Genomic DNA, 72,089 nt, shown 5'->3' on the forward strand with positions numbered 1-72,089 from the left:
TGAACCAAAATAGTAAAGTCGTGGGCCTCAAACCAAAATAATGAGCTGAGAGACACTGAACCGCTCCGTAGAATTGACGAGAACTGCAGATTGTCGTTTGAAGTGGTTTGTCTATGAGCACAAGTAAACGTGTTTCTATAAATTGTTTATATATAAAAATATAAATTATAGCTGCTTTAAAGAGCAGAACCAGCCAACATTTGTATCTAATTACATTGCTCCAAGTAATTGTGGCTGTATTATCTTCCTGCTGAACAGCACAGACACAAGTCTAAATATTGGAGTGTTATCTCGCATTGCGTTGATCTTTATCAGGCTGAATTTGGACATTGTCATTTTCTCATAACTTATTGATAAGAGTTGGAATTGTGCGTACAGAATCCATTGGTCTCTTCTTCCAGCACACGTCCTGATTCATCTGACCACACACACAAACACACACACACGCACACACACAACACACAGCAGTGTGAGTGAGTCTGTCTGGAAACGGTAGACACAGAGAGGAGGTCTGGGAATGCTGAAAGTGGGGGGAGCCCGGAGGGAGGAGAGGTGGAAAGTTGCAACTTCAGGGCAATATAGACCACATGCTATGGGAAGGAATGCATGTGTCTTTGTAGGAGAGTGAAAGAGCAAAGGGAAAGAAGAGAGGGGGAGACAGGAGGAGGAGGAAGAGGAGGAAAGAAGTGAGGAGGGAGGGATCTAAGCTAAGGCTGCAGCGTGGCTCTGTGTCTGAATGAAAGAACCTCTCTCTCTCTCTCTCTCCCACTCTCTCCTGCTGTCTGTCTGCATGTATGGCTTACATCCGCTGCAGCAAGTGAGCACATGTCCAGAGCAAACATAGCGGGACTCGCCAAGTGACTTCAAGCTGGGAGTAAATATTTTGCAGAAACTTCAGCTGAAGGTGAAACTTTCAATTTTCAAGAAGCTGGATTACTTCTTAGAAATTTGACTGTTTTTTTTGTTTGTTTTTTTTGAGGATTGCTTTGCAAACAGAAAACTTACTTTTGAGAAATTACCATGTGATGGACTGAAAGATTTTGAAAACCTCATCTCCTTTGAGAATTTGTGCTGCAATCCTGGAAACTTTGGGTTCTGCAGATCACCTCATCATCAGAAGAACACACTGGACCTGGATCAGCTTGAACTTAAACACACATCACAAGGGGAAGCTTGCCATACAAGCACGATGTGTGGGTTTATCTTTTAATCTGTGCAATCCTGAGCAACTCTGGCTAACTTGCAGGCAGGTGTGATGCTGGGTCAGAGTGTTTGATAAAGACACATTCGCACTTCTACACACACTGACACAAACACAAACACATATGGCTGCCTGAAACCTACAGAGGCCAGGACATCAGATGAGGACATCCAACACTCTAAAACCTTACAGGCATTTAAAATTTGAGTTTCAAACCTGTGCTTGACAGGACATGTAACATGTGCACTGGCTTATACTGAAAGATCACATACAAGCTGCTTTGAATAACAGCATTATTGGGGCATGAGCCACACTATCCTGAACTGAAAGACAGCATCTTTACGCCATGACTCTACAAACCTGTAATTTGGTCCCGCAACGCATCCTGCAGCACACCTTCTTCCTTCACCTACTTCTGTCAGTGCTGCTGTTGCTGCTCCAGGCCTGGTGGGGGAGCTGTCACCCTCAGTGCTTGGACTACAAGCCTCCGTTTGAGCCTCGGCAGCCATTGGTCTTTTGCAAGGAGTACTCCAAGTTTGGATGCTGTGATCTGGAGAAAGATGAGGAAGTATCAGTCAAGTTTTACACCATCATGGAGAACTTTGACCATTCAGGGTTTGCCACCTGTGGCAAGTACATCCGCACCATCCTCTGCCAGGTAAGAGAAACATTTCACTATGTTTGATTGTATGGGCAAGCTTTCATCATCCTGTGTATCCAGACCTTAAAGGCATAATATTTCTTATTAATTGCATTTGATTATGTGACTCTCTGACATTATATAAAGCACAATGGCAATTTGAAACTACACCACTGCACTGGAAATATATACCTGTCACTTGGTAGTGTAAAAAATGCAAGACGTACAGTCATTCTCACTGTGGAATCCATATGAAACTTTATGTGCTGCAGTGACTATACAGTCCCAGATTTTTGTGAACCTAAATATGTCTCTCATGCAAGGTGTAAATTTGTCCGTCTGCGGATGTTTGCAGAACTAAAAAGGAAAACCTGGTGTTGATGTATTACACCATGATGTCTTCAAGATGAGCACAGTGTGCATATTTTGAGCAGTTTATTTAAATACAAGAGCATTTATCCCTCTGGCTTGTCTTTGTCAGATATTACTAATGCCATTTATATTCCAGTGGGGACTAAATAACCACACTGAGACCTCCTGGAAATACAAGTCTCACGCCAAAGGAATCTGTGGTGTGGTTTGAGTACAGTAACCAACAAAACATGCGGTTTAATGGCTACATGGTGAAGTTGGCATCTGTTAGACAGCAGTTACTCATGCTTGGAAAGTTAAAACAACAGTCTTAACTAAATCTTCATCAGTTTTTGATGGGTTAGCTTGTGATTGGGCCGTGTGAACCTAAATCAGCCAAATAATGTAGTGTAATAAAGTAGATATTTAAACTCTGGTTTAAAATAAAGAACACAAACTGACCATTTGATTGGAGCATTACAACCAAATTTAGAGGAAATCCTTTGAGCCAAAACATTGACAAAGTAGAACAAAAATGCAATAACAGCATGTCACAGCATACCAAATTACTGACTTTAAATTGTCAAAGAAGACACATGTGAGCAACACATACAGTAAATTCACAAAGGGAAACTATGCTCCATCCCTTCCAGGTTCCCAGAAAGCATTTGTTTAGTATCTTCCCTCATATGAGTCACAGACATAGGCAGGAGTTAGCAGGACTCCAGACCCTGATGCAGAACAGCTGTGTGAGAAAAGATTGCAGTGCAATTTAACAGCACATTTAACAGCCCTTTTTTGTAGTCTCACCAAATACAGTCGAAAGTTTTAACTACATCACCCCAAGATTCAGAGAATTGCAATATATACCTGTACTACCTAAAGTTGTGGATGGGAAAACTTAATTAATCTGTACACAAAATCTCAATGACAGCTGACAAACACTGAGTGGATAGTACACATCCGTGCAAGGAATCAGCACAGTTTGTAATAAAAAAAAAAAAAAAAGTCAAAGTTTTTTTAGAAGTAAGGACTGAGCAGTTATGTAAAAAACAAAAAAAGACTCATACTGCATTAATCTGACAAAATAAAGTTAAATTTTGTCATACATTTAGGTGAGATTGCAATCTTACTTGATTAATGTTGGGGAATAATGACTTTCTATTTCAGTGTCATTGCATTTTAGTTTCTTTTCCGAGCTCTCTAATCTTAGACAGTGAGCCTTGAAGCCAGTCCCACTCGCTGATTGCATAATACAGCGCTGACTTTGCAGCTCAGACACAAACTACGTGCAGATTGTGAGTGCAAATTGGATGATTGGTGCAGCACAATTTTGGTCTGGCCCATACACAGATGGCTTTCTTCAGATAAAATCTTCATTCTACAGAAGCCAAAACAAGCGGGCTTGACGGCTGTCCTATGAATAACACTTTCATCTTTGATATCAGCACCAAAACAACGGAAAAAACATGGTGTCTTAGTCTTACCGGCAGTTTAAAACATCATATGCTATGTAAAGTCAGTGACAAATCCTGTGACTCCTAAAATATAGGTTTCTATCATTGTGGTAATTATAGCCTACTGTGGTTCTTTCCAGGCAGCGCAGGCTGGGTCTTGAGTGTAATGACAGCACTGCAGCGCACGTACGACTTTCAATGGTTAGTCTAGTTTGACTGAGATACAGCCTGAGTTAAGAGCAGTGTAATGCTGTAATGCATATGTAAAGCTTAGAGATGGGTTTCTTTTTTAAAATCACATACAGCTATTTTAAGTTAAAAAAAATCTCCTTCAGAGAAACAGTTTGGAAGAAACTGTTATGTCGCAGACTACAATGTATTAATTTCTTAAATGAGCACAATTATCTTAAAAGTCATCTTAAAAGTAAACAAAGGTATTTTGGTGCCAAACTTATTCCTCTTTTTACATTTTCAGTCTTTCGACAAAAGGTTCAGTCAAATAAAGTGAACTATAGGACTGAAACATGTGGCTGTTCTTTCTTTGAGTTATGAATATTTGTGTTTTCATGAACACTTTGTCTAGATTAAAAAAAAAAAATCTTTCTTGGAAGAATCTCTCTGTGGTTGTGGTTACTCCCAGGTCGATGGATTGAAGTAAAAGAGGCCCTGGAGGTGGTCAAGTTACTCCACTGCCAGGGCACTTATCCTGGGTAAACCCACCACACTGAGGCCCTCTGTTCCAGCTGCACTACAGGAGCTTCCTGATATCAGTGACAGTGAGAGAGGGAGAGAGGGAGAGAGAGAGAGAGATATGCATAGACAGAAAGACAAAGACTGAGACAGCGAGTGGGAGACAGACAGACAGTGAGGAAAATGAGTGTGTGTATGTGTGCACGCGTGCGCGTGTATGTGTGCACGCGTGCGCGTGCGTGCGTGCGTGTGTGTGTGTGTGTGTGTGTGTGTGTTAGGGAGACAGGAGGGAGATTGTCATGATCCCCCAGCTTAACAAACCAAACAAACAACCATTTCCTCCTCTGGCCAGGAGTTCAGGATATATCAAGTTCCTGCAAGAGAGGGACAGAGATAGAGGAGGAAAATCAGAGAATGACAAAGAGAGACACATAAAAGAGAAACGTGCAAGAAATGTATGTGTGTGTGTGTGTGTGTGTGTGCTTTATAACTGCAGCTACGGCGTAGCCTTTCTTTTTAATAAGTATTTAATATGAGTAAATACAATATAAATGAAAACAAACAAAAACCCACCTGAGGCCACTTCAAAACATTTAGCGTGCACTTAACAGAACAACACTGAATTGTTTCCCCTGCTGCATTTTTAAAAAGCATATTTTAAGTACTGTTTTAGACTGTTCAGACTCTCAGTTTAAAAAAAGTCCCGTGGTGTAGCTTACTCTGACAGCAGACATGTTCAAGTTTCCCAGCCGCACATGAATGCACCATACCACAACAAATCTCAAACGCACAGACAACAACAAGCTGTTTGTTCTGGTTTTCTTTTCCTTTTCTGAAGCACAATCACAACTACTGGATCTTAGCATCCATATACAGTAAAGTTAGTCCTTCTCTTTTCTCTATATCTCTCCTTTCTACTCTTCTCTTTCTATGACTCTCCCTGTTGGGGGCCAGTCAAGGTTCAACTTCACACATTTACCAGCCATCTGTTTGCCACGAGTCCTCTCTCTTTCAGCTATAATAAAATGCAGCTGTGTGGACGAGTCAGTGCAGTCAGGACTATATATGCCAGTAGGAAAAGCTGAAGAAAAGCTTTTATTTCCTTTTCAAGTTTGAATCTTAGTCTGTTCTGAGCTGGACAGCATAAACACCAAATTAGAGCAGTTTGAAGTTGCTTCATTGTTAGGGAACAGCTGTTTGTGGTTGCATTTATTCTACCCTATGATAGTAGGACCCAAAATAGGACTGTCTCAGAACAATGACTGGTTTTTGAAGACAATGTGAACCTGTAGCTGCAAAGATGAGTGGGCATTAAACCATTTAAAGTACCATATTGTTTTTGCCTTTTATTTTTCATATGGCTCTGAAACCTATCAGACACCTTTATGTGAAACATCTGCATGACTCTACAGTGCCCTTGTGAATAGTACAGAATATGAATCAAACCGTAGGAAGCACAGGAATCAATTAAGTCACTTTCCATCTGCTCCACGTCCCAGTTTGCTCCAAAAACTGCTTTCATCAACAGCTCCAGCAGCTCAGACTAAACACAGCTTTTGTTTTGCCCTGTAGAGATAAAGCTGCTTCCCAGGAAGCCTCTAATATCTGCCCAGAAATATATTTTCATGTAATTTAAGAAAGATTCTCTGTAACTGTTAGCTTCTCTGCCTCTTTTCTTTTTTTGGTCAGTGATGATATTATTTATTAATGCCACACAAAATTAAATAAAGCCAAAAACGTAGATTCTTACCCATTTTGATGAAACAATATCACATCGACAGCTTATTACATAACAATTTCACGGGATGCCAAGAAAAAGGGCGACTTTCAAATAAATAAGGTGACATAGTGTATTGTTAATGACCCACTGTCACATTTTGTCTGGGTTGAGATTAGAGGCTGACAGCAACACTGTAAACCAAAGGGCCCAGGTGGGTCCTGTTCAGCAGAGGTCAGACACTGTAGGACACTGGAGTTATAAGTAGCTTCTTTTCCCTCTGGGTTCTAAGTGGATTTATGGACATCCTCAGAAAGTATAAGTCACTGAGTTATGACTTGAAGTAGGAATATGAATCTTGACACAAATTGCGGCAATCGGATGCTGAGGGATTTAACTAAAAGCACATACAAACACACAAACATACCTGTGTGTAACTTGGAGTAACATCGACAAATAAATAAATAATTGAACCAACAGATACTTACAGTAACACCTACACATACACAGTGTCTCATCCACACATAACTTTCTTCCCTTTCTGTCTCCGTATTATATCCATAATTAATAACGTGTCACAGTTAACGGGGCTTTTCGAGCTTGACATGCACAAAGAAATAAAAGTGGAAATTATTTATAAGCAGTCTTTTCAGGTGCAAGCATACAAAAACAATGTTACAACACAGTTTGCCTGTGTGAGTTGTAGTTTCTTGTGCATGTGCACGTTTTCATCAACCAGATTTCTTTATTATTGTTACAGTAGATTATTAACATGCAGTTGCAATTAGATGATGTAACACAGCATCAAAATGTACAAGAAATACAATTTTTGCCCACAGAAGACAGCAACGCTATTTGTAAAGACACTAACTTCACCTTTTTTGTTGTTTTTAGCAATAGGGGTAATCTCAGTTATTGAGTAAGATTGTGAGACAATACAGCTGAAACTTATGTTTCTTTGGGGAATAAGAGACAACAGCATATTTGGTTTCAAGGCTTGCAACTGCTTTGTAGACGAGCAATAAGAGTCAGTCTGAGTTCTTCTGACATGTGCTAAATTATTTAAACCTTTTGCCCAAAAACATTCTTCGGAAGAGTGTACTCATCTCAACAATCAAATGTTATCAGTTTTATGTCCTTTACAAACTGCAATAGATTGAAGTCCTACTTCTGCCACCATTATTGCTCCTATGGGCATTTAAAGCATACAGTAAACTTGCCTGACACTGTACTTAATCACAGTTTGTGCATCACTTGACCATCTGCTCAGTTGCTTTTTCATATTTGTGTTCCGTCAAACATTTTATGTCTGAATAAGTGATGTTAGGCTTTTTTTTTTTGTTCTTTGGGTTCTTGCTTCCCGGTGATGATCGGTTAGGCTGATCTGGCGCTGAGTGAACGAGCACCAGTCAACCACACAATGGTTTGGTTGCTGTGCCTTCCTGTGCCTGCAGCTCACTATTCTGGGTGTGGACAGTGTGGTTATGACTTAATAACTGACTGGACCATCCTGGGATCCATTTATACCAGGCAGCAATCAGACAGGCTGTATATAACCCAGGCCTGACCAGTTATAGTGAGGCAATGAGGCGGTGAGGAGCTGCGGTGAGAATAAGTGCACAAATCCTTTATTTATCTGATCCATACATGTCTTTTAACTCTACCTCTGAGATAAACACATCAGCTTAAAAGAGGGTTAATGAGTATAGACACAGAAACTCTCCATCCCTGATAAAGAGCAAAATTTTCATCCACAGTATCAGACATTTTTTTCCTCAGTAAGATAATATTAAATTGTATAATAAAATGCAACATACTGTAAGAATACAACAGTTTGGGATATAAAATAAATAATTTTTTCTTGACAATGTAAATGAGTCTTTACACATGCTCCCTTCTTATCCACATTCTCAATGATGGAGCATGCATAATCTTCCATCAAGTGCAATGGCTCTCCTGGCTTGAAAAAGAGATTTAGTCTGTTCTAATGTTTGTATGAAGTCGTTCATATACGGTATATTCCAAGCAGTGTTTGGCATGTAGAGGGATTTTGGTGTTTAACATCTCTGACAAACATCCTATAACATCTAGAAGTTATAGGATGACAGTGAAATAGAGTATCTTCTCTTCAGAACATTTAGTCCAAACATCTAGAATATTAACAGACATATAATGAAGATTGACACGAGTTATGTACATTCTCATTAACCACATGTATTGAAGTAGTTTAAATACTATCCCACATTTAATTAGTTAAAAAAAATCTTGCATTTATGGCTTTCTCATTAGAAAATTTCCAATATATTTGTGTTTCTTTTCTTATGCCAGGAGTGCTCTCCATATGCTGCCCACCTGTATGATGCTGAAGATGCCAACACACCTATGCGGATACTGCCTGGTCTGTGCCGTGATTACTGCTCTAACTACTGGCATCAGTGTCGGTACACACTCAGTCTCCTCTTGGAGAACACGGGGAGCCCGCAGCAGTTCGCAAACCTGACGGCAACAATAGAAGATGATCGCAGAAGGTTCTGTGACTATCTGGAGCTGAAGGACAAACAGTACTGCTATCCTAATGTACTGACTAATGCGGGTATGGTGTTGGACAGATGTTTTCATGTTCACAAGCCGGTGCGCACACACCAGTTAGCACTCATACATGAGGTTAATCTAATAGTGAGGTTGAATAATCATCCCCGGGGAACCATGAATGTCTGCACAAATTTTCATGGTTATTCATCCAGTAGTTGTAGAATTAACTCTGAACCAAAGAAGTGGAGTAAGAGACTGGCATTGTTATCTCTGTATCCCTTACTGTATATGTACAGTCTATGTGGCTGTGTGGAGAACAGGAAGTTGTAGTAACCAAGTCTCACATCAACACACTTAGATTTGAATGCAACAAACGCATTATATGTTTTGTGTGCTTTTAACAATCTCAAAATCATATCATAACAACTCTCCCTTTATATTTCCTCTTTTCTGTCCCCAGAACTAAATGCTAACCTCGGCTTGGTGCGTGAAGATCCGAAAGGTTGTCTGGAGTTGTGTTTACAGGAGGTTGCCAACGGGCTCCGTAACCCTGTGGCCATGATCCACGCAGATGATGGAACTCATCGCTTCTTTGTGGCAGAGCAGCTGGGTTATGTGTGGGTATATTTGGCCAACGGCTCCAGGATTGACCGACCTTTCCTCAACCTCACCCGGGCTGTCCTCACGTCACCGTGGGCTGGAGACGAGAGGGGATTCCTCTGCATAGCCCTGCACCCAAGGTTCATACTTTCATATTAGTAACAGTACCAGTTATTTGTGAGGGTTATGTAGAGAACTTTGTGCACAGCTTGTCACACCTTTTTCCTCCAAAGGCACAGTCATGTGTAAAGCATGACTTGGACATTAACATTTAGCTTTTCTTCTGAACTTAGGTTCACAACAGTCAGAAAAGCATATGTGTACTACTCTGTGTCGGTCAAGAAGGAGGAGAGGATACGTATCAGCGAGTTCACACTGTCAACACATGATGACAACCAACTAGACCACTCCTCTGAGAGGTGAGGAAAATGGAAAAAAAGGAGAGTGTGAACTGCACATATTGTAGCCTCAGCCTGCATAGTTTGTATATGTATACTCAACCTCCTCTTATCTCTGCTCTCTTGGTGTAGAACCATCCTTGAGGTGGTAGAGCCGGCTTCCAACCATAATGGAGGACAGCTTCTGTTTGGCCATGACGGCTATCTGTACATCTTCATCGGTGACGGTGGGCGAGCTGGGGACCCCTTTGGAAAGTTTGGCAACTCACAGAACAAGTAAATATAATTTAACAAATTCAGGTGAACTAGGGAGAGCCAGGATTACGTTAACTTTAATATCAGCCAACACCTAACATTGAATTTTTGAGCTAGCGCACTATTGTCGTAACAAAATACGTTTTCATGCCACAAAAAAAAGCCAACCTGAAATATGCAGCACATTTATGACGTGAGCCCAGGAAAAGTTTGAAACATAATTGCTCAAAAAATATATAATTATAATTATAATGTATAATTACTCTTTCAAAGCCTCAGTCTTCTATGTAATTTAAAATAATTTACCTGGATAAGATAAACAAACCCCTGAATTGCTTTACTGAAAAAGAAATTGCTGATCAAAGATAATTTTTTAAAACCTCCTTGACACTGAGGCGTTGTCTACATAAACATATATTAACAAAATACCAAAGTGTTGTTAGAACCAGCCACTTTTGCCTTCCAGTTAATTAAATTCCAATTAAGTAAAGTCTAATGAAAAGCATCGAAATTATGGAGAATATAAACTTCACAACTGTTGCTCAGTGACAACTATAAATGATAGCTGTTTGAAGACCACTTATCTTCCACTTCTCCTAGGGCTGGAAAACCTGCTCATATAATTCAATTCATTACGTCAAGGGTACAAAACAAATGATCACACACACTTATCTTTGAAACCTGCCAAGTTCTGAAAGTGCACTTGTTTATTGAGATTTCAATAATCAACTCATACTACATTTCCAAAATTGGCCCAAAACATAATGTATAATAAGTGTGTTTATTGAGAAAGACCCCAGTTATGTGCAGCAGTGTGAATAAACTGTCCAATGATAAGAAGAGACAGAAGTTTCAATGACATACTGTGTTTGTTGTTTTATTTCTCTATTTAAAGCAGGATTTACTGGAGAGGACTTGTTGTTCCCACTTTTAAATAAATCAGAATAAAAAATCAAAGTATGGACAGTGTAAGCATTCTGTGGCAGTGCACAGATGCTGATGGGAGATGTAACATAGTTGACAAGTCAAGGAGAGGTGGCAGTGTGTGTTTATGCCGACAGCGGTGTACATACAGTTAATAAAATGAGATGTTATTAAAGGGGCTGCAGGGCATTTTTGGTCTTTTACTGTGTTGGTAAACATTACTCAACTCTCCAACCACACGACCTTTAAATTATAATTCATTTGACTCATTCCATAGAGAGGCTAGCTGTATCTTAAGGCAATGTGCGTTGTGCCTATATATTCACACAGAAACACGATATTTGAGCATGTGTATATGCCGATGTGGGTTTTTTCACTGTAATGGAGGTTTTGTCATTGAACTATAAACTCCACCTGTCATTCTTCATTCTCATTTGATCTGCCCACAGTGGATTAAAGGTTAATTACTGCCAAAGGATAAAAAAAAAAAAAAGGTCAGAAGCATAAATATTACCGCTCATTTTTTGTGTACACGTTGCACAATACTCCAAGAATGTCATACGTAGTAGTTACACTGTGAATTGTGGAGCTGACTAATACTTGGCATCAATTTAATTGATACTGCGGCTTTAAACCAAAATAATACAGTCATCTTTTACATTTAAAAGAATGCAAGCCTAACCTAATTAATTATTGTTATTAATGGTATTGTTTGTCCTATCAGCAGCAGGTTAATGACATAAAAGTATGTGTAGCTGAGATACTGACACCTTTTCTCCAGACAGTCATAATTTAGCTCTGTAGCTAGTTAGTTTCTGAGGGGTTTTGTTGACATGCTGTATTAGCTGTCCTGGGAATGACTAAGGATACTCCCTGCCAAGTCTAATATTGACACTACACATTGCGGGCCGCCACACACTGGTATGTGTAAGGGAGAGCGAGAGTGGAGCGTGGGATTGGAGAGAGTGGAAAAGGGTTATAAGGAGACAGTGATCTGGGCATAGGGAGGAAAAAAGGTGAATGATAGGGGAGGAGTACTAGACTGGAAAAAGATGGAGGGAGGGGGGGGCAAGAAGGGAGTAAAAGGGCTAACTTAGAGATTTAGCTCAGATGGATGAACAGAGCGAGAAGTGACGGTAGAGTGGGCAGTAACCATGACAGGACGTTGGGTGGAGATGAAGACATGGGTACGAGGAAGAATGACTTGTACACAATGTTTAAAAGATTTAAGGGAGATGATACGACAGAGTCAGGAGAATTTGGAGTTAAAGAAAAACATGAAGCAGAAGTTGTAAAGAAAATGAATCTGCCTTTAAAAAGCCACCTCAGCCCTTGAAACCTCTCTGAGTCTTTCACGCTCTCTTGTCTACACCTTGTGTTCAATAGGTCAACGCTTCTCGGCAAGGCGCTGCGCGTTGATGTCGACAACAATGACGACGGAGCCCCGTACAGCATTCCATCAGACAACCCGTTCCTGGGGGAAAAGGAAGCACGACCTGGTAAATCCCTTAAAATATTCTCTTTAAGTGGAATAATGTCATCGTGTCTGGTGACTTCTACGATTAATTAATTCATGAACATTTAAGATAAATGGCACGATTGCAAATGAGCAGTCTAGATTCTTCAAATGCCTCGATGGGTGCAAAATCACTGTTCACTCCAGAAATGTAACTTGGGTTTCTCTATACAGTTTCTGAAGATTATTCATTCAATCATTACAAGGGATATTTGCTATTTGTGTCAACACGTACATTTCTTTCTTTCTTGGCAGAGATTTATGCCTATGGAGTGCGCAACATGTGGCGCTGCTCCATTGACCGCGGTGACCGTGCTACAGGCCGTGGCAGAGGCCGGATGCTTTGTGGTGACGTGGGCCAGAACAAATATGAAGAGGTGGACCTCATTGTTAAAGGTATGAGGATTTTTTGTTTACTTTTTAGCACAAGTGCATGTTCATTCAAGATCTCGCCTGAAGTCGTTCGCTCTCAACAGTACATGAAGTGGCTGACATTATCTACTCATCCCCACATCATATAAAAGTGTTCTCTCAGAGACCGCACAGTCAGACAGTGAGTCAGACATCATAGCTTAATCTCAGTCTGCTCCCTAACAGTTACGGTGAATGGGGTCTAGTTATGTTGGGTTCCAAAAAAAGGCACGAAATAAACATCAAATTACAAGTTTCTTTTTAGAGGCCAAACAATAGCTCTGTGAGTCCAAAAGTATATTTACTTTTAGTTACTAGTTTTACTAACTGTGGCAACATATGTTTAAAGGAGGCAACTATGGATGGAGGGCCAAAGAAGGATTCAGCTGCTACGATCGCAAACTCTGCCAAAACTCATCTCTAGGTGAGTCGAGTTTCTGGGTCACTGTCACCGACTTCAGAGTCCATAAACTGAATCTAATATTCACACAGAGGGACACAAAGTGGCCTCTGCAAAATGGATGCAGATGTGAGCTATGACATGTTTTTATTTTACTTTCACTTTTTACGAACTACACTACTGAGACGGATTAAATTGTTAAAAATGTATGTTCTACTTCTGCCCCGTGAAAGCTTCTACTTTGTCATTTATGTCTGAACAAGTTTGTGAGCTCAGTCTCCAAAACTTCCCACCTTGTTTTTTTGATATGATGCACAACTTTTATCTGTCTATGCACCTACAATATACAGTTAGTAGAAGATTGTGTTCTTTTTATGTGATGAACAGTATAAAGTGATGTGTTTGTGTCTCTGTATGTGTAGATGACATCTTGCCTATCTTTGCCTACCCTCACAAGTTGGGCAAATCAGTGACAGGAGGATACATCTACAGAGGCTGTCAGATGCCCAACCTCAACGGAATCTACATCTTTGGGGATTTCATGAGTGGGTATGTGTTTCTTCTTCTTATTCAAAAATGAAAACATGTGCATTTTTGCCCCTGCATGTGTGTGCCACTGCAGCAATCAAGTCAAAAGTGTGACTGCAGAAACACTTTCAATAACACAAAGCACAATAAGCTGCACTTACATTGAACGCATACGCTGATGTGGATTTATATGTATCTGTGTTTGTTTCTATTTAGGCGTCTGATGTCTTTAAAGGAGAATGTCAGCACAGGTGAATGGCAGTACAATGAGATCTGTATGGGAACAGACCAGACCTGCAGATTCCCCAAACTCATCAACAGTTATTATAAATACATCATCTCGTTTGCCGAGGATGAGGCAGGTAATGACCTTATGTGACAGGCTACTTATTATTCACCAACACCAGTGTTGCATAACCATTAAAGAATAAATAAAAGAAATGAGGTCATTAAGGTGTGGGAAAGTTTATTTTTGTTAAGTTTAGTAATAAGATTAAGTGGAATGTGTTTTGAAAACATATTTTGCCAGTAAGCCTTCATCAACCTATGATGATGTTATCGCAAACTTGATGGTTCTTTAATGAGGTCCTGTGGATGCTGCCAAAACAGTCCACGTTTTGCATTTTGAACCAACCAATGTATCTCTACAGTGCAAAATAAACTTACTCATACTGATTCATGAAACTACTGTACTTCAAGGCATCTTTGCCAACATAAAATGATATATAATGAACAAGTAATGGTAAATACATTTCAGTCATGTGAATGTCTTCACTTACTGCAACAACTGCAACAGTTTCTGAGGGGCTTACATGTTCCAGTAGAGGGTTTGGTTTGACTTGGATTAAAGAGAGCAGGCTGTTGACTTACCAGGGAGAATGTTGCACACATGCTGCTGGCCTTAGATAATCTCTTCCCTCCCACTGAAAGTGCTCTGCAGGAGATTTAAGTTGAAAAGTTCAAGCAAAGTCCAAACCCCTTTACTGTAAGACACCTTCTCTAATTTTTACCATAACACATTTTTTAACTAATGTCTTCTCTCCTCCCTCTTCCCTCTACATCTCCCGTTTTGCTATTTTTCTCCCTCTCTCCTCTACTTTCTTGCTTTTTCTTCTATCCATACTCGCTCTTCCTTCCTTTCTCTATGCTGTATTTTTGCCTCCCTCCATTTTTTTCTTGGCAAAACTCTTGTCAATGATTCATTGTCTTTTTCTCCCCATCTCTTCTTGTCCACCCCCTTTCTCCCTTTCCTCTGTCCATCTTTCTAGGTGAACTGTATTTCTTAGCCACAGGAGCCCCGAGTGCCACAGCCAGAGCAGGAGTCATCTATAAGATAGTGGACCCTTCCAGGTAGCTAATTACAACACTTCATCACCTCTACAGTAGTGTGTGGTGCAGACGTTTAGGTGCTACTGATCAAATTTGACAGTTTCTACAATGACACTTTTTTTTGGTCTTGTCAAGAGGCCAGCTGAGAGAGTGTGAACTTCACCAGAAAGGAAACTAACTCAGGCCAGGAGTGCAGATTGTGCAGATTATGTAGATCTTGACTTCACTAAATACTCTTAGAATACACTAAAACTACTTAAAAGTACTTTAAAAAGCTACAGAGCTCAAAAAGCATCTAATTTTACATGTGTTAATCTTTTCTCTGTTGACCACACAGACGAGCTCCACCAGGAAAATGCAGCATCAAGCCTTCACATGTTCAGATAAAGGGAAAACTGATTCACTTTTACCCCAGAGAAGGTAAGAAAAATCTTAAAATAATGTTTATTTTTCTTACACTTCCTAGTTACTTTCTGCTTTGTCACTTTTGTGTTTTGTTTTTTGCTCTTCATTCAAACATTAGAATCTTACCAAAACCTCATCAGAGATTTATCTGTTGAACGCTAACAAAATTATTTTCATGTTTCAAAGACGCTGTAAAAAAAGTTTTCATTTCTTTCTTTTCGTGTTTGCAGAGTTTGTAATCAACAAGAAACCGACCACGACTCCTGTTCCCACGACAACCACAAGAAAAACAACAACAACAACTAAAAAATCACCAAGAAAGCCTATAATAATAATAAAACCACCAATGCCAACAAGAAAGACAGTAAGAAAAACACAGCTAGCACCACCAACAGCAGCAACAGCAACAACAACAACAAGAAAAACAACAACAACAACAAAGCCAACATTACCGCCAAAAACAGCGACAACAAGAATAGCAACATTGCAGACAACAAGAAAATCAGCGAGAAAGACAACATTACCACCGACAACATCAACTGTAAAAGCAACAACAGTAAAAACAACCACAGCCACAACAATAAAACCAACAACCTTACCCACAACTGTCCAGATGGCCATGGCAACAACTCCCGCCACAACCACGCCCTCTGGTAGGCCCCCTGGTGCACCTGTTCACCAAACCAGCTCCACAGATTATCCCACTTCTAGGTCAACTGTTAACCCAGCCACTAGGTCCACCATTTACCCTACTACTAAGTCGACTGTTAGGGCTGACATTAAACCTACTAGTAGAGCAGTGCACACCTTGCCTCGGGGAGAAGCCACCAGCGCCAAGCCAGCTGGTTTCTTCTTCTGCGCTGTAATTTTGTTTTACATTTTAACATGTTAATAGCTAAATTAACGTTTTCCAACTTCAGGTATCTTTTCAGATGGAAAATTCTTTGCAATTTATGTTCAAACGATAAAAATCATACCACTTTGACAATAATTAGAAAACTGTAAAATCACAGTTGCATAGAAAGGTCGCTAGGGTTTTAGTTGCTACAAATGTCAGCTGCAGGTTAATTAAGTTATATGGAAATAAAATCATATAAGATATGAAATTTAAATTGTTTGGCAGCTAAGTTTACTTAAATATGCAAAGGGACATTTTCCCCACTTTTTGATCTGTATATCAGTTCTATTTAAGTGCTGCAGCACTGATATAGAGTTTATTATTGTGCAATTCTCGCTATTATAGCATTTTATTTAAAGCTCCATAACATTTTTATTGTATTAATTTTTAGACAAGAATAGTGAAAACTATGTCAACGCTTTTTTATTCCAGCTACATGAATAAATGACAGTAAAATAGCAAGTAGGCTTAATTGGTAAATGAAATAGTAATTTATTTATTGTAATTCAATCTATGGGTCGTTTTGCACAATACTGAAAAAAAAAAAACTTGTACAATCAATGAAATTGTCTATTAAAATAGACATTTTAATTTTTTGATATTATATTTTATATTATATACTATTGTTAAATTTTTTTTTTGGGGGGGAGGAGGGTTTTACCTCATCTGAGATTCTATAAATCCATATCCACCCAAACAGGTAATTCTTTGATACAATTTTGCTCTTTTACTTATGCATCTTATTAGTCTTTGCACTTACTTTGCAACATCTCTGCACTGGAAGAGTTAAAAGAAAAGAAATCATAACAAAAATCTTCTAAATTGTGGAGAGAGTAACAGATTAAAGCTGTATAGACAGCATTAAATGTTAATAAAATTGCAGTCAAACTGTTTGAAATTTAATATTAACTACAGTAATGTTCCGTGTCTTGACTACAGGGTATATTATTAATTAATAAGTTTGCCTGTGCAGATATAGACTGGGGGATGAACCATTTGCACAAGCTAATGTCAAACTCAGGTACAGTGGAATTAGCTAAAGATGCCTTCATTCCCAACTTTAACCCCTGCTTACGTGTTATTCTTTGGCTGGTACAAGAGTATAAAGCAGGATAAATGGTGCTTATCTATGTGTTGCATATTTGCACTACTTTAAGTTAAATCAGGTACATTGGCTTTATTTATTTTGAATAAATGGTTCTGCATCAGCCTCAGTTTGGACATTCATCTTTGTGTGTCTGTGTTTATGTCTTTTCCTTCCCAGCTTTCAAGGAGAACAGCTCTCTAAACGGCTATAGTGAGCCGTCGGGTCATGAAACACACTCAGTGCTTAATTCACCACTTTGTTGCATTACTTAAAGGAATAGTTGGACATTTTAGGACATATGCATATGACAAGAGTTAGATGAGAAGATCAATACCATTCTCTGGAATGGTATTGTGGAAACAGCTAGTCTGACTCTAACAGGGTAATGGAATCAGCAACCAGCGCCTCTAAACCTCACTTATTAATTTGTTTAGTATGTTTATTTTGTACCTAAACCAAAGTGAGAAATACCAAATAATGTCTTAGTTAGCAAAGCTGGAGGGCAAATTCATTTTGTTTCCCTGTTTCCGGTCTTTGTGCTATAGGCTAAGCTAACCAGCTTAGCTTAGCCTAACCACTAGCTTCATATTTACTGTATCCATGTGTATTACTTTAAAGTAAGAAAAGTCTTTAACACATTGTTAAAATACATATATTCAAATAAAGAGGGTGATTCTGTCTCTCCCTCAGGTTATCGCACAACCATCATGACTGCGGTCTCCTCTAGGATTGCTCAAACCCCAATCATCACCACGCGTCCAACAAGGAGACATGGGAGACCACATCAGTATTCCCCTAGTACCACCTCCCACCCTTTAACCTCACCTCAGCTTCCTCCTTCTCCATCCACAAGAACATCTCTGAAACGAGCCCAGATGGCTCTGACCTCTACACGTTACCCTGAGCGTCCTGGGGCGTTGACCACACCACGTCCGCCATACTGGAGCCAGAAACCCACTGTATCTTCCTACAAGCCCCAGAGACCAACAACCAACACCATGCTGCCTAAAGCACAGGAAGAGAAGCTGTGGCTTGGGGAGAAGCTGGAAACTGCTGGGGAGGGAAATCAAATATATAAGAGGACCAGAGGAAGAGGTAGAGGTCGTGGCTTCAAAAGAGGAAGAGGAGGGAGAAGGCTGAGGGTTGGCTCGGTGCGACTGGTGAGCACTGATGGTTTATCAGATCGAGGCAGAGTGGAGATCTTTATCCGAGGAGAGTGGGGGACAGTGTGTGATGACCTTTTCACCAGCAAGGCGGGCACTGTGGTGTGTCGTCAGCTCGGCTTCACGACGGCTCTGGCGGTGATGAAGCGGGCTGCGCTGGGGGAGGCAGACAGCAGAGTCAGGATCTTTCTGGATGACGTTGAGTGTGAGGGCGGTGAGAGGTCGCTGCTGGAGTGCAAGAGATCCAGGGTTGGGAAACACAACTGCTCTCATGGGGAAGATGTCGGGGTGATTTGCGGTTAGCACAGGGGGGTGAAAAAGTAGGAAAGCATAGGAGGAGACAGGAGTGACGTATGGTTCTGTCACACACAGGAAGTGACGAAGAAGAAGAGAGTACTTGAAGAAGGTATAAAAGATTATAACAGACTGCACATTTTTAAGCATGAATGTTCAAGTAAGTTTGCCAAAATCTCCATGAATCGTTTCTGTTTGCCTGTTTTGCATATTAATGATCAATTTTTTAATTCCCACCCTCTGCTAACAGCTCGGTTGTCCATCTGCATTACTTTACTGTTCTTACTATGCACTTGTAACAAAGAAGAGAGGAGCGTGAAGGAGGTGCATGTCCCTACTCGGGGCCTTTCGTTGGCTTTGTCGGATCCTATTCAAAGACAGTTTCTCCAAAACTCACTCGGTCCACTGTTGTGTAAAAACTAACCAAGCACATACAGTAACACAGATGATTTTAGTGAATAGTGACAGTAACCAGCCAAGGGAATCTGCTGAACTCTTCTTAACCCCTGTGTAATGACCTGGTCAAATCACCATTCATGACAGCAACAACTTCAGCCAGATCAAGTTATTTCAGCGGAGTTGCAGAAGCGAAAAAAAATCTGCGTACATATGTGAACTTTGGAAACTCACACGTCCGGCCATCCATATTTATAACGCTCTAACTCCGCTCTGCCAAAGTGTAAACTGCTCCACAAAATGAGACGAGGGGTGATTTCCATCTACTCCTGCCAGTAATGACACAGGAGGGGATGGTGAAAGTACGGTCCCTTGAAATAATTGTGCCAACTGTGTGGTTAGTGACCATGAGTCCAAATAGTCTCTATGTTACTGTCTGTAGCTTCAAGCAACATTTATTTCAATGGACGCTGTGCCACTCTCTGGTGTGACTTGGCACTTCAGTGTTATGACAAACAAGACACTGCATCAGTGTTGTAGTTGTAAAGAGTAATGTTTGTTACTTTTTCACTTCTTAGAGATTTAAAAATGTTATTTACGCAAAACTGGTCAAAATGGAGTAAGTTAGTTTTGGAGAAACCTGTTCTGTTTACATATTTACTGGAGAAAAGCCGCCCACTCCTGTTAAATCCTGTCAGCTGTGTTCTGAGAGGATGTTTGTATTTTTGTATTGTATGATTTCAGCAGGTCTATTTTCTATTTGCCTTTTGATACCTTTTTGAATGTAGTTTTACGATGAAAAAAAGAGTTTTAGAAAGGAAATGCTGGACATTCTGTACGCTGAATGTAATAAAAGTGTTTCCAGTTTTATATAAAGAGATTTAACAGCAAAGTGATTTTCTTGTGATTCTCTGTTATTCTGTGCCAGTCTTTTCTAATGAGCTGAAGGACGGTGGCTCACTCAGGCAAAATGCATATATTGTGCCTGTGTGACACACTGTTTTGGAGAAGATACCTTACAGGCATGTAAAATATTCAACGACATCTTGCTATCTCAAACAGAATTTGTTTTAGGGGTGGAAATGTCCAGCAGGCCTGCCTTCTGAAATTCAATGCTTCAGACAGTGCTGATGGGTTATACTGGAGCTCTAAAGGAATTACAGCTCAGTGAGGAGGAAGACAGCACGCATCAGCAGTTTCTGAATGTTTTTTAAACTATAATTTGACTTAAAAAATGTTCATGACACAATCAGACTTGACTAAAGGTTTTGGTTTCGACTGAAATCTGAATAGAATCTTTCTTCCCTTCTTTTGACTTCCCTACGTGCTCTCTCTACTCTGCAATTTTGTTTCATATGTGTCTGTGCAAATAATCAAGAATGGCATTAAGTCAACAAAAAGTAGTAGAAAAAGATCAGTAGATGGCTTTGGCATTTTTATAACCATGGCCATGTGAAACATACATGGTTATAAAAAGTATCAAACTAATGTATGAGCAGATGGATGAATGGACAGACAGAAGCAGTACTCCGGCAAATTAAAGAGTAAATTAATCAAAAAGAAAAAAAATGATGATAATGAGACACATCTTCTTAATTTGACCACTGTCCATTGAAGGAGACAAAACACCCAGCAGTGATGTTATTTGACATCATAATGTAGAACTTTATGTTTAAATGTGAAAATTATTATTACAACTGATAAAAATGTGGATTCATCGCTGTCTAGGTTTGGATTTATATGAACACTGAATGAACAAAAGAAGTAAAACATTCTATCTGTGTTAATATGTGAGACTGGTTTTAATGCCCTGGTCCATTGGTCATGGAGAGGAGGACACCTGGATAAATGGGCTGCTGGTAGAAACCTCTTGAAAGGAAGGTGGTGCTGGTGAAGAGAACAACTCCCAGGATCCCACACTCAGTCATGACCTCACCAAACACAATCTTTTCTTATTGTTTTGATTCACAGACCCATAGCAGCAGAAATTACTGTGCCTTTAATAAGGTCGAATGCAATGAGGTGGCATAAATGAATGAATGAAGAAAAGCTTTGGGTACATGTGTGTGAACATGTGTGTTTGTTAGTGTTATAGTATGTGTATGTGTTGTAGTGTATATGCATGCATAAGGTTTTATACAGCACAGTATGGATGTTGTCTGAGTTCATAAGCATGAACCTTCAACCTGCACCTGAGAGCTGACCTGGCAAAGCAAAAACATTTGAGTCTTATTTTAAAGCAAAAGAGTCGTGAAGGCAAGACGCCACTGGAGCAAATGAACTGTGACAGATGACAGAAATCTACTGTAGCACAAAATGTTTCCCATGAATAATGATAATAATAATAATAAGTGATTATACAGAGAGCCATGTCAAAGATGACCTCAATCTAAAAGCTGTTTAAAATGAAATGTCATTCAGCCTCTTCAGGTACAGTACAATGTTAAATTTTTGCTTCTGCTTCTAGACCAGGAGGAGGCAGTCATGTATCAAAATGTATCACCCGTGGCTGATGTTAAAGGGAACAGAGCATGAGACCCGTCATATACTGTAGGTGGTTAGACAATGTTTTCATCAGTTTGCACAATTTACTCTATGAATTAAATAATTAGTCACTACATCTGTCACTATAATGAAGTCTATGGCCTAATGAGCTAACTGAATCACGCATGTTGCAATCAAACCATAAGTCAATTATGATTATCTTATCAAATTAGGTTCTCATGAGTGGCTCCATTAAAGATTGTGCAAAGTCATGTGTGAAATGTATCTTCTATTGGAGCTAAACAATGGGAAGTAGAGCAGTATTAAATCATATTTATCTAAGTAACAGAGTGGGGACTTGAAAACTGAGGAACTCCACAGCAGCCAGGAGTTAAAAATGGATCTTGTTGCTGTTTTCATGGAGTTAGATAAATACTTTATATATCCCAAGGGACCCCGGCTTTCAATCAGTGAGCTTGTGCTATTTTCATTCATTGAGCCATTTGCAGATTTTTGACAGTCACTCTAGATATTATCAACCAAATGCTTACACAGTGATCACAGTGTGCTTTAGTCTAGCTGGTCACAGCTGTTCAGGATCTTCTATACCGTGTTAACTGAAGCCTCAGGGGAGACATCGTTTGAAACACAGGATCTTTCTTGCTCTTATGTACCAAAGGGAGGTGAAACGCATTCGAACAGCAGCTATAGTCTGGGGAACACAATTCAGATGCAAAGCAAGTTGCATACATACATGCACTCACACCTGAGCAGCCTCAGTCAAGCAGGGGATCAGGCCCTGTTCATTGGCACATGGCAGTGCATGCTTTCACCATCCAGCGGCTGCCTGAGGATGCAGTGACCAACATCTACATGTTTCTTTCTCTGTAAAAAATTACAACACATGATTGTTTTTCCGCAATAAGCTTTTGGATCATTTTTTTCTCCAACACCACTAATTTCAACAGGGAGGGAAGGGAAATGAGATACAGACTGTACACTCTAAGAACCAATGCATTACAGAACATCCTGCAGTCCCAAACATCAACGCAAGGGAGAGCCATCGCCCTGTGCGGTTTATTACAGCTACTGCGGTTGACCCAGATTTATGCTGACAAAAAAAACAAAACATGTGCATCTGTGTATATATGTTAAGAGATGCAAATAATCACGTACATTTCACTGTTTTGTGTTTTTTTTCTGTCATGATGATGATCATGACATGGTACTGATTCCCTACAAGTTAGCTTTCTACTGTAAGTGTGTGCATGTGTGGATGGGAGGGAGGGGCGGGGCTCTGGGATTGATATACTATCTATTAGGTCAAATAAAGAGAGACACACTGATATATGAGAAAAAGTAGTGCACAGAGAGAGAGGGAGCAGAAAATGATCGCACAAGAGTGACAATAATCTTTGCCAGCAGACAATTTAACTGTGACGTTAATTATCTCTAATGGATCTATGTCTGATTAAGACGATGAATATCCCTGAACTGGATGGGACTCAAGAGGAATGGAGAGGATGTCCTATTGATCGACAGTAAAGCACTTCTCCTACTGGAGTAAAGGGAGTATACTAGCATTGAAAACAAGCTTGCGCTACAATGAAATCAACAAAAAGTGGAGTTATACATGTTTTTTTCTGTTTAATGTTACAGTATCTTTCTTTTATTGAGCAAATTTGCAAGGACATAGATTATATTGACAGTTTAGTCACAAACCTTACATACTCTGGGTTTTATGCTTCATTCTTTCATATACATGTACTTTATTATTGCCTGATAACAAATACTCTATTTATAATTTTCTTCATTTTTCTTTTCTAAAACTAATCTGATATATGTTATTTTATACAAGTTCTGCAAGTTCATTTTATCCTAAAAGACCCTAAAACAAGACAGTGAGCAAGTAAGAGGGAGAAGCAATTAAGTAGCCTGTGGTTTTATAAGGGTTTTGTAAAGACGCACAAAAACATGCAAGCATGAACATGGAATCTACGCATGAGCACACACACGCCCAGATACTTCCCCCCAGTGTCTTGTCTTTTGTTCCTAATTTAGCTCTCCCTCTCTCCCGCTGTCTCTTTATTTCTGTCTTAATCACTCTCTTGACTTCTCTTCTCTTTGTGTAACTCTGCTGTTTAAAGTAGAACTTTTCATAAAGGAAGTTCGGGTTTGTAAAGTGAGGGAGGAGAGAGGAGGAAAATATGGAAGACAGATGAAGGAAAGGAAAGCAGGGTGAGGGTAATGACGCAGCAAACTTTGGAATGAGCAAAAAGATATATGTGCCTACTGCCTTCCTGTCCCTGTGTATGTGTCTGTCTGCTGCCAGATATGCATGTGTCAGTATTTTTTAGTAATCTCTTTTTCCCTCATTATCTGTCTGTCTGCTCCTTTTTTTCCTGTCTCTTTCCAAGTAAAACATAAAATTCACATCACATAAAATAGACTCCTGGACCAGAGTTGCCACATCTCTTAAGTATTTAGTAGGATTAACCACTGTGTCAGTTCCACTCCTCTGTACCTTATCCAATATGTAGAGTGCATGCAGCTGTACATGAGGTTTCTCATCACTGCCTGACATGTGGGAACATTTATGCCTATGAACATGCCCTACATCATAAAATCTGGGCAAAAACATCAGTAACATCCCCATGACATCACTCACGTCATTTATAAATTACCGAGATATTTAAATCCACTGCTTACGTTAAGAACATTTCTACTGAAACATAATTCACAAAGTGTTACGTCCTATATTATTTACTTTTGGCATTAAACCTGACGTCCAAGTCAGGACCATATTTCATTGATGTTGATTAGTGGTTAAGGTTAGGCAACTAAAACATTTTTTTTTTAGGGAAAAAGATCTAAAAGCCCACTGTGCACTACCTGCCCAGCACCAAACAGCAGACAGACACAGTTACGCAGGGAACGCGCTGCCTGCGCAGCATGTACATGGCAGCCATGTGTTTACACTGGCTGCATGTCTGCTGCGTTGCTGCTACTGCCAGCTCTATCTCTCAACTCAAAGATGGCAAGTTACCAGAATGTCGGATTTCTCTTCGTTATAAATTCATTTCTTATTTATTTTTGACAGAAAATGTCAGTAAAGTGCCACTGTCTCCACATGCAGCAGCTAAAATGATTAAAAAACATATTTGTATTTGTCATGACTGTATCATCTTCAGATTCAGCCTAGACATAGAAAACTATAGTGAAAGGTGTCAGTTTTATGTAATGTGTAAGATGTCAAACTGTCACAACATCATTTTCGAGATGGCAAATCACTAGATCATGTGACACTGCTATAAGGTGTGTCATGCGCGTCTCATGCAGCCAATGTGTCTGCTCTAACCTATTAAAATGTGTGCAGAAATGAAAACCCGCAAACACCCTGCATCCAGTGTGTTGCTGGCCTTAACAACTAGGTGGGGACTATAGTTGAGCATTTAGCAGCTTAAGGGACAGCTATTTCTCTCAGGTGCCAGTAGAGACCAACAGGTGGATAAGCAATTATTTGCTTATAAGTCAAAAGTCAAAAGTGAGTTCACAGCGTGTTTCCTCCAAGTGGTCAAAAAAAAAAAAAAAATCTAATTTTGCATGTTTCAGGCCTTAGTTATACTCGCTTGTGGACGCATACACAGACAGCTGCAGTCACGTAATTGTTTTCATTCACACTACACTTCCATTTATCCACAGTAGATTGTTGTCTATGCACTGTATCAAATCAAAATGGTGATATTCATGCAAGAAGAATTACAACACATATCGTTGTCTTTGTATTCTATTAAAGATGAATTGTAGAGGTGAGGGTAGCTTCGGACCTCCTCACACAGCCTCTCTTTAAACTCAGTGGCTATGTTTGATTTCCAGCTTATGCGCAGTTGGTACCCTTGTAGCGTAGTGGCTGTGCGGATTTAACAAATTGGTGGGTATGTAGACATCTGCACCACAGCCTCGTGTACAACTACCAATGACAAAATTTACATCACGCAGACCCTAGCGGACCCTTGCATATACTTGCAGATGCACAAAGTGTAACACTGGCTTGTTGAAAATATGTTGACCAGAAATTCAAATGATTTTCTTCCAGTGGTTGGCTGACTTAATGTTCACTGTAATGCATTCAGGCACATCTTGTATACAAACAAAGGATCTTAGTAAGACAAGACAGGTGGAGTTGAAGCGCTCTCTCGTGGGCAGCCAGTGGAGAACACAGCGGCAGACCAGGCAGGATCAGAGAAGGCATGGTGGTATCAGCAGTGAAGCAGAATTTCAGTCACAGATAACCAGTTGGCAAGCAAGCTACAGATAGATGGTGAGATATGATGTTTTTCTCTGTCACATTTGGACGCGCCTTTGAAATGAAAAGTACAATCATGTTGACTGGATGTGACATATTTGGCACTGAAATGCACCCAGAATTCAGCTCCTAAATGGATGACTGTTGAGAGGTTTTACTGCAAGAGACATGAGACAGAGATGGAGTGGGCATCACCACAGCAGTTTATTTTGTTATATGATAAGACTAATCTTGACAGTTTCTTCCGTATTGTACAAAATCAACAGTGGACTATGTTGACAGTGTGTTACCAGTGCTACAGTACAACTGACTCTCTCACTCTTCTCTCATCATAGGGTATTTTCTTTCGTAAAGAAAAAAAAACGTAGCTGCAAGCAGCAGTTCCAGGGGCAAAGCAAATGGAGACTTGTCTAATCACTGAGTGTGTTTGAATGACTAGAGAGAGCATTGCTGAGATATGGTCTACTTCCTGTTTATGTCTTTGTCTCCGACTTTGTCACAGTCAAATGATCAGCAACGCATGACTTGAATGTTCCTGCCCGGACTGTGCTAACGATAAAACTATTCACTCAACAATATATACCACAGAGTAACGCGCTAAAGTTCATGTGCAAAACTAGTGGTTATTACTCATGATTATTAGTTCTACACTGTATATGGGATTTAAAAGCTGTAACATGACATGACATGATGTAGGATAATAGGACAATGGCCAATATTATATATTTGTTTTACCAGTTGTCATTTTAGAGCAGAGTGGAATTTGAACCTGATCAACACAATGGTCAAAACCGAATCTTGCATTTGGTGTCATCTTGAAGCATGGAAACCTGTGGTATACTCTAAATAAAGGTATTCCAGGGACACCTTCTGCACTTGACTTAGATGCTTCATTTCGAATATGTTATAAGAGTGAATCATATTTCACATATATCACAAAACATCCGAAAGACAAACACAGATTCCTGGCAGTTATTTAGATGAATCGTGACCAGACTACAGTATATTTGCTGAAAACAATCTTGTTATTAGAGGTTGGTTTTACATGTCAAAACATGAGTTGAATCTCGGACTGATGCTGTGATGAGAGGGATTGTGTAATTGACCCAAAGACGATCTATGGGGTCTCCAGTTTTTGGTTATATGAGGTACCAGACTGTAGACTGAAAGAAAGACAAAGAAAAACATGAAATCTATTAAGAAAAAGGACAGAAGAGCAGAATGAGCATTTTAGTTTAACTTCAGCAAACTGCTTTCAAATAGGATTTAATCCAACTGGTTTTAGGCGAGAACAATAAAATTAAATTGAAAATGGGGGGGGGGGTCTGCTCTGATGTTATTACTTTAAACAATATAACCAGACATTAAAGAGGATAAAACGATGAATCTGGAGATGATTCTTATGCTGATTAGGTTTGTCGGGACTGTGCCAAAACTGCACTGATATCATTTTGGGATTTTTTTTTTTAGGTCAGTGTTGTGCTAGACTGTGTTAGGGAAGTAACAAGATGTGTTTCTAAAAGTTTGTACACCACCGTGTAAATATATTTGATTTAGAACCTCTTTGCATTAAACAGCTGGCTACTGCCCCGCAGACTTTATTCAGACCCAAAACCAGTTTTCTACATAATATGATGTGCATTTTATTTATCAGTAGAAGTCACACATAGACTACATGAGCTGCCACTGACCCAATCAAATTCAATAAGACCTGACCGGAAATAGCAGTTAATTTGGATGTGCTTTAGCATGAATAGTATGTTTCACATTCCAAAATAAACCAAACTGCCTTAAGCAAAAGGTTGAAGCAAGTGATGTAGCGATGTCCTGTTGTTGCTAATATGTTAATGCATGTTAAAATGTTGACTTACCACTGACAACCTATCTGTTGGTTTAACATAGCCTTAAAAGTAGCAGAACTTTGTGTGGTGTGCCGTGAAGTGTCTACTCAGGTTTTGGGTAATCTTCCCAGTGTTTTGTAGCCGCAGGGTTTCTCTCCCGACAATAACTGAGCGCACACACACTTTTTCTCTCAGCAGCATTATGTTTCAAGTGGTTCTTGTCACTGTATGCTATCTGTGCTCCCACAGTTATAGTGTTATAGTACGTACAGTAGCTAGGTCTAGGCAGGCACTGTTAGTGGTGTGCTGCTGATGCCTAAAGTCGGCGGGAAGATGATTCAAGTGTGCAGGAAGAGAAAAGTGCAGCGCAGTCATTCAACCAAGGATTACATCGTCTCCTCTTTTTTGTCCATGATATTGTATGTAGATCTTGTCACAGTTATTTAATAACACCAGCTTTGTCTCGTCCTGGTCTTATCTACACCATGGGCCAAAAGATCATTGACAAATATATTTGATCATAATTTTTGTTATCGAACCTACAACTACTTGACATTACACTGAAATGTATTCAGAAGCAGTAATCCAAAAAACTGATGGGTTCTAAGACTCTAAGGTTTATCCCGTGACCTAGATGAGTCAGAGTCTTTACAGAGACTCAGATGTAAAAAGTGCAGAAATATAATTTCTACAAAACAATAACAAGCATAACTAATGTTGATCTTTAATGAGATCACCCAAATAAAGGTCTCATCCCACACACTTTCACACTCATGCATACACATTCATGCAGACATCTGGTTGGCAGCACAGATGGTGGCACTGGGTGATGCTAGAGGCCAAAAGAACAGCTCTAACCAGCTCCACACACACACACACACACACACACACACACACACACACACACACACACAAAGACAAAGGATGTGACAGACATACATGTCATAGTTTACACATGTATGCACTAACAGACACATGCAGACATACAATACATGCACAGACAGACAGACACACACACACACACACACACACACACACACACACACACACACGAACTAAAACAGACTCTCTCTTTCTGTTCTTCTATCCTCTATCTCTTTCTTTGCCTGGTCACACAAATCCATTGTGGTTGATGTTTCAATTATTTGTTCAATGATTCGGTTGCTGTTTGTCAAAGAAAATCTCAATTTCAAATGACGACATTTTTTACCCACCATGTGCACTCTGTGTGTCTGTGTGTGTGTGTGTATGTACATTGCTGCAGTTACATGAACATGCACTCCATATATTCTCTCTTCAGTCTTCGCAGCTGAGGTATCACGCCGCAGAAGAACCTCTTTTATTATCGATGCCTTCAGTGCACTGTGTTTTAGTATGTGTGTGTGTGGCTGCACTGTGAATGTTGTTCAGGTATGCATTCATAACAAAAACCTTTCTGCATGTTCATTTTTTCAGCAGGATGTCTTTTTGTTTTTGTGAGCCAGATGGTGAAAGAGAGAGAGAGACAGAGTGTGTGTGTGTGTGTGTGTGTGTGTGTGTGTGTGTATGCATATGAGAAAATATGAATGTACTGTGTGTATATTATTCATATTGCAGGGTTATGAATGGTGTTCACATGTCCTGGGAGCTTTCCTCTCCCAGAGCCTGTCCACTCTGTTCTGGAAGCTTCTCTTAGCGATGGAGGGGTGGAAAAAAAAAGCAAAGCGAAGGACAGTGAAAGAGAGGTGGTGATGGAAAATGGGATGGAGGGAGTGTGTGTGTGTTGGGGGGGCAGAGACAGAAGGTGAGGTGGGGTGATGTAGGGCATAACGAAGCGAAGGGTGAAAACTGGGGGGAGAGAAAAGGGGGTGGAGGGGGACAGTGGGAGACAGAGAAGGACAAATATAGAGAACAGGAGCAGAGAGGGGGAGAGGGAGGGAGGGAAATGTGGGAAATAGAGTGGGTGAGACAGAGGAGGAGGGAGGGATGCTGCATTTTAGTGATAGCACAGACTGAGGCTGCAGGAGCAGACAGAGGGATGGAGAGAATCGATGAGAGGTAGAAATTAAGAGAGAGGAGGGGAGCAGTGCATTGTCAGAGAGAGCACAACAGGATTCCCATGCAGGTAAAAGAAATATTAAATAGCTATGAATGAGAGGATCATTTGAATAGTTTGGACTAAAAGAGACTGGGAGAGGCCTTTTCTTTCCATGACAGCCGCATGAAATCATTTCCTCTATGTCATAGAAGAGCAGTCAATCTGTCAAGCCATTCATCCGTCCCTCCATAAATCCATTTGTGTGCCCATCTTTCTCTCCCTCTATCCACCACCTAACCCTCCATCCATCCATCCATCCATCCATTCATCTCTATCCTCTCATCCCACCATCCATTCTCTTCACTCCATCCCTTCCCTGACAAGCTCCTCTTCTCGCTTCACTCCATATCCATCTTACAATCATCTCTCCATTCCACCCACACACAAGCTTTCCTCCACAAACCTCCCTCCTCCCCCTCTTCTTCACCCCCCTCCTCCTCCTCTTCCTCCTCGCCTCCTCTCTCCCTCCATATCTCCTCTACTGTCACTTTCACAGATCCTGAAGGCATCCCTTTTTTTCTTTTATTCATCTCCACATCCTTCTTCTCCAATCCTTGTCTTTCCCTCTCAGAGAGTCTCTCTCTACTATTGTACTTTTGTCTTTTCAGGGAAACGTTTACCACTGTTTTATCCTTTATTTTTCTTTCTTTCTTTTTTTGTCGAGACTGTCACAAATGTGGACTGGAAGGAGCAGCAGCAGCAAGATTTAAATAGAGGGGGAAAAAAAGGAGCAAACTTGTTCCACTGACCACAGCAAGTAAAAAGACATTTCTCCTGTATGAAGAGGAGAAAAGAAGCCACCTGTAATCAAACTAAGAGTCTGTCAGCAGCAGCAAGATCACAGAAAGAAACAGACAAGCATTTAAAGGCAGACTCCCGCCTCTGTTGGGGAAAGTGTGACTCCCTCTTTCCTTTTTCTCTCTCTCTGCTTGACTGTCTATCCACAGGCTGTCCTTCCATCTGTCTCAGCAGGATGCCGAAGCATCATTTTGGTGTTTGGGACAAAGAGAAAAGCTGACAGATCCTGGCGTGTTGTTAGAGAGAGGAGACAAAAAAAAAAAACGGAACATTTGCAAAGCTTCTGGAAGGGAAAGGGGAGGCGAGAGAGAGAGAGAGAGAGAGAGAGAGAGAGAGCTGTATGACTCAGAGCACAGCAGCTAGAATACTGTGTATTCTGCATGCAAGAGAAGAGGTAGAGGGGGATGGAGGAGCAATGTGAGCGATATAGGGGGAAAAATAGAGGAAGACTTGACCAGAATTGAGCAGTCATTAGACAAAGGAAGGACAGGATGAGGGCAGATTCAGCCACACTGGCAGGCGGTGAGTGAGATATAGGCCAAGTGAATCAGCCTGCTACAGGGAAAGGAAGGCGAGAAGAGGGTCAGTTTAGAAAGTGGAGGGTTTGGTATGACTGAAGCTGGTTGAGGGAAGGTTGAATGAAGGTTTGCTGCAGGGCAGAAAGTGGACATAGATCTGCAAAGGACAGAAGGACGGACTTAATGAAAAACTACTTGAGCAGCCACAGGGGAGAAAGTCCTGAGTGACTGTGTCTCGCCACAGGGAGCGAACATGACTGAGGTTTGCGTACAGGAGGACGAGCTTCAAGAAGGTTGATCACAGGAAAGGAAGGAAATGGTATGGACAGTAGAGAGGTTAGAGAAAGAACAGACAACGCCAAGGAACAGGTGATGGAGATAAAGGGCAAATCAGGCTAGGTAAGACATGCTTGACATCTAAGCAGAGAGCAATAGTTAAAAAAGGCCAGTAAGAGCACAACCGGAAAACACTGCAGACCAGAGAAGTTGTTGCCCAATGCACAAAGGCGGGAACATGGAAACTTTAACCGTGACAGCAACACAGCAAGAGGTTCGTGTTAAATATTGATGCCGACGGGCCACTCTCAAAAGAGCTCACTCCTTGCACCACAGAGACGGAAGCAGAAGGAAGAAACACAGTTGATGTTTTTCTTCTTTTTTTTTTTTTTTGGTTATTCAGAGGGATTTTTACACTGACGTTAAAAGTGTGTCAGAAGACAGCTGAGTGTGGTGAAGTTTAGATGTTACTGCGCATTAAGACAAGACCTACAAATTAGCCAAGACTCAGTTTCCTGGAGGGCTTTTATTTTTATTTTTTGGCCAGCTGTGCAATTTCTTTGGGAGTGTGGAGTGATTGCAGAGAGAACGGGACCTCAGTCTTGTGTGGGAGCAGCAAAAGCAAGAAGGGATTCAGTACTTGAGAGATCACATCAGGAAGAGAACAATTTCTTCTTCTCTACAAGAACAAGATCCAGCCGTGGCTGATGAATAGAGATTTATATCTTGGGACTGACTGCCACTGTGAGGTACATCGCTGCCAGATGAGATAAGCCAAACACTGCTGAAGCATTCATAGATGTTTCCTCTCATTATTTTGTCCTGGACTGATTGGAACTGTTCCAACTCTCTGAAAATTTCCCCATTATACAGATTTGGCCGGTGGAGGTTTGCTGTCATGGCTTGAGGAAATGTAAGTGTAGAGACGCTTTGATGTGCATCAACACGAAAGGATCCTTTAACTCGAGGCAGGATGTATACTTTGTTTTTGTCTCCATGACTGAATAAAGTCATGATGGCTCTAAATGTTGTCACGGCATTAAGGTAGAGACTGCCTCCTCTCCTACCTGAATCACAGATTTCTCAAAACATCACGACAATAACGCAGGAGGACACATCGCCACATTCTCAATCCAGCTGCGGATAGACCAGCTGCGTGTGTGTGTGTGTATGTGTGGCGGCGTGGGGGTGTAAGGACTGTCGAGGAGCTCAGCTGTGTTTGTGCGTTATGCTTGTGTGAGTGTGCGGTGTGTAGAGGTGTGCCAGTGTGTGTGTGTGTGTGCGCCGAGCTCTGAAGCCAGCTGTGTCTGAGTATATTGTCAAAGCTTCGCCCGGAGCTGTGTGTGTGTGTGTGTGTGTGTGCGTGTGTGTGTAAGCGTGTGTTTGTGTGTGTGTGTTGCCTGGATTCTCCCCACCAGCGATAGAGCTGGACCTGAACAGCAGTGGTGAGAGGGGGGACAGGGAGGGGGAGGAGGAGGAGGAGAGTGAGGTGAAAGAAACCAGCAGGACGGAGGAGAAGAAAAAACTGACAACATGCTCGGATAACAGGAAGAAAGAAAGGAGTCTTTGGCTGCCCCCCTGGTGCAATGTGTGGTGAGTACACGTCTCTACTTCTATGGTAAACATTCACGTCTGCCATCTGTGCATATGTATCTGTGGGTGCATGTACACTGTATATCCACCACTGAGCATCATATTCCCTCAGGAGGTTGGCCAAGGTCAAAGGTGAAAGTTCAGTCAGGAGACTCGGAGTTCAGGGGTATTGAGATAGTTCATGTTATTGGACACAGCGGGGTCATGTGATCACTTGCTCATTTTATGTTTTCCATCCACTGACTGAAACCGTTTAATGTGGGTCACATGATGCGGGTGCCCAGTGGGTCACATGACATCCAGCCTGGCACCTGAATGAAAACTGAACCAAGCACATAAACAGGGGCACGTTAAATGCCATCAAAATATACTCCAACATCAAGTGATGGTCGTTAAATCACATGATATGCATTACATCAGGCATTAATTGCCAGAGGACACACCTCTATTGTTGTCTATAACTCGCTATCATATGGCCAATTAACATCTGTCAACATTTACTGTTGCCCACTAGAAAAAACTCTTATTATTCGACTTCAAATGTGAAGTCTGAAGCTGAAATCAGACTGACTATATGGGCACTTTGTATCTTGCAACACACTCTTATTGGCTCTGGTTGATAGAGAGAAAGGCTTTTAATTGTTGCGAGTTTGTTGTCAGGCTAAATTTCCATTTTGCTTGGTGCTTGCAGTTGTGTGAGAAATGTATTTGCTATTGTAGCAGTGAACGCATCACATACTGTTGAGTATTGATATTAGCTGAGAACGTGTCAAAAATCTTGTTTATTGAGAACATACCTAGAAACACATTTAGTGTTAAAAATTACACATAGCCAAACAAACAATGCATTGTTGTTCTTCCAGTAAACATGTTAGTTTCTATGTGCTGTGCAAAAATACAGTTTCAAACTGAGCCAATCAATGCTTGTTTTGATTCAGCAGGTTCTTGGTATGCTTGGTGTGTTTTATGATGAGAATTTCTCCAAACTCTTAATGACTTAAAGATTTTCATTCTTCAACTCTAATGGGTTGAGCTGTCACCTCGAAATAGGGGACTGTTTCCAAACAAACTGAACCAAACACGCAGGCATGCGCGCACGCGCGCGCGCACACACACACGCGCGCGCACGCAGGCACCCACGCATGCACACACACGTCTTCTCCTCCACACAGATGCTTTTTCTCTCCTCTCTTGCTGTCATGAATACCGCACATACACTGAGTCTTACAGTAAGCACACTCATTCTCTCTTTCCCTCTCTAGATCTTTCTCCACACACACACACACACACACACACACACACACACACACGCTATAAAAACACATGCACAAACATGGAGGAAGCAGGGCTGTGGCTGAGGAGAAGTGACAGTCGCTTCATGGCCGCTGGCTTCGTATTGTAGCAGCGCCGGGCTCCAGCTCGTAATGAGGCTGTGGAACGTTCTAGTGTCATACGGATCTGGTTCCCACACCATCCCTCTGTGTATCAGCTCACTGTGTGTGCATGCCTGCGTCTTCCCGAGTGTGCGCGAGAGACACAGACAGCTAGAGACGGAAGCAACAAGAGACTTCGTGAATTCATGGAAAGGATGTAGGATTCTATATGTAGGATAACATAATGAAAACGAAACGATATCTCTGAGCAGCAAGCAGCTGGTCTTTACAGCTGAGCTGTGGCACACACAACCTCTTTATGTGTACGTACAGCCTGTGTGTGACATTGATCTCTCTGCAAATGCTGAGCAGTGGCTATATTGTAGCAAACACAAAAGCTTTAAGATCATTGATTGAGACTTTCTTCGGTGTCAATAACACTACCAATCAAAGACTCCAATCAATACTTGCAATTCCTTCTGTCTCTGATCACTACTGCATGTACAGCTGATAGACACAGCACAGTGCCCCTCGATAGAACTCAATTTGTTTCTATTGTATTTGACATTATCAGAATTTTTTCTGTCTTGGTTACCAATAATCACATGCCCTGGAGTGTGATTAGGGTTAAAAGGGTCAGATATCCTCAACATGAAATCTCACTGCTGTTAGTCTGCAATGAGAAATAAAAATCTACCCAGCATCAAGAAGTTAGAAGCAGTGCTCTCATCATTTTCGGTTGTTTTAATGTGTCAAGAGTCTCAGTGGCAGCTGGTGATTATTTGCTTGACTAAATAATCATATCGCAAGGATGAGACAGACAGAGATGTGAGATAAATTACTGTTATTTGTAAGTATTAGAGGCATTTTTTGGGGGGCTTTTATTTGACAGTGAGCTGACAAGAAATGAGGGGAGACATATGGGGGATGACGAACATAGAGTATTGCAATTACGTGGTCAGCATCTTAAACCCCTAGGCCCCCAGGACACCCCAAAAACAGATTAACTTTCAATGGTTGAGTGGCAGATTGGGAAGATAAAGCGCTTGTAGGGAATCCTGGAGTGTGAATGAGCTGAGTTCAGAGAAAAGTTCAGAGTCTGAAGAGGCTGCTGTTATCAAGGCAAATAATGGCCAAAACTCCAATGAAAGATAGGCGGAGATACAAGGACGTTGTTCTGAGAGTCCATCACGACAAAGAGGATGATATATGAACGCAGTCACTTGCAGCTGATCAGGGACAAAATGGGAAAGTTGGATAGTTATGTGTTAATAAGACAACAAGCTACAGACCAGATCTTTATGTAATGATAAAGTTGAGTACATAAAGTGTATTCTATAACTGTACCTCTATAACTGTATGTATATGAATACACAAGCAACAGTGAAGCAAATAGTGAAGATGTTCAAAAACTGCAGATGTTGAAAGATGACAGAACTTCACGATACTAAGAGGAAATGTAGGGAGGGGAACAAGCCATAAAAAAATAAAATTCCATCTTTGACGACTCAGTGGCGGCTAGCAGCTGCCAGCCATGTGGCACAGGTGATGCACTGGTGGCCGTGGGAAACAAAATGAAATCTGCTGCTAGCCCAACTACCAACAGCCCTGCACTGACTGATTGCTGTATAGAAAAAACACTCGAGTTGGTCCAGTGTGGCTCAGTCTTTTGAGAGGTTGGTTGAGGAGTCGTCCCCCCCCCCCATTCTAAACCATTAATCACGATAATGCAAAGAGTGCAGTCATCCATCTCTGGATTAAATCCCATCTTGAGACACATTGCTGAGCTGGTCCCTGAAACATTACTTGTTGCTACCTTAAACTCATTAGTATCCAGTGTGAATGTGTAGCCAGCAAAGTTGATGAAGAAGACAAAACTCTTTATGCATTGTCCGCTGTTCATTAACGGCACCGGAGTCAGTGCCAGTCAGTACAAGGAAAGACTATGAGGACATTGAGTGCTGGATTTACTCGCTGCAGCAGTGGGTTCACACAGGTGCATCTGTAGTGCTTCCTAACTGCATATTTGCTCTACACTCCAAAACTGAGAGGAAGTCGTCAGGGTGTACAGAAAACCGTGAGACGAGAGTGTGTGCATGATAAATGTAGATGTGGTATAATCTTCTAATACAAAATGAATAAAGTAGGTATGGAGATTAGAAGTACAAATTAGAGTGCTACACATGAGATGAAATGTGTCTGCGTGTGAATGTGTGTGTGTGTGTGTGTGTGTGTGTGTAATTACAGAGTGTGGAGTCTAATCTACCTTTGGCTAATGTTTCAGACAAAGATCAGAACGAGGACAATTAAAGCATCTTGCAGGGAAAGGGTTGCTGCTATTTGAGAGTTCACGAAACACCCAAACACGCACACACATACTCACACACTATCCTCCCCAGACGTCTAAATTTTTCATTCTTTCATTCCTCCATCTGTTCTTCCATCCTGCAACAATCCATCCTTTCTTCAATTTTTTATTTACCTTTTATTAATTTCTGTCACAATATCTTTCACTACAATCTCTGTGATGGGACTGTCAGTGCAGTTTTAGGATGATGGTTTGGAAGTTAACATTAGATGGGGGAAACAGTGCAGCATTTTGGGAGGTCTGCCTCTAATTGTGTATGCATATTTGTCTGGCTGCCTATTACTCGGTCTGTCTGTTTCTTGTCTCTCTCTCTCTCAAGTGTTTAACTGTCTGTGTCTCTGTTTGTCCTCTATCTGTCTTAATATATTTGAGCTAATTAATATTGGATGTGATATCTCCCTGAAGAGAGATCGCACTTAAACATCTATCTATACATCCATCCATCCATCCATCCATCCATCCGACAACGCTCAAAAATGTCTTTAAATTCCATAAGATGATGTCTACAGGCCGAAAATACTTTTATCAGTCCCTCCACAAATCCACAGTCCTGCAATTTATATAATGCCCACATTATTTGTAACTATATCTATACTACTGGAAATATTTTCCTCATTTAATCATTCAATCCAGAACCCTGGTGGTGAGCCCATTTGATAAAATCAAACCTCGTCCTTATCAGACTTTCCTCCCTCCGAGGAAAGGCCGCTCAAGCTGCACTGTCACCCAGGGGTGGCACTGGCCTCCAGAAAGCTCCACCCATTGAAATCTTGCTAATTGAACATTTTGTATGTGATTTTGTTCACACCTCAAATTTACTTACAAAATGAACATTTTTGGAAGAAAAATCCTTCAAAGATATTACTTTACTTAATAGTGACCTATTTTTCTACATGTAATTTAAAATATGCATCTCACAGGCTCTTATTTCCATTCTACATATTTCCATGAGATTATGTTGATAGGGGATTCACAGTATAACCTCTCAAACTCCTACAATAATGCACACTGCACTGCAGATGGACCCTCCATAGGGAATTTATATCACACCCTACATAAATTAATTTGACAGTGAAATAAGCAGAGCAGATATCTGCACCAATTATGGTGAATATTATGCATGAGTTTCATGGGGCAGATTGCCCTGCATTGCTCATTCAGTGGCCACTGGTGAATTTCCCAGTGCTACTGTGCATTTACCCTATCCCTCAGTGTTCGGTAAACAAGTTTATTTGCCATTTGTAAAAGTTTCTAATTATAATCTCTTTAAAGTTACTTTAATCTCATGTTTTCCTGGAGGAATGCTTTGGTTGCATAAAAAAGCTGAGTACACAGTCACAATTAGGACATGGAGTTTTGTTTTTTCAGTTTGTTATTTACAGTATATAGGATTAGAGTCAAAGACTGATGACTGCTTCTTTATAGTGCAGGGAGATGTTAGTAACTAACCCCTCAGACTGAAAACACAAACACTAGATTTATCTTAAAAAATGATGCCACTGACTGCTTTTACCTGCAGAAGTGAGTTCATGAGAAAAACCTTCATAATGACAAATGATAAATTAAATTGCAGTTTCAATCTAAATTATCATAAGACAATCACAGCTGATTCCTCCCGCTCTTTTATTACAGTAATGTGGTGGGATGGTGGAGGTTTGACTGAGTGAAATAGCATGGATATACTCAAATATTAATTTGAATTGACTAAATGCTTGAGCTGCTGCGGTTCATTAAAGATGTATTTGAACAGAGGGAGGGAAGGAGGGAGGAGAAAGTGTGTTATTGGAATATCTGGAAATATATTTGGAGCAGTAGTAGTCTAAAGCTTGTGAATGTAAGGTAGAATACTGCAGTTATTAAACTGCATATACAGTATGCAGCATGTACAGTATGTGTGAATGCTGAATGCATGCTTGTTCTTTATTTGTATAGGCGATAGCACTGACTCATTCTTCCTTTTTTTTTTCAAGCAATCATACGCACATACTGTACATACACATTCAAAATGTACATCTGCACATATAATCAACATATTGAAATGTAAATGTTGTGAATGCCTAGAGGAATCCACACACATGCAAACAAAGGAGGAAAAAAAAAATCCTCTCTGATCTCCGTATAAATTCAATGGTCACAGGACTTAAAGTGGAGATAAGAAAGAGGACATACAAAGAGCAAGTGAACTTGAAGGAATGATAGTAATTCTAGATATGGGACCTTGGTTACATAATCAAAGTTCAGGCAAGGACAGTGAGAGGTCCTCAGACCATTATTTGCACACATTGTTTTATGTGAAGGTTTATATAGTTATAGCTCTTCAAAAAAAGCCAATATTCTGACACCTGACAAATACAAATACTCTGGAACAGTGTTTCTGTGTAACATCCCGCTGCACAATCAGCATGGGGCGGCAACTCGTTTTCTGGACCGCATTGTGCTTTTAGTGAACTTGCAGCATATGTATGTGACGAAGCTCAACCTGTGTGGCTTCTATAAATTGATCTCCAGGTTTGTCTTTTGAGGGATTTCAGCATCAGCTACTATATTACACTAAAACTGAGAGGTCCAGTTTCATGTGAAGGTTTCAGTGGGTGACACTCTAACAGGTGGGTGGCTGTCTTCTTCCACAGCTCCAGGAAGCAAATGTAAACCCATTATTTATTTGTACAGTTTAGTTTAGTTCATCTTTAATGCTGTATGCTACACACCTCAGGTCTAAATTGGTGTGTAGAAGCAAATTATCTCAGATTTCTCCTGTACTTTCCTTTATAATTTGCTACTCCTTGTTTTTGCTTCTACTATGTGTTTTACGTCTCTCTCGGCCCTGAGTTTCCGAGTCCTTACTCTACATACACACACATAGACACACACACACACACACACACACACACACACACACACGCGCACGCACGCACACACACACGCACACGCCCCTGGGCCACCACAACAGCTGTTAGATGTTGAAATGTTTATCCAGCACACCAACAAAATAAAAAGAACAACTAGAGACCATCTTGTAATGGGATCACACCAGTCACAACGACGTGTTGACATTCTGACCAGTAAGTAGTCAGTCATTACTACATGACCGATGACCACACCCACCTTTGCCCTCGCCCTTCATTTTGATCTCAGCTACACACCGGGTTTTGTGGCTGTGTCTTGCACGATTGCTACAGTAAGTGTCTCCAGGAACACATACACACACACACAAACACACACAGTGAAAACAATACCAGCCCTGCTGTCACGGCTGGTATATCTAAAGAACAGAAAAAGTGTGAGGAAGAAATGAAACTTTTGAGAATGAATCTGTTCAGTGTTGACATCTATGTGTTTGCCTGTGGCTTTAACACTTGACCAGGGAGAGAGATTGTGATTGACTGTCTGTAATAAAACATCATGAAACCAAATATTTTCTTTGATCTATTTTTGTTCATGCTCTTAATGGAAGGTGGTAAATTATTGTTTGGATGGAGTAATTGACCAGTGGATCTAATTACGGTCAGTTCACTTTAGTGGAAATCTTAACTCCTGTAAAGCCACACTCACTCACTCTCACTCTCTCACACACACACACACACACACACACACACACACACACACACACACAGATATAAATACACACACTTGCACTGTTCTCATCCTAACCTCCATTTCCCTCACTGCTCCCAAACTGTCTCAGAGGACTACAGATAATTCCCTCATCAGCATCCGACCTCATTCAGTTTTAACAGACACCATTGATCGCACATCAGCAGTAATGCTCAGTGACAGAGGGAAAGGGGAATAAACGGATGTAGAGAAAAAAGAAGAAGTAGTATAATGAATTTTATAGAACAGGGATTTTGAAGAATTTTTACACAAACTTTAATTGAATTATTGTGACAATTATACTAAAAAGTGAATGGATTTTTATCACCAGAGGGTGTTATAGGAGTTAGAATTATTAAGAAAAGGAAAGGGGCGAGGGCATTATATAAGATGATAAAGAAAGGGAGAAGTGAACATGAAAGAAAGACAAGGTGAATACGAGAACGTCAACATAAAAAAGTTAGATGTAGTCGGCACTGCTTCAAATGTCTTGTTGAGTTGGACTTGTCTTGAAGTCAATGAGACATGAATGAAATGAGAAAATATGAGGGAAGGAAAAGGAACAGTGAAAAGAGGTGAGGGCAACAGAAGTAGGAGAAGTGAGAGGAAGAGTAGGAGGAAGAGAGCAAAGAAAAGAAGATGTAGGCCAAGAAGGAGGACAAAAAAGATCTACAAGAATGAAGGAAATGGAAGAGAGAAAAGGAGGAGGAATGTTTTGAAGTAGCATAAATGTCTGCTTTTGGTGCAGATATGGGTCAGACACCAAACAAAGTCAAAAACTCATTTCATTCTCCACTGACTTTGAACTTTTTACCCTTCTGTGTTCAATATTCAATGCTTACATGCATGCAGGAGAAAGTTTGAAAGTGAAAAGATGAGGGACCATTTTCAGCTACTTTGTGTCAGATATAATTAACCTGTTTCTTTCTCTTCCCTCTCTTGTTTCCATTTGCCTCTCTCCCACAGGCGTCGCGCCCTGTGGGGGTGGGGTTCTGTGATGGTAACCATGGTCCCCGGCAGCCGCTATGTCTGCAGCGCTCATGCAAGAGAGGACGACTCCACGAACGACCGCGAGGAGCGAATTCTAGCCGTGCTGGGCATCATCGGAACCATCCTCAATCTTTTAGTGGTCATATTTGTCTACATCTACACCTCCGTCACCTAAGGTGTTCTTCGGACGAGAGACGTTGGCAGTGTCCCCAACCTTGCTCCACACATGCCAACCCTCCTCTTTAAGTATTTATGCACCTGGAGGGTTTGATTATGCAGAGTAAGCGCTGAGATGTGAGGATCATTGGCAGCCTGTTCAGCTGGATGGTAGCCATATTTATCCACACCTGCATCCCTGCGTATCCTTTAAGACAGCTCTGCTCCGCTGACTAAAGGCCGCTGCCCGTCACAGAACAGGAGCCACAGGTGGAATCATCTGCACTTTCAAACTGTACCTGCACATTTTCCAAAACAATATTTCACACGTCCATGTCAAATGACTGCTGACAGTGCGTCCAGCCTGGTAATGGTCATATGTGTGTGTAATCAATACTAATGCATGACTGTGGCGTTGCATTCCTCTGACTGTTTCGACAGCTAGACCGAAGCTCTTATGTGTCTTTCATCTGATGGTGCTCATATCTGACTGTGCTACATCTGCCTTTATGTCTCATAACACTGTGTTTTTTTCTTTTGAGCTTTCTTTTTATGAATTTTAAGATAAAGTCACTGCCAAATAGTCTGACAAACACAGCACTTTGAGTTCACTTGACCAAATTAGTTGATAGGGAGGGATGGTACACTGCTAAAACTATATTAGGGACCAAAAATTCGCCAAGTGAATTATCAACAGAGGGACCCCTTAGGCCTATTTGCTCCTAGGCACTGTTAATTCTACTTGAACAGAGCGTCAGTGCAGATGTACAGCTGATCGCTCATAACTAAAAAATTTGTTTTCTGTAGTCAGTGGAGTCACTGAAAAAGTTTTACATGGACCTGATGAGTCCATACCTGAGCACACCGGAGGAGAGATTCCTGGCTGTGCTGGGAGTCATCGGCATCGCGCTCAACCTCCTGCTGCTTGTCTTCGTCTATATATACACCTCCATCTGATGCGCGTGCCTGAACACATTGTCAGCTATGAGATAACTTGCCGCACCTCCAGTAACTGCAGCTGTAGCCAACAGCCAGGGGCTTCCAGTGATCATCCTGTACGTTCTTCAACCACACATGTATATATTGTACCTATAAGCACAGCCTGATTCTTAGCTTATTTGGGGATTATGTTATTCTAGGCAGGTTTCTGTGCCTAACAATACAAGTGATATTCTAATAATAGTGGGAACTTGATGAAAAGAGGGTGATGAGAGAATTTAAAGGCAAAAGCATTGAGCTTAAGAAAAGAAAAGGAGATTTGTTTACAGACTGGTTTATAAAAGAAACATGCTTTACAAAATTCACCTTCTTTTGTGGAAAATTGTGTCCTGCAGTTAGTGTTTTTGTAGATACAGTACTCGCTCACTTATGTGCATCATGAAATGTTTACTTAAGCTTGTATGGCTATAATCAAATACTTTTTATCACGCTTTGACCAAAATAACTGATGTGAAGACTGTCGTCTTTGTAGTAATTCTGTTTGTTCTACATGCTCATTGATGTTGAAAGCACCTAGACATGAAAGTACATGGTTTTGATGTCTCAGTCTGTGCAGCAGCTCTGCGCATCAGCAAAGATACCTCTGTGGACGGTTGGTACCACAGGATAACGCTCTGTTTTCTGGTGTCATGTTTCTGTGATTGGATCTGTGAGCAAGGCACAGAGCAGCGTCAGAGAGGGCAAAGCGTGGAACTGAGACAATGTCACACAAATCAAGACGGTGCACTTTTGCAGTGCAGCACAAAGGAGCGCAACAGTAACAGAGGAATCAGGGAGAGCCAGTGTGGATTGTCTGACAAAAGAGGACATAAAACCTCTGTGCAAGGCCTCACCGTCTGTCTCGAAACTCATGAAGGCACAAAAGTCTCCCTGGGATTTGGTTACAACATTTCCACTGGAGCTGTATGTCACTATGGATATGATTTTAGGTTTAAGCGCTGTGTCTCTAATGGAGGAGCAGACCTAAATGTAGTTGACAAGCGAGCAGGAAGGACTGGCCTGAATCTACACTTCATCCTCGTCATTCTCTTCTCCACCAACAAGCTAAAGCCAGAAAAGACATAGTACTGAGAGGACCCACATGAGTCCCTGCTGTCATTTCACATAGCACAATACTTTTATATATATCAATGCACCCATACCTGTGAAAAGGACTTCATTTCATACACCATCAGTCAGAGGTTCTGGGGAAAGACATAACAAACAGGACCACAGGAACAGTTTGTTTTCTAAAATGATGGCCAGCACCTCTGACTGCTCACTTAACCTACTGCAATTTTACATGTTTGCTTGTGTGAATATGTACTGAGATTTTGATAATCATTGCATAAGATTCCTTGTTACATTGTGTATATATGCTCTTAGTTTTAGTACCAGTTTATCATTGAGTGTTTTGTTTGCAAGCAAATCTGAAAGTCACAGCCAGCACATTGGAAAATGTTTGGGATGAATTTGAAGAAATATCTATGGTCCTACTGGCCACAGTCTATTTTTATTGAGTGGAAGCGAAGAAGGTGCATGGCCATATCTACAGAATGCTGGATGGATAACTGACCACAATTTACCTCCCCAAACTGAGTGATGAATCAAAAGGGTACATATTTAAATTACTTGTAATGCGTAATTAACTTGCCTTAGGACTCACTCATACAAACTCACACATGTTCTTACTTCTGTACCTGAGAACCTTCGTTGAAAAATTGCTTTTGCTCCCAACCATAACCACCGCATGCCTAATCCAAATCTTAGCAACTTTTTGGTTTTCGGTTATGTTAACATTATTCTCTCCAACATAATTGCTGACATCCAAGACCGTGGTGATATCGCTAAAGAGAGGTCAGGATATATAAGCGGTCAGACTAATCTGGTGGTTATCCCCAAGTCAAACTTATTCGGGAGACAAAATGTGGGTGAACGGTGAAATTATTCACCAAACTGTCTATTTATAGAGCCACTTCCTGCTTCAACTTGGACTTAAACCGGACTTGCTGCAGTTTTATAGTTTTCCTGTGCAATGAGAGAGTAAGCAATATTACAGTGGGCTCACTTTAATTTTTACCTCCCAAATAAATTGGGAGCTAATTTGGCTAAACTGGAGGCTTTTTTACAAATTGTACTATTATCCGACAGGTGTCTCCTGCCCCGTTCTACCTTCTTGTAGCAATTTAGCTGTGTTCTGAGATGCCAGCAATTACAGTGTTATCATAACTGCTGGAAACAGTGGCCCGAGCTCTCATGACAAATACCCGAAATGTGACAAGCCATATCAAACAGCTCTTTAAAGAACTGAAAGCCCAAAGTACCTCACTTTCCAAAAACGCATAGACCTAAAACTCAAATTGATCCTCACAATGATAGAAAAACGAACGCGCACACACACACCGCACGCATTCTAGCTTTAAAGAGTTTAATTTTACACCATCTTTCAGCATACATCAGGAGAGTCGACAGTTAGCATGCTGAGATCGATGTGACTTGCACATTTACTTCCTGTCACATCTAATAACTGCACAGTGGAGTTTGTTGAGCTAAATCCACTTAAAGTGTGCACCACAGCACAGTATGAGCCACCTTTGGTTCGCCAGACATCTGCTGTCACACTGTGACAGTCAAAGCCACAGCTGTGGAGAACCACATTTGAATATACTTAATGTTTTTGGTCCACTTGATGTTAGCAAACAAACTAAATGAACTAGCATACTCAGCGTTTCAGCTCAGGTTTACTTAGATACTGGCAAAGGCTTTCTGGTACCACTTTCTAATAAGGCACCCTTTAGAATGGGTTTATAAGTTTGAACCAATAGCTTTGTTAATAGCACTCTGGGTTGCACATTGCCTGGTATTTATTCCTTTTTAATAAGGCAGTTCTATAAAGGATTTATCAGTTGTAACTAATGGTTTTATCAATGGTAAATCAATTCTTTACTGATGCAATATGGCTGATTAGAAAATTAGATATCCATGAGCATTAATTAAGTGATTATATTTGCATTCTTACCAAATAGAAAAACAAATAAATACATAAATTCTAGCTAAAGGGATTTAAAAACAAACTGCCATTAATAAGAAGAAAACAATGTTCTCTTCTAATTGATTTACAAAGCATTGGTAAATTATTTATTAACCACTGCTAAAACAATTAAGCAATTATTACTTATAAACCCTTTTTAAAGGTTGCCTTACGTGAAAATGATACCAGTTTGTGGGTTTTCAAAGGCCAGGCTATTTGCACATTTTAGACTGAAATAACGGAAAGACATTTATTTTGTGCCAATATTAAATATTTTTAATCTTTTTAAATGTTCATGCCAAAATATTGAAATGTAAATATATATTACCAACTATGAGGCAAAGTGGCTCATCTTATACAACCAATGGTCAGATTATATATTAAGTCTAAATGAAGAATACATTTAAAAAATAAAATGAACAAAGAAATAAAATTTAAAAAACAATGCCGATTTATAGACTTCATAATAGTTTTCTGTAGCCTTGGTCAGGGGGGAACCTTCATCACGTCAGCAATCAACAGTATTGACTGATATTAGATAAAAATTCAATAATAATTATCTTATCGTGTATTCTGCATGCAGTTCAGGTTTTTGGTTAAGACCAGTTAACATGACAGGCCCACTGCCACACAGACCAATGAGAGGACAGAGCCTACAGGGTGAGTCCTGGCCATCTGCTGTCCTCCTCACCACACACACACACACATGCACACACAAACGCACGTGCACACACACAGCATGGACTTTTCTTAACAATGTAACTCAAATGTCTCACGCAGAATCAAAATGCACAGCTTGAGATGGTTTATTATTTATTTGATGCCTGTTCATGTGGGTTTTGTTTTTTTTTAGTAATTCTATTTGCACAAACATTATGTTATGGAAACAGAGAAGAAACAGATGCATCAGAGTATACCTGGGAGCCCTAACCACTGCACCAGGCATGGATTATTAACACAAAACACTGTAAACAAGAGAACAATGTTCAAGGACAGGCAAATGTGCATTCGGACACTGTGAGACAGATTCCCACATTTTTTTATGATTCATGAGCTGAATTGATTTTTAGCCTGAGAGGGCACATTGGACACAGACTGTCAGTTTTCATTTAACAGCCAGTTATTTCCTGAGCAGACAGGACCAGTAATCTAAGAAACTGCCAGGTGACAGAAAACCTCAGAAATGATCTATTCACCAAGGTTTTGTGTGACATGCTGATTATTTAGTGACTAACATTCCAGGACAATAGCTGTTACGGTACTGTAGATTTGAAATGGGAGATGTCCAGAAGGACGACCCCAACCGATAACGTTCGCTTCTATGAGCAAAAGATAAAGTTATATTGCCGTAGGAGAGAAACTTGGTCGTCTAGAATCGTGTAAGAGAATTATGGCCATTTCTGATGAAGCTGATGAAGAATCAGTTTGGTACGATCCCTGAGCGTAACCACTGAACAAATGCTGTGAGATCTGGTGTACTTTCATGTAATGTTTATATATAATGTATAATTATAGTAATGCCAATAAAAAAGAAAAACACCACTTTCAAAGAGTTTCACTGTTTTTTTTCATAATGGCAAAAATTTTACATCTAGAAATCAGTTTTGGCAAAATAAAAAAAAAAAAAATGGAATTTCTCTAGTTCTATGTTTTGATACCATTTTGTAGTATCTCTCCAAACAACATGTACATGAAAACTAGATAGTTAATGAATAAATTAATAATTTTCAAGAAAATTGTATTAATTGTGTAATATTGGGAAAGACCTAGCCCTCCTAAATTCGCTGTAGTTGGTTGTAATCCTGATCAGCCTAGGATGTAGTCTGAAAAACTGGATTACAAAAGAAAAACAAAACAACCGAAGCTTCTCTTGATGAGTTTCTCTTTATGTGTCAAAATGAGTGTAAATATAAAACATGAGTCTGATTTTGGGGCATTTGTTCACTAGCCGCTGTGTTTTGCATATTGTTTTTTACCCTTAATTGAATCTTTTAGATCCACATAGCATTCAATGCATGTCATTAGCTACACTCACAACATGTCATGGATTACATACAATGTGTAGAAAGTGTGTTCTGGGGGTTTTTTATCCTGCTGCCTTAAAACATATCGCTGAGCCTGAAAGTAAGTCCTTTCATCCGACAAGATAACAAAGCTGAGCATTCATCCAAACTCCTCAAAATTCAGTTTTCTTCTATAGGGGGAATCGCTGAAATGAGTTGGAATAACTAAATTAAGGCTATCTAATATAGTTGTATATTCACAGCTTCACTTTTTATCAGTGGGATTCAACTTGAGTGTTTGGTGCTGCTGCTCCCTTTGACTCCTCTGAGGGCCCCCCCCCCCCCCTTGTTTATTCTTCTGGCTTGTCAGCGGGATGCATCCTAATACCGTGTTGTCTTGAACGCACTAGCCGTATGAAAAGGTTATCACCCACACAGCAGAGCTCTTTTTTAAGTAGTATTGTTGCTCTGGCAGACCTGTGCTGTTGGGTGCAGCCATGTTCAGCCAGCCGGATAAACTAACAGTGTGTCCTCAGGCGCCCCATGAGACAGCCACTGACCTGGCTAATATGGGTGGCTGCCCTCTGCGCACACACACACACACACACACACACACACACACACACACACACTGACCTGTAGTCTCTAGCATAGATCTGACTACCACTCAGATATATAATGTAGTGTGATTTAATAATCTAGTGTCGCTTTCCTCTCTTCCTGTTCTCCCTTACCTCTGCACTTTCCTCACTGCAAACATTTATGTTCTCTCCTCTGTGCCTTTGGTCCATTGTTTGCTATGTTCCTATTTTAGTCCTTAGTTAGTTTGCCAGCTCAAGCGTGAACCCCATCCCTGACTCTGAGCCTCAAGCCACTGTCAGTGGAACAAGGAAAGATGTTTTATGTAAACAGTAATATAATGTCCTACTTGCCTGTTGAGTGTAACAATTCCCTCAGAAGTTCACCCAGCCTTGAAGGAAAATACCCACTGAGTCACATCGTTTTTCGCTCATGCTCCTTCAGATGCACCTAGATCTCTGTGTAATGCACAAGCTACAGCGTGTCTGGAAAGATCCCAGTCACTGACATCACGTTCCCGCTGGAATGAATCAGGAAACTAGTCTCATGACAACATATCAGTTTAGTTTGCCAGCATTATACCAAAATCTATCAAGGGCACAGTAAACAGGAGACAGATTACAGTAAGTAACAGCTGACTCGTGAAAATCAAGCAACAAATCCTGAAAATATCCGTCATGAAAGTAAACATGAAGACTCAAATCCTGATGTTGAATGCTATTCTGATATTTATATGTACAGGCATTTAAATATAATGCACTTATCTACATAAAAGACAAAGTGCAGTTGTACTATGTTATGGGGTTTCCTGAGTAATTGACAGTTAAAACAGTAATCAATAGTTAAAATTTGATTGCATTTGCATTTAGATTTGTAAAATGAAGCTCTGAAACTGCTAGTAAAAAGTAGAGATCCAGTCACTATCAATATGTTGATATTGCTATTTGACAATCAATGTTATTAGTACCATTTTCTGTTCCATTGAAGAAAGAGAATAAGAGAATAACTGCATATAACCACATGCCTCTGTTTTCTGATGTTATTTTAGCTTAATTTCTTTATAATCAGGAGTGATTGGAAGGATAAGAGGATGTGACAGTCATCACCATCACAATTATCATCTTCATCATCATCATCATCATCATCATGGTGTTGTTTTTCTTTGTCTTTGATTACATTTCAGTTGTGATGGCGTTTACAGTGTTTGCCCTCGTTCAAAATTACTTATCAGTCATGCAGCTCTCAAAGCCTGCAGCTCAGTCAGCACAGCTGAGACTGAGGGAAGCACAGTGCACGGTACACACACACACACACACACACACACACACAGAAAAGAGAAATAATAGATATCTGGGGATGCAAAAAATGCTTCTTTAGCTTAAAAGCTAGTCCCGCAAATGACGATCGCTCTTTCTCCTGTCCCTGGGGCCTCATTATACTCATGTTATCTGCATCCCATGAGAGTCCCTGATCAATGTATAAAACGCTTCTTTTACTCCTTTTCTTTGGTCTGCTACCTCTGTTCCAGTCGGGGAAGGACGACAAAGACCAGGGTGATTGCTGACCAAACACACATACAGTTCTTATTCCTTTGATTTCAAACATTTTAGTCGAGATTTGAAAATGAGACAAAAAAGAGGGAAGATAAGCTGACAGGCGAGAAATCATACTAATATATTAGCATAAATGTATATATTATGTACAGTGTAATACAACAGTCCGGCAATAAATCATTTCATTTTTGTTTAAACTGATTTAGAGAGGTGTTTATCTGCAGACATTTGTCATCATTTGGTAGGATGCACTTTACAGCAAAGGATATGAATCTAAGTTGTTTTCCAAATGATTACCAGGAGCAGGACTTATAATTTTATTATAATAACCTTCTTTTTTTCAGGTTTGGGCAGCACTAATCAGACATTATCTCTTTGAGTGAGTAAGTTTTTTTCTCCTGAAGCTAAATCTGATGTTTTCTAAATATTTCACAGGCTAATTAAGTCAAATTATTATTTGCATGGACTAAACCAGTGGTATTAGATGACGAATGGCCTGAAGGAGTTTCGCTATGAAGCTAACTAACGCTTCACCTCTGCCCCTCAGCACTGCCTATAATGAAGCCTCAGTGGATCTCTATTATCAAGGCTGTCCAATGGCAAACTTTCTGCTCCTCTGTCTGCTTTAAACATGATGGATGTGAATCAGCACTGCACCGTGTTGGTGTGTATCTGCTCATTTCAGCTTGATACTTTTAAGCTCAACAATGAACAGTGATGTAAAAGAAACTAATTCCCTAGAGTAAACTGGAATAGTTTAACATAACAGATAGTTTTAAGTACAATTACATTTTTCTCCATAAAGGGTTTTCAAACTGTCTCCACACACACTTTCACATAGAGGCAAATCCTATCCATCATACTTCAAGACACAGCAATAATCAGAATGCACACACACACACACACACACACACACACACACACACACACACACAAATAAGAGGGCCCTAGTGACGTCATGTCAAGTATTTGAGGCCCCCTCACTCCCTCAGTAACATTACACAGTGGACACACACAGAGGAAGCTACAATCCAGCTATATATGACCTGACACAGAAATAGTGACTGAGCAGCTTCTTGGCCTTGTGTGACATTTTCTCACCGTGCCACGAGACGCACAGCCAAACAAAACAGCATCCTTTTAGTCTCTCTCTTATCACGGACCTGTGGGTCTCCGGAGCCCCGGCAGAAGAGGATAACGAAGACTTAAAACTCCCAAGAGTTACCAGTGGTGCCTGGCAGTCATCTTCCCTGTGAATATTCAGATCTATTTGTTTTGGGACTGGACAGGATTAAGGTTGAAGTGGTTTTTACTGCACTCTGAGTGAGTTTGAAGGGTGACAAATGGAGCCCACTAGAACAGAACCAACAGAAGTGAGAGGAAAGAGAAACAGCAGGGAGGTAAATTTCAGAAAAAAACTTCTTCAGCTCATCAGAGCAAAGATTTTCTTTTTTTTTTTTTTTTTGCTTTCCAGCAAAATCCATGGTGATTGGTGTGCTTTTCCTCACTGTATTGTCACTGTATTTCTATATTAGACAGAGAGAATAGAATATAATATCTCTCACTATCATGTGTCTATACATGAAGGAAACAGAACTTATTTATTACATAGACATAACAGATACTGTATATGGAACAAATATCTCTCACTAGGAATTGCCTATAAATGAATTAAACATAAATTGTGCTGCTTATTACACAAAACTGATATGATACATGCAGCATATTGCAAATACTTATAGATAAAATATGTGCAGATATGTAGCTGCACAGTAGAATAAAATAGATTATCTCCCACTATCACGTCCAAAAATTAATCAGAAATAATTAGACAGAATATGACACTATGTGTGCAGCACATAGACTTAACTAGAACTATATGACAGAAAGGTATACAGAGAAGATACCAGAGGAAACAAGCAGTTTTGTGTTTTGTGGGTGTTGTCATGTCTGTGTCAATGGCGCCATCAGGTGGCTGAAACACTAGTCTTAGTCTAATAATTCCTGCTGTGAGCGCATGACTGTGAACTGTACACGCTGACAACACACTGTACACCTCTCTCTCTCTCTCTCTCTCTCTCTCTCTCATTGTCTCTTTTAGTTGGACGATCCTGTAAGTGCACTTCCTGAATTGGCCTGTTGCAAGGTGGACCCCGAGCACCTGCTTGGCATTGTGGGTGTTGTTGGCACAGTTCTCAACCTGCTGGTGGTGGTGTTCGTGTATATCTACACACCTGTTTGACATGTCTACATTAAGTAATACAACAATACTGGTATTCAGTCTGACTTGATTGACTTTTGTAGTTGTGTTTGGAACTGTGATTAGGTTACCTCAAAGCTAAAGTCCTTCTCTGTGCGGTGGTAAATGTTTGATCAACACTGGGCAAATTGTTGAGTTCTGTTAAAGTGACATATTTTTGCAAATTGTGTTTGTAATATTACAGTTTGTTTTATTAACAGCTGAAGAAATTGGAAATTGCAACACCGACACAATCACAGACCATTATTCTCATACTGTATGTACTTGTTTTCTGCCTGTTTTTTACATTTACATTTAAAAATAAATATATATTTATAACCAATAAATTTCAAGTGAGAAAATGATTTCAATCATCTCTACTTTTATTCAAAGCCACATCAGTGAAGCATCAGGGCAATGTGTCAATTTATATTATTGAGTTACTTTTATTTTACAGCTTTAACACATGGGAAAAAAGAAAAAAAAAATTATACTATGAGAAAATTGTACAGCTCTACCTCCTTGGCCTATCACAGAGGACCAGAAAACAACAGACACAAAATGATAAGCCATATAAAAATCAGCTCAGTGGTTTAAGATATTATGTTGAGTTATATTAATATTTACAAAGCACTGCAGGTAAAAAAAAATGGATATTATCAATAAATTCCTATGTGAAATGTACACCAAACTATAACTCCTGGAAGAGAGATGCAAAACTTGAGATGACAGAACAGGTGTTTTTTTTCCTCGACTCCTGCTCTTTACAGAAATATCCCCAAAGTTCCAGACACAGGAACAGACATTACCGGACAGATAAATACACACAGTATATATTACACTAAAGTAAAGCAAACATGCTATTTTTAGAGCTTGAGTCTCTCATATTCACTGAAATTATGTTAAAATGTTTATTTTAAATATATATATATCGTTTTGTTTCTTTAAGGGACAGGAGCTGTATAATTATTTGGGTCACTCATGTTAATATCAGGCAGTATTTGACAGCTGGTGATAATGTCAATCTTCTCAGACACAGCCTTCAGGTCATCCAGAATTAATCTGATGCTGTGAGAAGCGTTGATGATGGCGCCCTGCGACGTATTCAGCTGAGCTGTTGCACTGCGCACCTTTCACAAAAACAGTCAAACAATTGAAACGCAAATCTGTTGATGTGAAGTAAATGATTGTTGTAATTCACAAAACTCAGAAACCTGCTAAGTTACAAGTGACAAAGGTATCATAGTGTACACTATGTCACATATTTCTCAGTTCTATTCTACTCTTTTATCATCAAGTCTTACTGCAGCCACTTAGATGCAGCTCTTTGTTACTGGTATGTCACTTCTATGTTTCTGACATTACAGCACACACTTTGTCATAGCCATCCGAGATTCTCTATTTAATACAGGTTTGCAGTACAGCATCTTTTTCAATACTATGCAGCATTAGTCCTATTACTTTTCTTCTATAGAACAATATGTTTTGTGCTCAAATATTTTACTTCAGTTCCACAACAGTGGTGAATAAGTGCAGTGGCATCTGTGGTAATGGTGTAGTATATGGTATTTTGGAGGACCTAAACTATATATAATAATAAGTGTTCTCAGCATACCTCTTTGGCAGCACCGCCATAAACCTGCCGTAGAGTCTGTGACACGTCGTGATACAGATGGCTGTTAGACTCCCGCAGCTTTTGTTGTAAAAGGGTGTCACCTGGAAAATTAACAGATTTGCAGATTCAGACAAAAAACTGAACTCTACTGGTCTTTCTTTGACTGTTCACTTATCCGTTTGATCGAATCGATCCATGACAAAATATTGATGGAATGTAATGAAAAACATGCATTAAACTGAATTACTTGAGAATAAACTGCAATGATCATTTATCATTACAACTCCAACTACACCTCTGCAATATATAAGAGTAAGCAGGGTGACCCGGATGTTTCATTACTTGCTGTATTTCACGATGATAAGAACACCACCACACCACCAATCTAAACTTAGTAGCTTTTTCAGAGCTTTCATTTTCATCTCAAATGCATCAGTTTCAATCAGCGAATGGATCTGGCTCCATTCACATGTGCATTCAATCATACATCCAGATGAACCGTTTACTAAAGAAGGCTGTGAGATACAACTGAATGCTCAGAAAAAGCTAATAAGCAAACTTTTAAGGTGGGAGCTTTCTGTCACACAGTAAGTATTGTTAGTGGAATAATTATTGTCAGGCTATACTCATGACTGGCATTGCTCACCATATGGCCTGTGTGTGGGGCTTGGCCTGTCTTCCACTATGGACTGTATATCAGGATGGTCTCTGACTACGATAAGAGGAGGCAGGTCTCTCCTCAGTATCTGAGCGCCCTCCTGGCTCACTGCAGAGGCTCGGTCTGCCTGCTCCTCCTCCTCGCCCTCGCTGTCTGTTTCAGACGCCTCTCCAGGAACCTGACAGCATCCAAGATCACAGACAAAACAGGTTTGAGATTGTTCATGAATACACAGACAGACAGACAGACAGACAGACAGACAGACAGACAGACACAGACACACACAGACACACACACACACACACACACACATACACACACACACACACACACACACACACACACACACACACACACACACACACACACACACACACACACACACACACACACACACACACACACACACACCTTGGCTCCGACTGAGGCAGTTTGTGGAGCGGGCAGGGAGGTGATGTAGACTTCATCATCAGAGTCTGTCTCAGACGCCTCGCCCTGCACCACTATCTGGTACCTGCTGGACATGACTGCACACACACAAGAGACACACAACGAAACGTCGTTAACTACACTGAAACCAGAGGTTACTGAAGCTAAATAACGGTTATAACGACACTAAGGCAAGCGACATACGAGGTTTGCCTGAACCGACAAACTATAATGTAACGATAGCTAAACGCTCAATATACAGTGAAATAAATACAAAAAGTTCCAAACCTTCTCTGTGAACTCAAAAACACAAATCACATGAGCAGTAAGGAAATCGCTTGTTTTCCAACCGTCACGTGATAAGTGATGTATCGTGTCGTGATTGGAAGAAATGCCCAACTCGTATTATATAGCATCGTTTGTAATTAAAGCCGGCGTACGCCGAAATTAAAGTCACTTTCAAATGGGTGTAAGGCAGGCGATACGGTACGGTGTTTATTGGTGCCCTCTGCGAAAGAGCAATATGTTTTGTTACTTGATTTATGAATTCTTTGAATGCACTCAGTTTTTGTGGTAATGTAATCGATCGCCACCGGGTGCTTTCCAACGTGTTCCATGGGGCTAACTCCGCCTCCCTGAAAATCAGAGGAGCGTCCTAGTGTCAATATCGAGCGCAACCTAGGAAGCAGGCTCGCATATACTTCGTGTAGCCTACAATAATTTGACAGGTACAGTAGATTCAGCTATTCATTCTGTTAAAAGTATTTAGGTTAACTGTGTATGCCATATACACATGCATTGTCCCCCTCCCCAATTCTTTCTCATATGCCGAGATAGACAAAGAAAAAAGCAGTTATCACGGCTTGGACAATGTTGCTAGCAAACAACACGAGCTATCTGATGCTAACAATGTAGCCAACGCTAATCTGTATGTTTTCACATTTACTCTTGCTGTTGTGTCTTGAAGTACGGCTATTTAGGTTAAATAAACTGTTTCTGTTTAGCTGAATAATCACGTCTGTGTGTTTGTCAGGAATGACAGACGAGGCTCTGTTTGAATTTCTCCATATGGAGATCGTGTCCCATGTTTACAAGGAGCAGCAATCAAGTAAAGGAGAGATGGACAACAAGGTGTGTTCAACAAAGGCGCGATTCAATCAACTCAATCACACATAACATACAGAAGAAGCTACAATATTGTACACAATGCTGCCATTTACAGGGCACTCCATACTAACATACATATGCAGTTAGTTCTTGTTCACTGACTAAATAAACCGCTTGAATTTCTTCTCCTCAGGACAGAGCTGTCTGTGTTTCTGTCCTGGAAGGCATGGGCTTCAGGGTGGGACAAGGACTCATTGAGAGGTAGACGAGGACAAACATACTATAAGTACAAGTATCTTACCCTGTGTCTGTCAAGTGTCTTAAGTTCAGGTGTGTGTTCAGGTTGACCAGAGACTCTCCCAGCTTTAAGGATGAGTTGGATATAATGAAGTTCGTCTGCAAAGACTTCTGGACAAAGGTGTTCAGGAGGCAGGTTGACAACCTTCGAACAAACCATCAGGTAAAATTAAAGTGTAGTGTTGAGAAGGCTTTGGTTCAACTACAATAATTTCTTCAGCTACTGAGATGTCTGGCCTTACAAACTCAGTTTCAGAGCATAAATCCTTTCCACCAACAAGAATTTGGATCTCTTTTGTGAAATAGTAACTATGTTTGTTGAGGCAACGAGTTTACAGTTAAGTCAGTTAAGGTCATGGATTATTTAAATGGTTCCTGTGACTTTTATTTGTACACAAATAAAAGTTATGTTTGCATTAAGTGTTACTCACCAAAATGCATTGTGTATATCCTTGAGATCTAACAAACATGTTGAGTGTATTTCCTTCCTTACAAGATATTTGCTAATATAGAGGTCAAAAACTCCACAGGGAACCTTTAAATCTACTTAAAATTATACAAAACCGTGTTGATAAATGAAGTACTTAAAATATACATGCATCTTCAGTGTTAGTTAAGATTTGTTCTTATAGTTTGTCACTTGGGTGACTACTATACCTCTGTTTATTTTCCACCACAGGGTACCTATGTTCTACAGGACAACAAGTTTACTCTGTTGACTCAGCTCTCCAGTGGAAAACAGTACCTGGATCAGGCTCCTAAGGTCAGTGTAAACGCTCTCTCTCACTTTCTCACAAGCACACACGAAAAGACAATAGTGCTGTGTCACTTGAGGACAGTCAGATCAGAAGTAGGCAATTCAGGCTTTGCTTTCTTGTTATGGTACCAAAGCAATCAAAATCAGTTGCAGCAGTAGCTGAGGCTAATTTGTACATGTGTGCTGTTTTCTTAGTATCTTGCATTTTCATGTGGCATGGTGAGAGGAGCTCTGTCTAACTTGGGTCTGGACAGCGTGGTGACAGCTGAGGTCTCCGTCATGCCATCCTGTGAGTACTATCAGTATACTAAGCCATGATTGTCTTTACTCTTGGCTACCAATAGCAGCCAAACTGCTGTTACTCGTGTGAGGTATCCTTGACTTACTTATTTGAATTTTGGGTATATCTGTTAAGGTCCAAACAAATGGTTCACCTCTCCTTCATTTTCTGTTGCCAGGTAAGTTCCAGGTGGTGATCCAGAAGTTGTGACCTGATCCTCTTTGCTACCCTGGTGCTGATGAACAGGGCCTTGTGGGGGTAGGAGGATAGCAGTTCCATTCCTCCCACTGAGCAGTCCAACCACAGAGGGAATCAATCACCACCCTGATTTCTTCAGGTGGGGCAAATAGGACTTACCAGGTTGTGCTGATAACCCGGTACCCCAGCGCAAACAGTTTTAGCCAGAGCTTACCTTACTTGTGGTACTCTGATACACAACAAGATTTGTTGGATTCATTTTGTATCTTGATTTTGACAGAGGTTATTTCCCACTTGAGCTAAACAATGTGTGATGTTCTCAACTTTAGTTCTTAGTAAATAAGTGGAACCCGGCCCTGACTTACCTCTTTTGGCCGAGCTTTGAAAAGAAATATTGACTGTCAGTGGCTGTGAATACAATAATGTGAATGTGAATGTATTGTTAATGACAAGGTAATTTAATATTCTCTGTAATGTGTTGCAATGTTGAGTCAGACAAAGTGCTTACTATTAAGAAATGAAAAAGAAAAAAAGAGAACGATCAGCAGAATTTAGGATAAGACATCACTATGGATAATAATTGCAGACTATCAACTGTCGTACCATTTCTTTAACATCCATCCAAATAACTGCTAGTGAGCCTTTTATCACACCTGACACTGTCTCTCTGCACCCAGCACCTGGTGCTTTGCTCTGCCTTGTAGCAGATTGCCTTTAGGAGCTGGGTGTTTCTTTTATGCTGGTAGTCATTTACATTTCAGTTCAGTTTCAGGTAAAATTTAAATCCAGCATGAGTCATTGGCACAGCCATTTCAGTTTAATTATATTATATTATTAGATGTGATAACAGTTTTCCAAGCCCAGCTTTTCTACAAATGAAAGTGGAATGAAGGCTACTTAATAAGCATCACTCTCTTCCTCTGTGGTGATGTCGTATTTCAGAGCTGACCACTCAAATTAGGTTTACAGGTTATGATTTTTTTTGTACCAAGATGTACATTTTTGTTCTTTGTACAGCATTGATATGTTAACGTATAATATTAAGATTTTCCTAGTATACAATAAGCTGCAAATGTGACTGAGTTGGGTTGTAAGGCTTTGAAATTAGTTTACATGGATTTCTTACATTTATTAATAACACCTTGCTTTGTATCTCCTCAGATATGAGAATTATTATTATTATTTATTTTATGTTGTCAACTTAACATTTTGTCCAAATGGAACAATAATGTTGTGACAAGAATAGTGCAACAACAACACCTGTTGACCATGATGAATACTATAAAGAAATTCCTCTCTGGTTGATGTAGTTGCTTTTTTGTGCCACTAGAGGGACATATAGATCTGTTATTATTTTCATGTATGTTGCTTTACCAATTTACCCATTTACCATTTTGCTAAGTTGTGTCCAGTTTCTCCTTCTCTGTTTTCTCTTGTTGTCTCAAATCTCTACTTTATCCTTTTGATTTACTGCCATTGTTTGTGTGGCAGAGAGAACAACCCATAGTTGAACAAACCTGACTTTGCAGTGCCATGAAACTAAGATCATGTTGTAATATGAAAAAATGATGCCAAAATTCAAAACTTGTCCATGTGTTCGCACAGGACTGTAAAGAACAAAATGCAAATTCTCAAAGAGAACCGTCTAGTAATAAGGTTCTTATGTAAAATGATGTTACCTTTTCTGTTTTTAATCATTCCTATGCATAACAACACATTTCACAGAGAGCACTAGCAACATCAGTTCAATCTCCTATCATCCATCATCCCCGCTTAAATTATTAATATTCCTTGGTATGGAGCTTGGTATTAAGAGGTATGTGAGTGTACTGCGCTTCTGAGATATTCAGTTCTGTCCCAACAGGCTAAAGTATTACTTTTACATTTACAAGAAAATCATGGTCAGTCTTAGGTCTAAGTGAGCATTGTGAATGAGCTCATTCACAGTAAGGTCAACCTAGTTCAGTGAAATCCATCATCAGATTTGGTACTATATAATTAGGTATTAACCATCTGGATTTTCATTATAGTTTTGTTATGGCACTACACTGACATTATTGCCCTAGTTGAATGATTATGGTGCTTTTATTTTTTTGTCTCTGCTCTGATAAAAGTATCCCTGGCTGTATTCCAGTACTCCACTGCCATCAGTGTAATAATTTTACACAATAAAGGTCTTTACATGCAAATGTATCAATTTAATGTGATCCCAACGTGTCTCTCACTTAGTTTTGGGCCTGAAAAACTGCTGTGGATGCTACTTTACATATTTGTTCTTACCACTGTGTCATTACTGTCTATATTAGACACAACATGAAACCCAGTCTCCGTATTCTGTTGCATATTTGACATAATGGTGCTAAAAACAGCTGTCAACAGTGTAGGGCAAAATCCTGCTCGCTCACATATATGGAAAATTAAGTTTAGTCAAGAATGCATAAATCTCAACATCCTTTCTATTTAAAGCACAGCAGATTATAAACAGGCAGATATCCTGACATGACCACCCAGACAGAGTTTGGCTGTGTTCACGGCAATAATGAACATTTCAAAGTTTCATTTTATAATTTGGTTTTAAAGGTTTTCACTCCCCTTTACAAAAATGTTTTGGTGGAGCATCAATTAATAAACTATGCACCGACCATTGCTGTTGTCTCTGCTTTAAACAATATTAACACATCAGTTTAGAAGGTTTTAGTCTTTTACCAACATTGAAACAATTGCCAGCCAACTCAGCTGTTTGTTCACGAACTGCACCACAAAGCTTAAATGGTTGACATAAAATAGTGGGAGGAGAGAGAGAGAATTACTTGGACTGCATCTTAAAGAGGCACTCCACCAATTTTACACATGAAGAGTTTTCTCATCATGCAGAGTTCCAATCGGCCTGTGAAAACAGTTGTTAAATGGCTTCTGTGGCTCCCGAGAGAGCTTTTTAAAATTTTAAGAAATTGGTGTTACAAACAAATGGCATGGAGTTTGGGAGGGGGGTCTAATAAAATGGTTGCCATTGGTTACATAATGGAAAGCATAGGATCCAGAGTTTTTGGAGCTTGACCCCATGCTAGGGACTAAATTCTGGATACCTCAGATTTTGCTTCATCAGTTTTGAGCTCTCTTTTTACCTTTGCAAGTCTCCCAACCTCATGGAAGTGCAATGCTACATCGCTGTAATTTCCCTTTAATATAATCTTAACTCTCTCGTCTTAAATTTTGGGTTAGCACTTGAGTGGGTAATGTCCTTACTTCAGTATGGAAGCCCTCAAGACAAGAGTACTTGAATGAGCTTTAGAGTTCAAGAAAAGTTAAACAAGATCCCTGGTTCTAAGTAGACTGCCTCTCTACCCTGCTTATCTGCGTAGTGCATCGTATCAATGGAGATATCATCTTTTGGAACTTCACAACTGTACGAATGCTGTGAAAGAAAAACACAGTTAGGAAATTGAGTTAGGCGTCTGCATAAATGTGCAGCACCTGACTACGGCCCACACTTTTGCCCATTTGTTGCAACCCATTAAACACTTAGCCCAAATCCTCTCTGCAAAGAAGGAAAAAAAAGTCAGAAGGAGGGATTAGAGAGAAAGCCTGGGAGGGGGTGGAATTGTAGAAAGTTGGTGGAGGAGGGACTGAGAGAGTGGGGAAGAGGAAAATGAGATGGAGAGAATGAAGAGCCTCTACAGGAGGCTGGAGGGAAATAACAGGTGGAAAAAAGAAGTTTATTAGATGTGGGGGCGGAGAGGAAGCAGTGAAGAAAAAAAGAGGAGGATGGAGAAGGTGTTATAGCGGGGGAGAGGAAGAGGTGAGATTGTGAGAGGTTTCTTGTACCTGTACCTGAATGTCTCAAACAGTATGAAGTGAGTGGAATCTGGAGACTCGGGACAGAGGGATGCTGGTGAGGGTTGAGCAACAGCTGTTTTTGAGCTGCTCTACATGGCTTCGCTCCCCTTCCTCCTGCTTTACCCTGCATCACAATGTCACCAAGACGCTCACAAAGGCGAACGGTGTATGGAAGGAGGAGGAGGAGGAGGAGGAGGAGGAGGGACTAGAAGAGAGAAAGGATGTGGGGGTTTGCAAGTAAAATCAGCATTCAGTCTCCCAAAATGATGACTTGCTACAATTCAGTAACACTGTCCACATGGACTGGCTGAAGTCTTTTGTAGTGTGAGAAACTGACAGAGACTATTGATCTGGGTTGGGCTTATTGAAAGCAGCTCACTCAGTTCCTTAATTTGGTAGAAATCACCGGTCACAATTTAAAATCAGTGTTGAACCCTGACAATTTGGTAGCAGCCATTAAATTAAAATCAAATTTTAAATTACAAAACATTGTAAGTTAAATGGTAAACTGAATAATCTGTACAGCTGTGTAACATCCACATGTCCGAGTAAAGATCGTATAACAGCTCTCCATAAGAGTCAATGTTTTGATGCTACCTGGATGCTAACAGAACGATGTTAACAGAATAAAGTATGCTATAGCTACATAGTTTAATTTAAACTTTTTTATTCTTTAGTAGTAGCATTTAGGTAGGTTAACTAGCAGCAGCATAGCATTCTAACAAATCTGTTGAGGACCAAGTTTCTATATTTAACGACCGGTATGATCTGACAGAATGCCGCCCACTTTCATCCTCCCAAGTTGTCACCATCCCTTCTTTATCTCACCGCCTCTTTCTCACCGCTTCTTTTCTGCCCCCACTGTTACCTTTTTTTTCCCTTCTCATCTACCTATTCAACTTCCTCCACTCATGCATAGTTAAGAGTGAGATTCTCTGTCTCACACACACAAACCCAAACTGTCTCTTGGGGCCATATGTTGACCCGCAGTGGACCTGAATACAGCCATCTGCCTGCCTTTCCTATGTCCCACAGGGCAAGAGTGTGGGAGAATGTCTATCAGACACAATACAGCACACGCGCACACGCGCACGCGCGCACACACACACATACAGAGAAACCATACGAGCACACACATGCCTTTAACCCCTTCACAGCCACTAATCACTCCCAGACAGCCAGCCCATCTCATGTTAACAGTGACAAGATAATAGGTCTTGTGTGTGTGTGTGTGTGTGTGTGTGTGTGTGTGTGTGTGTGTGTGTGTGTGTGTGTGTGTGTGTGTGTGTGAAAGAGAGATTCCTGGAGGGTCAGCCATGAGTATGCATCTTAAGCCCTGCCCTCTCTTTTTTATGGGACATTGAGAATCTACTTTTGTAGATTTTTCTTGAGGAAGAAAGTTTTCCTTTTTTTTTTATTTTTTATTTTGTGAATGTGGTATGAGATTTGCACTGGATAGTTTGATTTACACACCATAGCAGATGAAACTACCACTCAGCTGGTACGCAGAGTTGAACCACTGAGGGAGAGACGGTGGGATGTAACTGAAGCAAAGGAGAGGGGCAAAGTGAGGGAGGAAGGATGGAATCACTGGAGGCAGTGAGGGAGACGGGAAATGGGTGGGAGCCCAGAATTGGTAAGATTAAACCCCAAACAAAGGACTTCTTATCTCCACATGAAATCTTAGTGGCATGACTACACACACACACACACACACACGAGCACACACACGAACACCAGTTTCCTGCTATCCTACAGCACAGTGGGTAGGATGGGCATGACTGGACAAACTCTCGAAAAATTGATTTTGATTTGAAAATTTTGCAATCAGGAAATGTGTAACTGCCCAAGAACTTTTAGAATAAGAGACCACAATGTAGCATACACACACACACACACACACACACACACACACACACACACACACACACACACACACACACACACACACACACACACACACACACACGTACATTAACCTTTAAGACCCCACATTAGTTGCCAATTGCTATGGTTTGAATTTACTTTCTTTTACTATTCATACTTTTTCCTCTTTTATTCAGAAGATGTAGAAAAACTGCTAAAGCCTTAAGGTATAAAAACCTGGTTAGATTTTCATTGACTTACGAAGCAATCATCAGCATTGGGTTGTAAGCCTAATCTTCAAGCAGACACAGCATCATGGAGGAATTCAGTGATTCTGGTGAAGTTTCACTTCTGTATAGTTTAAGCTATGGGTGGAAATAGAAGCGTCTAGTGTTTGAATCTAGCCCTTTTGAATAAACTGTAATCCACATTTCACGCTAAAGGAGTTCTTGAAAAACCAAACTATGTCTAAGCCTAAAAAAAAAAAAAACAAATTAAAACACCTGCAATAAAAATCAATAAAAAATGTTTTGTCACAAAGCTGAAAACTTTTTTTTTTTTTCCGTTTTGAGGTATATGGTTTACATTGATACGTTTGTGTCCTTGTCATCTAGTTTGTTTATCTGTCTTACTAATCACTCACTGTGTACGCCTCTAGTTTGAGATATCAGCTTCAGTGTAAAGTGCATTAGTTTCATCTTCACTTTTGACATTGTGTATAGAAAGAGTTAAGCTCAACAGTACAGAGCCACTGGGGGAGTGTGATCTAGAATAAAAAAAAATAAATTACAGTTCATTGGTTTTCAGCTTCCTTCCTTCCTGCAGCTTGCACCTGAGGTGTCACAAATGTGTTGCAAATATATTATAACAGCATATCCTACAAGCAGGCAAATGTACACAAATGTCATAACCTGCGCATTGCTGCATCAGCACCTCAGCTCAAGGTTTCAGAGCAGAGGTGTCTGCGTGTGTAGATTATGCTTCTACTGGATCAAGTAAAAACCTGAAAGGTAAGTATGTAAAATAAACTAAAATAGTCACTTAAAAAAACAAAACTTTATTTCCAGTACAAAAGAAGCAAAAGAAACCCAAATATATTAAACTTGATACAAGCATTAACAACTCAAAGTCCTCTATAAATACGTTAAAATAAATTAAAGAAATTAATTTACTAAAGATTATCACCTTCAACACTGAACAGGCCTCAAACATGTTGATGAAAAGGCAATTTTAAATAGACCAGTAACAGCACAGTGTCCGCTCTTCTAACAAACTACATCATAAACACACAAAACAGCTGAGAAACAATTTCTAAAACACTAAGCATATGTACTCTAACCCTACAGTATGCTGGATCTAGCACAGTAAGGCAACACACCTGGGAGCACAGTATTCACGGATGCGACTCGCGTCACATTTGTAACAGTACAAAGCCAGAACAGGAAGAATTAATACTGAATGACAGAGAGATGGAAAGTAATGGGGTGAGTCACAAAAACATGAATATTCATCAAAAATGTAACATCAGTGGTGCCTGTGGACAAGGGAGGAAATAAATCCCACGCCTGGGAATGTTTGTGTTTAAGATAATCTAAAATACATACTAGCACCACTAATGTTTTGGAAAACTTGCCAGAGGTAAAAAAAAACCCCAAAAAAACAGGGCTTTTGTGAAGTAGTCATTTGACTTGGTTAAACTTTACTTCTGAGCCAAGTGCCTTGAAACCCAAGCTGAGCTCACACCTCATCAAATTACACAAAATAACACGCACAATAGTGTGATGGCATCTCATTTATGTTTTTGTCCACCTTAGACTGCCAGTACAGATGGATTTTCTTCAATGCCTGCTGTTTCTACTGGCACACTTCACATATGAAAGCCCATAAAATTCCCATGCTCTGTTTTCTCAGCTGGCAAGTCATACAGACAAACGATATGTCATGAACATGGGATTTGAAAAAGTACGATCAAGCCCATTTGGCTTTTGTTGTAAGCTCATACCAAGCCCCTCCTCCTCCTCTCGTAGGGCAGGTTAAATTTGGTCATTTGGCATTTTACTTGTGGCAGTTTGTCAACAATGCATGAGAGACAGAAGAACAACACTTTTATAGGTATCTTAAACAAGATAGAGACCTGAACTCATACTAGCTTATGTGACTAAAAGAAAAAAAAAAAAAAGGAAATTAAAAGACTCGCATCCCTCGTCAGATCTCACATCTCTCCTAACAACCCAGCAAATCTTGGTTCAACACTAACATGACCTGTTAAAATAACCATACAGGCACTTGAGCTGTTTAAAAACTTAACATTCAGGTTCGAGGCCAGTGATAGACACACAACCTCAGACTGTGCAGTTATGAGGGGAAAAAAAATAACAATTTCACCAGCTTATCAACACAATACTGTGTACAGTTAACGGAAAAACAACAACTACAGAACGTAGGTCACATTATGTGTTTGTCCCACCATAATGAAAACATTTCAGCTACAAACAGATGTCTTTGGCTTTATCACATTCTTTTAAACACTCGGAAGAGGCTGATAAAATGTAAATATGAATGGAGAGGTTGGACTAAACGACAAATGGCACTGAGGACAATCACACTGTGATTAAAATATCTGTCTCGCAATCTGCCATCTCGACTTACTATTTCGATAAAGCATCAAACACCTCCACCACTTTTAGACTTCTATCTTGATATGTACTCTGTTTTGGTGGCAACACATTTTAATTTCTACATCACCGTGGCTTCCCTTAATCACATGACAGCGGCAATTTAGCCATAAATCTAACAGGCAATTTTCTGTCAGTGTGCTGAGTCAGTCACTTAAGTCTTTGTTTCCTTTGACGCCACACAGGTGCAAAGGATGTCTGAGGTGTCGGCCCTGTGGCTCTGTGTGAGAGGGGAATGTGCATTTATGTGTCAAATGCAAGATTATGTGTGCTTGAGCATGGATATGTGTGTGCTGCATATATTGTGTCTCAACAGCGTGTCCAGGGTCTGCATGTCTGAATGTGTGTAAATATGTATGTTTGTGTCTGTGTTTCTGCCTAAAGGCAGAGCCCAGTAGCGTCCTAGGGAACAGAGAGCTGACTGAATACAGCCAGACGTCTGGCGTTGCTTTCGTTAATGCCACCGCAGGATTCGGAGCCACTGAGTGAGCATGCAGAGCTGCTTCCGTCTTGGTCCTGGTCTGACAGAGAGGTGTAGGACAGGGATCTAGCACCCAGTGGTCCTGAAAAGACTCCAGTGGCACTGGGACTTTGCCTCAGGGAAGGGGAGCCGGTCGGAGAGAGTCCACATGGAGAGCAGCCGGAGTCTGGGGAAGGCAAAAATGGAGACTGGAGATCTGCTGCAGTGGCGTGGCCCATGGGAGGTTGGTACTGGTGGGTAGTGGAAGCTTCGAAGGCAGAGTCCATCTCCAGGAAGGCATGAGACAGGAGGTCAGTTATGTCAGCGCAGGAAGGAGGAGAGGCCGAGAGATCAGGTGTGAAAGACGCGGTGGCAGGAGGAGGATGACCAGAGAGGGCATGCTGAAGGGCTTGCTGAGGAGCAGAGGGAAATCCAGCAAAGCTGAAGCTCTGTCTGACAAGAGGAGGTCTGTGTGTGTGGGAGGAGCAAGGCGGCTGCTGGGGAATGCTTGAGGAGGAGGAGGAGGATGAAGATGAGGAAGAGCGAGAGGAGTGCTTCTTTTCTTCCTCACTGTTGTGGACAAAGTGGCAGCGGATCCCGTACGGGCAGAAGCCGATGGTGTGAAACGTACGGCATGGCTCAGTTTTGTATTTTGGATGTCTGTTAAGATCCCGCAGCTCTTCTGGCCCATGAGCAAACTGGCACTTCCCACCATACTTGCACAACCCGTTCTCAGTGAAAGATCGACACAGTTCAGTCTTATAGCGTGATGAGGAAGAGGAGGTGGAAATGGATGAGGTGGACGAGGAGGAGCTAGCGTTGAGTGCAGTGGGACTGATGTCACTTTGGGAGTGCTTTATGTCAGTCCCGGGCCAGCCTAGACTTGCTGCTGTAGTGCTGCTAGTCTCTACCATGCTGACAGAGCGCTGGGCAAGGAAGCCTGACTTTCCCCACTGGGAGGAATCAGAAAGCTGGGAGGGCAGCCAGCTTTCTGACTGCTGCCCCCTTTGGCTGGAGGTCAAAAATACACTGACAGAAGGGTCAGTGGGGAGACAGAGGGATGATAGAGAAAATGATGTGTTGCTACGTGGCTGACCGTTGTAACCTGGGGTTCCCATTGCCAGACTGCGGGATGGTAGCCGTCTGTCTGACTCCCTCAGGTCGAGATTGAGTAACTGCTGTAGAAAGAACAGGTGATAACAAAACATTAGCCCATAACTATTATAATTAATATCCAGTGATACATTTTTCAAAATCTCGGCGGCATTCCGTTATTGACGACTGTTGACATTTCACTTAGAGACTACAGAGCAATTAAAGCACAGCTATGCCATCGATCAACAAGGATGTAATCATTTTCAGTTTCCACACTCAATCTACATTTGGCAAATGCAAAATACTGTTGTTTATTTGTTTTTTTTTTAATTCTCTCCTGATGCACTCCTCAATGTGATTTCTGGTAAGCATTACTTGAAATATACTTTTCTTTTTTTTTTGGCATCCTGAGTAAATGAAAGTATAAAGTATATAAATATTGGTGTAAAAGTGTATGTAAAAACATGAACATTTGCCAAACATTCATTTTTTTTATTTTTAATTTCTATTATCACAGGTAAGAATACATTCTGATGCAATATTCAAGGCGGTGTGGTGATGCTTCAAAACTTGTTTCAGTGTTGTAAACTATTGCTACATTGCATTAGTAAAGGAGTAGTTTAAACCCACATGTGCTTACCTAGGTGACTATAAGACTGATATTTACAACTGGTCATAACAATGAGCTAGATCAAAAATAATATTTGAAATATTATATCACATTGCTGCTGCCATTTGAACTGGGGGACAAATTGTGGTAGGTGACTACCGTATTTCTGACAGCAACACCATCAAAAATCAAAAAACAGCAGAAATCTCTTCTACCTCTCTACCACAGAAATTTAACCTGGCATCCTACACATAGTCTACTGTGATGGGAATAGGCAGGGAAGACTTACAGTATGCTGCTGTGCACCACATGCAGTACAGTGAAACCCTTGTCATTTTATTAAAATAGCATTACACTGCATGTCATTAGTTACAGAGTTAAACATCTTGCTGTAAGCGCAGCCTCACAGCTGTAACTGGTGACTTTTGGTTGTTTCAAGCACAAAAAGCTCTGGTTGGTAACGGTGCTGTTTTGATTGAACCTGTTGGCGTCGTCTACCGTTAATAAGCAACCGATATTACTAGTAACCTGCTTGTAACCTGTCGTGGCAAATTACTACCTAAAGTGGTTTTATCTTAGACAAAATGACCGAGTTAGCTAATAAGTAGACAGTTTAATGGGCCCATGCTGCGATGCACAGTTAACACCAGCCTTAACTTCGCTCCCACTTTTTGACAAGTTAGCCTCAGGTCCAGGCTAACTTTCAGCTCACATAAAACCCTCAATAAAGACCCCGATTAATAATAAACAGTCAAAACAGAACATCAACAGAATCCGCTAAAAAATGAGACGTTAACAGATGAGGAGAGCAAACAACGTAAAGTTAGCGTAGCTAGCTAAGCTAGCGTTAACCCCTCCAGTGACCTAGCCAACTTTTGCTCCACTCTCCGCTCAACTTTCTTTGCGCTTTCCGTTTACCTTGCACATCATCTCCTCCAGGTCCGCAAACTGGATGAGTTTGGGGTAAGATGGCATTATATTGAGTTATCAAAGGCTTCGTCCGATCCCCGTCTGCCCCCGCACTGATAGACGTGGGTAACTCGCTGGCATGAGTTGGTCAGAAGTTTCCAGCAGTGTCTGCGGTGCCAAACAAGCCCAAGACCCGGACCACGTGTGGATTTAAAACCTAACACCGCTGTTAGCCACTCCCACGACTCTGAGAGTCAGCCCCGAGCTGCTTTCACCAGACCCCAGTCCTGAAAGCTGCTTGAGGCCCCCAGGCTCCATGAAATGTAAACTTAAACAACATTAAGTTCCTGTTTTCATCGTGAACATATCATTTTAAAATATTTGTAGGCACTTCTGTTGTCGAGGAAGGACATTGTGATTGAACCTTATCCAGACAACTTTAACACCATTGTTTTTGAAATACTGTGTTCTCATCTGCTGCATGGTAAGTGAATAAATGAAAGCTATAATTATTTAATTGTGAAGCATATACATTAATATAAAGTTGGGGATTTTTATTTATAAAATGATTTATTTATATCTTTATATGAAGTTATTCTACACATATAATTTTATTTCCCAGGGGGCTCAGCCAGCGTGATGCTAATAAGTGGTTCTTTGCTGGAAAGTGCAGGCCTTGTCAGTGATATCACCAAAGCTTTGGTCTGATAATGATGTATATGTAGCTGAAATAATATCATCCTTGCCACCAAATTAATTAGACCTAATGCAAAACTTTTACCCACAATCCTGATATTTTATGATTATGTCCACTGGCTGATGACTGATGTTCATAAAACTCCCTCCTGGGATAAATCTAAAGCATAAATATGCGTTTTTCCCTGTTCTTTCAAGCCAAATAACTATGTAAAGTTGTGTGTCTTTTATCAGATGGAGTAGTTGGAGGAAGTGCCACTGGTAGAAGCTAAAACAAATTAAAGAAAGGTTATAACAAAGGAAACCACAAAAAAGCAGGCAAACGCAAGTGTCTGCAGAGAAACACCCACAAGAAATGGCTTCCACAAGGACAAAAAAAGGAACACAGGCAGAAAAAAGGAGAGCTGAACATATGGGTAGAAAAGTATGGAGACACCCTAGCCCTTTGAGACAGACAAGGAGGAGCGAAGGCTTTGATTTCAAAGGTAAAGGTAGAAGTGTGAAAAATTTCACCACAGAGCAGAGCCATGAGAACACACAAACGCAGGGTTGCTCCTCTATCTTTGCAGGGACGAGAAATATACTGTATAAACTGTATTTCCTTAAACTCAAACCTTATATTCACCTATTAGACTAATCACAAACTGCCAAAGTTAGCACTGACAACAAACGTCTCATTCTTCTACCGTCACTGGTAAGACATTTGATCCTCACAAAGATAGAACACACACACACACACACACACACACACACACACACACACACACACACACACACACGCACACACACACACAGTTCTCCCAGGAGTGAAGTTGTCACACCTCTGGGATTGTAAGGAGCATTGCAACAGCATGTGCAGTGGTCAGACAAGTTGGCAAACAGTTGGCTGCAACTTCAGAGTAATAAACAGCTTTCAGTTTGTTCTGTACAGTTCAGTTCTTCTAGTGGCCAGATATAAGGGTTTGATTCCCCCCGGGGCAGGTCCTGCTCAAAGTGAAACATATGGTTAGAACGAAAGCACAAAGTTGTAAAAAATAAATATTTAAAGCGTTCAGCGCCTACTCTGGGGAGAAGTTCTTGAAACTAGCTCATAGCTCTGAGCCCCCTTCACAAAGATGAGCTCAGCTGAGAACAAAGCCTGCCAAAAAGCTTTGTTTTGGTCCAGCCAAGTGGTCACCATTAAGTGTGTGTGTTTGTATGTGTACACATGCTTGTGTGTGTTTGACAGAGGGTCTCAAACCCACCCCACCCCCCTTATTTTGTGATGATGTAATGGTATAGGTACATTCTACCACTGTGCTGCCTCAGGGTTGTGTGAGCCAGCCGTGTTTTGACTTGTGTGATATGCATGTGAAGCTGTATTGGTGTCCTTCCTCACATACCTGTGGCGTCCTGATGTCCATCCTGTCTCGGACATGTTCCACATAAACATGACTCCCTATGTCAGTCAAAACATTTCTTTTGTCTCTGCTTTTGCTTTATAAATTCTTCAATCGTATTTAGATGCAGTATCATCCAGATACACCAGACTGGCAGTTCTCACCTGGCTCTAAATGCACCTGGCTCCAAATGCATCTTTTTAGTGACCTTTTGTTATTGGATTTCACTTCCTTTAGAAACTCACCACAAAATAACACTTCAAGCATTGTTACTTCCTTTCCCCCCCCCCCCAACAAAACAGGAACATTTATTCTCCGTAGGTAAATCAGCTGGGGGGGGGGTTGTTGTAGATTATGCACAACTGGCCATGGCTGATAGAGAAGGAATGACAGATCAAAACCACCAGGCCAGCGCAAGGCCCCAAATATGTTGACAAACTTCAAGACCACCCCCTAAATATAGTCGCTTCTACTCATATGACCCAAGATGCATTTAATGCAAAGTGTGAACAAGGCCTAATTATATTGCGACTGACCTCTGGGTGCGAACCCTGACATGAGATGCTGCCCTAATTAGTTCATCGTCTTTAACAGGTTGGGTCTGCATGTTTGTTTTCTTTTTGCCCTGAAATGAAGACCACCACTGTGAACAACAAGCCATTAGCAAGATGTCAACAGCATGAGTGCCTTGAGGTAAGCAGGCCCTTCTGTTGATTTGGTTAAGTAAACAAATGTTATCTATAAACAAGCTATTTGGTCAGCAAGTTGAGTTTACTTCTATAAACAAATCTCTTTTGGGTGAGTTGGGGGATTACTGAGAGTATGGGGGAGAGGATTGAGAGTATTGGGGGGGGGGCGCTTTCTGAAGCAAGGGGGGGAGGGGAGACATTTGAAAGAGAGTCCTGGCTTCTTGTTGAGTCCAGCTGGGCTACAGGGCCTTTGGAGCACAATGAGCTCAATGAGCTGCAGAACCAACTAACAAACTAATGGCCCGCCCTCCGCGACTCAACCCCCATAGATATACACACACACACACACACACACACACACACACACACACACACACACACACACACACACACACACACACACACACACTGTGGAAATAACAGAGGGTGGTGAATGGGTGAGATAGAAAGGCTTGTTAGGAGGAAAGAGATGGGGGTGAGGAGAGGGATGAAGGGGCAGGATTGGGGGCTATTTAGAAAAAAACAGGGGAAATGAGAGAGAGGAAGGCATTGAGGGATTGAAGGTGGAGGAATCCGAGGCAAG

The 72,089-nt window shown here is 40.6% G+C and overlaps 4 protein-coding genes across 5 annotated transcripts; 2 read left to right on the forward strand and 2 right to left on the reverse strand.

The window, feature by feature from the left end:
• Nucleotides 1-1,547: 1,547 nt before the first annotated feature.
• LOC111224051 (HHIP-like protein 1) lies at nt 1,548-18,805 on the forward strand. Its single transcript, XM_022748425.1, has 15 exons — nt 1,548-1,859; nt 8,385-8,649; nt 9,049-9,328; nt 9,482-9,607; nt 9,719-9,862; nt 12,152-12,264; nt 12,537-12,677; nt 13,042-13,116; nt 13,515-13,641; nt 13,837-13,982; nt 14,889-14,970; nt 15,287-15,369; nt 15,585-15,718; nt 18,245-18,298; nt 18,383-18,805. Exons 1-15 carry the CDS (start codon nt 1,548-1,550, stop codon nt 18,803-18,805), a joined length of 2,505 nt encoding a protein of 834 aa, XP_022604146.1.
• Nucleotides 18,806-52,311: 33,506 nt separating this feature from the next.
• Nucleotides 52,312-55,007, reverse strand: bloc1s3 (biogenesis of lysosomal organelles complex 1 subunit 3). The gene is made up of 5 exons (XM_022748478.1): nt 54,940-55,007; nt 54,634-54,749; nt 54,211-54,400; nt 53,565-53,665; nt 52,312-53,079 (listed from the first exon to the last, which is right to left on the reverse strand). The coding sequence occupies exons 2-5, from the start codon at nt 54,745-54,747 to the stop codon at nt 52,894-52,896; spliced, it is 591 nt and encodes a 196-aa protein (XP_022604199.1). The 5' UTR covers nt 54,748-54,749; nt 54,940-55,007; the 3' UTR covers nt 52,312-52,893.
• Nucleotides 55,008-55,303: 296 nt separating this feature from the next.
• LOC111224144 (trafficking protein particle complex subunit 6B-like) lies at nt 55,304-59,472 on the forward strand. 2 transcript variants are annotated; one of them, XM_022748562.1, is made up of 7 exons: nt 55,304-55,379; nt 55,685-55,782; nt 55,952-56,019; nt 56,101-56,218; nt 56,735-56,818; nt 57,008-57,101; nt 57,271-59,472. In XM_022748562.1, exons 2-7 carry the CDS (start codon nt 55,687-55,689, stop codon nt 57,300-57,302), a joined length of 492 nt encoding a protein of 163 aa, XP_022604283.1. In that variant the 5' UTR covers nt 55,304-55,379; nt 55,685-55,686; the 3' UTR covers nt 57,303-59,472. The 2 variants fall into 2 exon arrangements, with proteins under 2 accessions (XP_022604283.1, XP_022604284.1); XM_022748563.1 differs by lacking the exon at nt 55,304-55,379 and adding an exon at nt 55,459-55,579.
• Nucleotides 59,473-64,062: 4,590 nt separating this feature from the next.
• LOC111224082 (mRNA decay activator protein ZFP36L1-like) lies at nt 64,063-68,891 on the reverse strand. The gene is made up of 2 exons (XM_022748468.1): nt 68,752-68,891; nt 64,063-67,306 (listed from the first exon to the last, which is right to left on the reverse strand). Exons 1-2 carry the CDS (start codon nt 68,806-68,808, stop codon nt 66,071-66,073), a joined length of 1,293 nt encoding a protein of 430 aa, XP_022604189.1. The 5' UTR covers nt 68,809-68,891; the 3' UTR covers nt 64,063-66,070.
• Nucleotides 68,892-72,089: the final 3,198 nt, after the last annotated feature.

The sequence above is a fragment of the Seriola dumerili genome, unplaced genomic scaffold, assembly GCF_002260705.1.
Source record: "Seriola dumerili isolate Sdu_G_001 unplaced genomic scaffold, Sdu_1.0 BDQW01000122.1, whole genome shotgun sequence".
Classification (NCBI taxonomy): domain Eukaryota; kingdom Metazoa; phylum Chordata; class Actinopteri; order Carangiformes; family Carangidae; genus Seriola; species Seriola dumerili.

What these genes read in the sequence shown, in the direction of transcription:
- LOC111224051 (XM_022748425.1), top strand. Translation starts at nt 1,548, where the DNA reads ATGACTCTACAAACCTGTAATTTGGTCCCGCAACGCATCCTGCAGCAC. An exon ending in GGTGGACCTCATTGTTAAAG is followed by an intron (nt 12,678 to 13,041) that starts GTATGAGGATTT and finishes ATATGTTTAAAG; the next exon opens with GAGGCAACTATGGATGGAGG. An exon ending in CTGCCAAAACTCATCTCTAG is followed by an intron (nt 13,117 to 13,514) that starts GTGAGTCGAGTT and finishes CTGTATGTGTAG; the next exon opens with ATGACATCTTGCCTATCTTT.
- bloc1s3 (XM_022748478.1), bottom strand. Translation starts at nt 54,747, where the DNA reads ATGTCCAGCAGGTACCAGATAGTGGTGCAGGGCGAGGCGTCTGAGACA. An exon ending in CCCCACACACAGGCCATATG is followed by an intron (nt 53,666 to 54,210) that starts GTGAGCAATGCC and finishes TTAATTTTCCAG; the next exon opens with GTGACACCCTTTTACAACAA. An exon ending in ATGGCGGTGCTGCCAAAGAG is followed by an intron (nt 53,080 to 53,564) that starts GTATGCTGAGAA and finishes TTTTTGTGAAAG; the next exon opens with GTGCGCAGTGCAACAGCTCA.
- LOC111224144 (XM_022748562.1), top strand. Translation starts at nt 55,687, where the DNA reads ATGACAGACGAGGCTCTGTTTGAATTTCTCCATATGGAGATCGTGTCC. An exon ending in ACCTTCGAACAAACCATCAG is followed by an intron (nt 56,219 to 56,734) that starts GTAAAATTAAAG and finishes TTTCCACCACAG; the next exon opens with GGTACCTATGTTCTACAGGA. An exon ending in ACCTGGATCAGGCTCCTAAG is followed by an intron (nt 56,819 to 57,007) that starts GTCAGTGTAAAC and finishes CTGTTTTCTTAG; the next exon opens with TATCTTGCATTTTCATGTGG.
- LOC111224082 (XM_022748468.1), bottom strand. Translation starts at nt 68,808, where the DNA reads ATGCCATCTTACCCCAAACTCATCCAGTTTGCGGACCTGGAGGAGATG. An exon ending in TGGAGGAGATGATGTGCAAG is followed by an intron (nt 67,307 to 68,751) that starts GTAAACGGAAAG and finishes TTCTTTCTACAG; the next exon opens with CAGTTACTCAATCTCGACCT.